Source organism: Cetorhinus maximus, unplaced genomic scaffold, assembly GCF_964194155.1.
Source record: "Cetorhinus maximus unplaced genomic scaffold, sCetMax3.hap1.1 HAP1_SCAFFOLD_44, whole genome shotgun sequence".
Taxonomy (NCBI): domain Eukaryota; kingdom Metazoa; phylum Chordata; class Chondrichthyes; order Lamniformes; family Cetorhinidae; genus Cetorhinus; species Cetorhinus maximus.
This window is the reverse complement of record NW_027596099.1, coordinates 1,975,941-2,048,029: the sequence shown is the minus strand read 5'-3', so window position 1 is coordinate 2,048,029 and position 72,089 is coordinate 1,975,941.

Sequence of the window (72,089 nt, the reverse complement as noted above, 5' to 3'; positions counted from 1 at the left end):
CATCTGAGGGACTTCCCCCTGAAACTCCTTTCAGGAACACCTTTCAGGGACTCCTTTCCGGAACCCCTCTCAGGAACTCCTCTCAGGAACCACGCTCAGAAACTCCTCTCAGGAACCCCTCTCAGGAACTCCCCTCAGGAACATCTTACAGAGATGAGGAGAAAGGTCTTTAGACAGTGAGTGGTGAATCTATGAAATTCGTTGCCACAGAAGTCTGAGCAGGCCAAGTCATTGAGTGTGTGTAAGACATAGATAGATACGTTCTTGACAGGTAAGAGGATCAAAGGTTACAGGGAGAAGGCGCAAGAATGGGGTTGAGAATTTTCTCAGTCATGATTGAATGGCAGAGCAGATTCTATGTGCCAAATGGCCAAACTTCTGCTCCTATGTATTATTGTCTTATGATCTCAGCAACCCCTCCCAAGAACTCAACTCAGGAACTCCTCTCAGTAGCTGTACTCAGGAACTCCTCTCAGTAACTGGGCTCAGTAACTCCTCTGAGGTACCCATCTCAGGAACAGCTCTAGGGATCTCCTCTAAGGAACCACATTCATAAACTCCTCTCAGGAACCCATCTCAGGTACTCCTTTCTGGAACTCCTCTCAAAAACTCCTCCCAGGAACCGCATTCAGAAGCTCCTCTTAGGAACTCTCTCAAGGACTTCTCTCAGTAACCCATCTCAAGAACCCCTCCACTGAACGCCCCTCAGGAAACGCCCTCAAAAACTCCGCTCAACAACTGCTATCAGGCACCCCTGTCAGAAACATCTCTTACTAACTCCTATCAGGATCAACTCTCAGGAATTCCTCTCAGGACCCCCTCTCCGTAACTCCACTTAGAAACCACTCTCAGGAGCTCCTGTCAGGAACTCCTCCCAGGAACCCCCCTCATGAACTCCTCTTAGGATCCCCACTCAGGAACGCCTCTCAGTAACTCACCGCTGTAACTTACTCTGTAACTACTCTCAGGATCAACTTTCAGCAAACCCACTTGGGGTCTCCCCTCAGGAAGTCCTCTCAGCAGCACCTCTCAGGGACACCAGTCAATAACCTCTCTCAGAATCTCCTCTCAGGAACCCCTCACAGAAACTGCTCTCAGTAATGCCTCTCGGGAACAACTCTCAAGAACTCCTCTCAGGAACCCCACTCAGGAATTCCTCTCAGGAACTTCTCTCTTGAACTTTTCTCAGAAACCCCTTTCAGAACTACTCTCATAATCTCCTTTAGGAACTCCACTCAGCAACTCCTCTCAGGACACACCCGCATGATCTACTCTTAGGAGCCGCACTCAGGAGCGTCTCTGAGTAACTCGCTGCTGAAACTCACTCTGTAACACCTCTCATGATCACCACTCAGCATCCCCTCTTGGGGACTCTTCTCAGGAAGTCCTCTCAGTAGCTACTCTCAGGGACCCCTCTCATGAACCTCTCTCAGGATTTCCTCTCAGGAACCCCTCAGTGGAACAGCTCTCACTGACTCCACTCGGGAACAAATCTCAGGAACTCCTCTCACGAACACCACTCAGGAATTCCTCTCAGCAACTTCTCTATTGAACTTCTCTCAGGAACCCCTCTCAAAAAGCCTCACAAGATCGCCATTAAGAACTCCACTCAGGAACTCCTCTCAGGAACCCCTCTCAGAAGCTCCTCTAAGAAACCACTCTCAGGAATTCCGCTCAGCATCTTCACTCTTGGGCTTCTCTTAGGAACAACTCCCTCAGCGACGCCTCTCAGTAATCAGTCTCAGGAACCCTTCTGTTACTACCCTCCCTACCTCCTCTCATAACTTCTCTCAGGAACTCCGCTCAGCATCCCATCTCAGTAACTCCTCACAGAAACCACTCTCAGGAATTCCATTCAGGAACATCACTCTTGAGCTCCTCCCAGTAACTTCTCTCAGTAAACCCTCTGAGGAACAGCTCTCAGGAACAACTATGTTTATTCCCACTAAGCGAACACTCTGAGGAACTCCTCTCAGAAACAGTTCTCTGGATCTTCTATCAGGAACCCCTCTCAGAAACACTACTCAGCAACTCCTCTCAGGAACCCCTCACATGAAACCCTCTCACGATCTCCTGTCAGGGACGACAGTCAGGAACTCCTCTTGGGAACCCCTCTTAGTAACCCCTCACAGGAACCCCTGTCAGGAACCTCTCACAGGAACCCAACTCAGGAATGATTTTCAGTAACTCAACTCTGTTACTCCCTCTGTAACTTCTCTCAGCAACTCATATTAGCAACTCCTCTCATTGCCTCCGCTGAGTAATGACTCTCAGGAACCCCTCTCAGCAACTTCTCTCGGGAAAACTTCTCAGGAGCCCCTATCAGGAGCATCTCTCAGGAATCCCTGTCAGAAACACCCCCCAGGATCCCCTCTCAAGAACACCACTCACCAACTACACTCAGGAACCCGTCTCAGGATTCCCTATCAGGATCTACTCTCAGGAACTCCTCTCAGGAACTACTCTTAGCAACTCCTCAACAGAAACCAATCTCAGGTATTGTCGTGGAAAACGGAGTGAACACTCAGACCCAGGAGGTTTGTCTCAGAAGCGTTTATTAAATCGTGATATCACGGAGAGCCCAGTGGCATACAATGGAGCTAGCTGACTCTCTGAGGAAGCATCAGAGTACACACATATTTATAGTAAAAGTCGTACATATCAAAGAGCTTGAAGGTGATAAGACTGTCTAACCTTCAATAATTAAATACATTGAGAATCATTGTCTTTGGCATGCAACACACAATTAGTATATTCTAATTTATGACTATACAGGATATTGGGGGAAGCCCATCTGGTAATAGAAACGTGAGACAGAGAATAGATAACCATGCTTGACCTTATCTTTAGTGCTTGGGGGTGTACACTCTACAGAACAGATGACCAATGCTTGATCCTGTCTCTTTGTGTTGGGGGCAGACATTCTCGCCTTGTCTCAAAGATTCTAGGAAGCTTGTTTATGATACTCCTTTTCTCCTTTCCTGCTCAATTAGCTGGCAGCTGCAGGTGTGCCTGCTAGATCAAAAGAGGGAACTGTGCTGTAGTATTCCACTACGGTTTTAACTGTTTAACCCTTAGTTGTCCTGTAGATATATTTTATTCTTCCACAAGTACAGAACACGGCACATAACTTACTCACTGAGTGTTTCCCAGATTTGCTGAGTTTATTCGACATTTCTAGCCTGGAATTTGCTCTTGCACTTTAGGAAAAGATCATCGGAGGCACCTGTAACAATGATGATAGAGTGGGTGTTGGTTGCCTTGCAATTGTGATAGAGTGGAGCGGCCCTCTCTTTTTGGAGACCAGATGAGGATCTGGGCTAGTAACTATGATGACAGTGCAGGTGGCAAAACCTGCCACTACAGTCACCAAACATTCACGTGTCCTCTCGCTTCCACAGCAGTGGTGGGTCCTGACTGATTTGTGAATGTCACTGGTCGCCACAAACGTGCTCATCCATTGCCACAACACCTGACTGCCCAAAAGCTGTCTCCATGACTAACGGGCGCACCGGGGTGGGGGTGGTTGAGTTTTGCGCCAAGTACATTGCAGGATGTAAAAAAATTACATTGACGACAGGGGTTTGGTTTTGATATGTCAGGTACAAGCAACGAGCATAGTGGTGCTAATGGTATAATGGGGCATATCTTATATTGGTTGACAAGCAAACATGGGATGATACAAAATGATTTCCTGGCTGATGGCTGATGTACCTGACAGACCAGATGAGGCTTTTGATTTCTAATGTAGAGTGGAAAAGTGTGGATACAACAAATGCTCAAAATAAGGAGGTTCTCCAGATGGACCGACTGATATGTCACGTAAACAGGTAAGATGGGGCGATATATCAGGTAGAAAGTAGTAGAGGAAAGAGATCACGAAGCACAATCCGTGGAGCGTGATATATACCAGCAGCACCAGGAGAGGGGGATCGTGAGCCAGCATACTGGTGCAGGTGTGGTTAGGGAGGAAAGCCATGTACACATGGAGAGGTATAATGGGAATAATGGGATGTGTACATATACTTGTACAGTGGGTTAAGTCTGATTGCAGAACAGATCGAGAGATAGAGCAGACGTCGGGCATGGTTTTTTTTTCGTGCACAAAGTGGGGGAGTAGGCTATACGTGATGCAATGGGTGTGTTGATATAAAAGGTAAACTGGCGGAGGGGTAAATATATATTACGTGCTGCAGGGCAGGCAACGAGAAACACGATTTTCCAGGGAAGAAGGAGATGTATACCAGGTACGCTGCGGAGGCTGGGGGTGGCGGAGTATGGGAATATGCCAGGTGCAATGGACGAGGGGTGCTTTGTTCGGTTTGACCCGGGAATGGGTGTAATATGCCAGGTAAATCCGCGAAGAGGATGTATATCAGCTACAACTGGGGGCTTTGGGGATATATTACTAGAAAAGCAGGGAGGAGTAGTTATATACCATGAACACCGGGGGAGGGGCAGTTGCAGAAGTTCCATTGGATGAACGTAGAGTGGTACCCAATGAAAGCAGCGAGTAGGGGAATATATGCCGGCCACACTGGGGGAGTATGAGATTCACACCAGACGACCGGGAATGACCAAATTTCTCTCTGGAGGGAGCGCCATGAACCGCTTCTCGGTGGAGGGCAAGGCCATGGCGGTGACGGACATAATAAATTTTCTCTCTCTCTCTCTCTCTCTCTCTCTCTCTATCTCTCTCGCTCTTTCGCTCTCTCTCATTCTCTCTATCTCTCATACATATATGTTCAACGTCTTAAATAGTCAGTCGAATGCCTATAATAATGGATATTGTTCCTGCGTTTCAGCATTTTGCTAACTTCAACTGACAAACTGACAACTGACAAACTGCTTTATAAACCTCCTTGATGGTTATTTAATCTCTAAGTAGTCAGGACTCTGTAACATTTATTTCACTGTTTATGGAAATTCGACAAAGAAATTCTCACTGAGCACCAAACATGGAGCAGGGAGATCTCAGGCCCCATCATGGTTTTACCTCTGTCAAGATCGGCACAGGATCTCCTGTCACATTGTCGGATGAGTGATGGAGGTAGGGGATTACGGGATTCATGCAGTAATCCTGACAACCGCACATATAACATGACGCAGAGTCCGAAATGCAGGCAATGGAAACCCACACGTATTAGTATCGAATATAAACATTGTAAAACAACCACAGATGCTGCAGAGAGCATTATATGGCAAAGCGACAACAACAACTCATATTCATATTACACATTTAACACAATCACGTGGCCGAGGCTGCTTCACATTAGCTCCACACAACACAGTTTGACAACAGATCAAAGATTTAGACAAACGGGTCGGTTTGAAGAATTATCTTAAAGGAGGAAAGGGAGGCAGTGATTTGGAGCGGTGCTGGGGGGGGGGAATTCCAGATCCTGGACTGTAGGCAACTGAAGGCAAGTTCAGCAATGGTGGAAAATCAGAGTCGGGGAGGTTCATGCAGCCGGAATTAGGCGACCACAGTTATCATGGTGACTTGCGGGGGGAGGATGAAATTACAGAGTTAGGGAAGGGAATGCCATGAACAGACGTCACAGACGTAATTGTGACTTTTTTTCGCAAATGACCAACGAGCCAAATATGAGATTGTCTCCCTCGCCTCCTGTCTGTTTGCTCAAATGTTATTGACTTTTAGTGAAGCAAGAACTGGAGGTGTCACAGGTTATCAGATCCAGGTGAGGGCTCAAAGTACAGAAAGTCCGAATAAGAACACCATGTTTTTTCTAAAAACAATGCTCGCCTTTCAGAGAAAAAAAGAGATGGGAGGGATCAGTAAACAAGCAGAAAAAACAGCTTTCCCAACAGCATTTGCTTGTTTTTGCTTCAAAAGTTAAAAAGCGCGATATTCCATCCATCTTGTTTAATGTGAATACCTATGTGGGCTGGATCTTTATTTAGCCTTTAGTGGTAAGAGTGATTATTTCACACTTTCCACTCCCCCAGTGAAGCTGACAGGAGTCAGTGTATTTAAATAGATGCTTATTACCCTCTGCTTATTTTTGTCTAAATCTAATTATTGTTTTAATCTTGTTGCTCTGATCAATGCGAGGAGGAGCGCGGATGGGAACATTAATCTGCCAGGAGGTGACTGATTTAGACAGACAGCATTGATAGCATCGTTATTTTTAAATTCACCAACACATACCCTCAGTGAAAGGAGAGTGAAATGGAGAGGGCAGGAGAGGGGTTTGAGCCTTTGTTTACAATACAGCGCAAAAACTCTTCAGATGTTTGCCGAGCAGAGACTTAATCACGTTAGTTAAAGTCTGGTAAAAAAAAAATCAGCAGCTTCTCTCTCTCTCGGCCTCTCTTTATTTCTCTTTCTCTCTCGTTTTCCCACAGACACATATCTCATCTCACTCTCTCTCTCTCTCTCTCTTTCTCATTTCTCTCTCTCTCGTTTTGTCTCGTTTGTTTTCACGTTAATAACATCGCCTTCACGTTTTTCTATGTTCCCGAATCCAACTCATCCATATTTCCTGCGCAGTATTCTCGGGACTGGAGTTTTTAAAGAGGGAAGTTTGCCCTGACCCAGTGGTCAATTCAAAAAGACGGGATAAAGCCAATTCTAACCAAGGGAACTGAAGTATTTACAAACACAGAGAAGGACTACACCACGGGAGGCCTTATGGCTCTGTTTGGAGAGCATAACACAGAAATGTCTGCAGACACAGGGAGCTGATGCTCGGTGTCAGGCCGTACCGTTCTCCAGGCAGTGAAAGGCAGGTAACAATTCATAAATGAAGCAGTGGAGTTGACTCGGAGAGTACTGGCACATTTCGACACTCTCAGAAACATGAAAGTTTTGATAAGCCCAGAAAGCTTCCAATTAAACGAAATATTGAAAGAAAATCCTGGCATAATATCCCCACTAATTGTGACAATGGAACAATTGGATTGTCTTTAAAAATCCCGGCTAACAAGTTATTCCAGTCGCACGGTAACGTGGTTGAGTCTTATCTGTCCTTTGAAATGGCCGAGCAAATAATCAGCTTTAAAAGCACGCTGCAGAAATGTCCAATAAGGATGAATTCGAACTGACCACCCAGCTTGAACCGAGGGACTGCTCAGCACCCGCTTCTCTCGTGCAATTAAAGATCCGCAACAAAAGCAGGTCTTGGCTGTGATGGTCACCGCCGATGAACGGAGAGGGCAAAGTATAATTATCCAACCCCGCGCAGTCAACGCTAGTCACTTCTGGTCACCAACACTAAAAACAGAAATGCTGATCGTTATATTATTCCAGCTTGTGGAACCTTACAGACTTAATAAATAATTATCAACCTGGTAGTGCTAAACATTCAATCTGCCTAAATTGTAACACTGACCATAAACATTGGAAAGAACATTATGGAAGTCTGTGCTTCACAGGCCTGGATGAGTCCAAAGTTGAAATACAAAGGAAACGAATACTAAAAGTCAACCAGTCTTTACTTTTAAGGTTACATATCTGGAATAAGTAGCAAGTTGTTTGTTTACTTTAAAATAATCATGAATTATATAAATCCATCGAGTTCTCTGACGATTTTTATGGGAGACTTTAACAGGCCTAGGTGACATGTACCTCAAGGCCCACAATAGTGCCATTAACATTTAACTGTCCGCTGGAAAAGTGGCCCGGAGGTCTGCACGGCCGAAAAGACATATTGGAAAAAATTACTGAACTCTTGACTTTAGCGAGCGACGAAATTCTAAATGTCTTAAACGTTTCGTTCTTTTCAAATAAAATGTTATTTGTTACATTTACAATTAATTTATCGTTAATCTTGATTTTTTTCGTCTGATTTTTTTTTTCTCTCAGTGCAAGGTCCCTTCTTGTGGTGCCCACAGAAATCGTTCTGCGCCCAGTTTGAGCAGTTACCGAGGCGGATGAATTTTTTTATTTCTGTTTGTTCCCTTGTTCTATACCCCAGCAGGAAGGCATTTTTAAGGAACTGATAGCAGAAAATGTAGGAATTTATGATCCAATCAGACAGAGTGAAAATGATTTTCTGAAATAACAATCGTGCACAAATTTATTCCAGTTATTTCAGGATGTAACAAGCAGGATGAGGAAAGAAGGACTATTAGATGCAATTTTATTTTGAATCACAAAATGTATCCGATACGTGTGCACGTTAAAAAAAAGGTTATTACACATGTTACATCGTCATGGTTTTATGGAAACATTGCATCATATCTATAGGGTGGCTTAACAGGAAACTAGAAATTAGAATTTGGAAGGGTGGGTGGGAAGAGATATTCTTGAAACCTATCAGGCTCTAGGGCATTTTTTTCAGGGTAGATGTTGAGAGGATGATTATTTAGTGGGGGATCTAAAACTAGGGGAAATGTTGCATGTTTAAGAGTCTACCTTCCAAACCAGAGAATAGGGTGTATTTCTTTTCTCAGGGGGCCGTCGCTATTTGGAATTCTGTGTTCCAAAAATAAAACAACAGTAGACTCTAGGTCATTAAATATTGTCTCGAAATACTAGGAATAGCGCAGTAATAACAAGCCTCACTGTTCCGCGAGCTGTGACAAGTTTAAAAAGAGGTTCACCAGCAAGCAGATTGGCTAATTCTAACTAACCTTTTAGTTTAGGTTAACGGAATACGAACATCAGGTTTTTAACTTAATATGTGTTATGATTCAACGTTATTTAAAAGCTGAGCTAGTTAAAGTCCTGGAGGGGAAATTTAAACACTATCATAACCTGTATTTTCAATTCGTATGTTTTGAGTTCTTGCTCTAAATTCAGGTTTAAAACCACCGCTTCTGTACAGGTCCTCTATCAAACTAAATGAGACATTTATTACTTTGCAATAGATTAAACACTAGAAATTACTATCATCCTCACATTTTTGAAAAATACCAAGGAATTCTCCACTAAGGCAGCAATATCTAATAGACTTAAGCAGACACCAGGTAAAGCATTTTCTCCTTACAAATTCAACACGAGTTTCCTTTCAATCTCTTTCCATTGCAGACTGTTGGAGGCTTACAACTGCTTTGATGTTAGCTGCCTCTACCTTTCACACCCAAGTTCCCTTCTATTATACACAACCCGTCTCTTTGAATGTAAAATCTCAGTGAATTACCAGGCGCTAGTGAATTACCAGGCGCTTTGGGCATGATCTCTTCCAACAATAAAACCCATTTCAATGCACCAAATGTATTAGTAATATAAACATTGATTGGTTTCTCCTAGCTAGGTGAAAGAGTCCACTCCCCTCTTGAATGCTCCATTCAAGAAAAATGCAAATTTACCTCTGCCTCTGTTTACTTCTCAACACTATTATACATCAAAGCACCGAGAGTTCTTGGTCTTAATCCAATTCACACACAGCCTGGCACACGCAAATGCTAAACCACTATTTGGAAATAAAACTTGGTGCTTTATTGCAACGCCTGCATTTTAATTTTGTAAAGGACACTTTAAATCCTAAGTGAAAGTATGAAAGACTTTTAGAAGGAAGAACAATTGAATTCATCATTATGATGTCATTACAGTTCTGAGATGTTAAACTCAGGCTCAAGTTACAAGGCGGTGGAAGCTAAAACTGCAAATTAATCGAATTGGGATTTTAATTGCAGCTCGTGCCCTGCTGCTGGAACAAGGACACAATTCCAGACAACAAACACATATCTCAGCATGAAGCCGTGGGGATAATTGTTTGAAAACATGACAGGAACTTTGAATCGGTGGATTAAAGGAAGTCAAGGTGAGAATTCGTAACAGAACCAGATAGGGAGAACAAGCTAGGTGGATTCTGGATAGAACAGTGACAATTGAGAAGGGGATTTCACATTTGGATTGCTGCTGGAAATCGGATGCAATATGCCTGTTGTCTGAAGGGACCCCAGGCCGACCTGTACTGACTAAAGCTATTTGGTCTACACTGGAGAAATAGAGATTGATGTGAAACACTCTAAAAGTGGAGTTATAACTTACACACTGAGAGCAGTGGGTGTATTTGATGCATCGGGAATTGGAGTAGATGGATGAAGAAAACTTAAGTGGTCTGCATAATGTTTTGGTGTGACGACACCTGGAGTATTGTACAGAGTTTTTGTCTTCACATTGAAGAGAAGTTACACTATCTTCGGAGGTGGTAGAGAGAAGTTTCACAAAATCGGTGCCTGGAAAGGGCAGGGAATGGAATCTAACCCCAAGATAAGCCACCCTAGTAATAAATGGCGGTGCAGGCTGACAGTGGCATTTGATATACCACATGTTCCAATATCTTCTGTTCTTGTAACTATCCAACATTGAAATCTACATCTCACCTGAAGTACCATTGACCTATTAATTTTTGAATTATGTTGAGTTTGGTTCGATCGTTGCAATATATATATTTTTTTAAAGATAAATATTGACGTTCAGATTCTTTCTTTTGCTATCATGAAGATCCAAGTATTCTGTACGGTGATAGTAACATCGGAGCTCCCTTTCTGTCGCTCAGGGACAAATGTTGCGTTGATATCAAGAGACGTCATTGTCAGCCGCAGCTCATGAGTTCAGCCATTTTGTATGTGATACTCATAAAGCTACAATGAAGCCATTAGCCGAATAGCTCTGGCAGAACACCATCCGGGCATCAATGAACTGGTGGTGTTATGCAACTGCCGCTTAATACCAAAATGACAACTTCCATTGTATTGCTGATGTCCCAGGCTAGATTGATGGACCGTTATTTGCCAAGGTTATATTTCTCATGCTATTTGCGTATAGCAGACACTTGGGCATATTTTCCACATGTTCGGTAGCTGGTGATTTTGGTGTATCTGTGATGAAGCTTATGGTCTGCGCTTTCGGGTGGCTATAGAGCACAAATCTTCAGTAAAACTGCCGGGATTGTGTCACCTCTACAGCTTTTGCTGTGTCCATTCCTTTGAGCCATTTCTTGCGATCATATCAAGTAAATCACATTTTCTACAACCTGATGGAAACATCTCTCCGCAGATTCTGCCAAACCTGTTCAGGTTTTCCAGCCTAACCTGTGTTTCTTTCAGATTTCCATTATGAGCAATATTTTGTTTTTATATTCAGTCTGTCGTCTGTGGTGTCAGGGACATTAGAGGGATGAATCATTCAGAATCCTGACACACACGAGCTACAATTGTTTCATCCTTGTCGATTGTACTGATGTCATTTGGCTCCCATGGCCAATGGGAATACTTTTGAAGCCTCCTCCTGCTTAATGTTGTCTTACTGGCACTATCATTAACCGCTGGATGAGACAGGAGTTCAAGGTTTAGATTCGGTGCACTGTTTGTGGGAGATGTTCGTATTGCTGCAGTTTACTTCCGTTGTTTAAAATGCAGGTAACGGTGTGTTGAAGATTCACGACCTTTCCCACTGTGTGTTATATTTGCTGCTGCTCTTGTACTGCTACCTGCACTCGTCAATTTATCCGTGTTAATCCCGCGTCGGACACTATGGTGGAATGAGGAACATGCCGGGGCATGAGCTTAAAGAGTGCAATTTAATATAATTCTGCTGATACTTGAGATCCGCAGCTTCTCCCAGATTCCCAATTTTAATATACAAGGTCTGTTCAGCATCTCTGTCAATATGTTCGTGGCAATGCTACACAACCAGATAGAGGGCATCGTTCGTGTGAAGTTGGAAGAAAGTAAAGCTTAATTGTAAATCCTTCTTTGTTGATATTGATCGTAATGTGCAATTTAACAATCAAGCGTAACCGTATTCAACTGTTTAAAACTAAACGGGAAGTTCTTAAACCCCTTTGCATTAAGTATCAATTCCAGGTCAACTACTAGCGGTAAATCTGACAACATGTGCATGCCAATCTTAACATTCTCCTCATTTTTATTTGCTAATACCCTAATTTATTAGGAACTCTAACGTTATTGAAGTAGTGATGTTTTACTACAGTTGAGCAGAACGTTGCCGATATCACATCTAAAGTATTGTGCAGAGTTTTGGTCTCCAACTTTAAGAAAGGATATCAATTAATTAGAATCAGTTGATATAGCGTTCACTCTGCAGATACCTGGGATGCTGAGTTGGTGGAGGGTGGTGGTGGTTTGGGTGTTATCCTATTCGGAAAGATTGGCTAAACTTTATCCATTGGAGTCTGGAAAATGAGAGGTGCTTTCATTGAAATAGGTTGGATCCTGAGGGATTGTCCATATTGGATTCAATGAGAATGTTTCCCTTGCCGGAGAGGTTGGAGCAAAGGGGAAACAGTTTTCAAGTTGTGGGTTTCCCGTTTAAAGGTGAGGTGGAAGCGATTTATTTCAGTCATAGGGATGAACGGCTTTGGAACTCTCTTCCCGCAAGTGCTGTGGCGCGAGGCTGATTGGGTATTTTTCAGGCAGAGACAGATAGATTCTTCAGTGCCAAGGGTGTCAAATGTTATTGGAGCTGGGCGGAATGCGTAGTTGCGTCCACAATCAGATGAGCCATAATGTTATTGATTGGCGAGAGTGGCTCGAGGAGCCGGATTCTCTAATTCTGCTCTTGATTTGTATTTATCATTTTCCATTACCCTGTGCAGATTTATCTCCTTTTGAAAGAGAAAATCTCTTCCTCTTGCATTTAATCCATCGTTTCCTCCTGCATGACTTCAGTTTGCCCTCGTTCCTAAACCATGTCCTCATCTCCCAACACCGCACCCGCCTCAAGTTCTTGAAAGCCGCGTTCCTTGTCTTCCCCCAATCTCGATCACTCACTGGCTCGACCTCCAGCTTCCGCATCTAACTCCATCTGGAAACTGAAGCTCCCGGCCGTGGCTATCAGGCTGTTCCCGTTTTCAAAAACCCAGTTTTGAGGCTTGTAACGCATAGGGAGCAACCAGCTGCAGCTCCGACTGGGTTGCTACATCCCAATATTGAGTGTGGAGCTAAGTCTCATTTGCATCCGTATACTTGGGTTCACTTGACTTCGTTTATTGATCAGAGTGCACTCACTCAGAACTACCAGTGCATTGCGTGCAAACATTGTTCACTTTATGTTTGTGATTGTTCGAGCAATTTTTGATAATAGGATTTAGATACATTTTTGTGACTGAATGTGTTGTCCAGGCCAATTATCAGTTTACATGTTAAATGCCGCAAAGTATGGAGGATTTTAGGACAGTTCGAGGCAAACTGTTCCCTTGTCTCCAGGTCTCGTGAAACATTTCTGGCTTTTTTTCTGGTTATTCTCTCTTCCAGGAAACTTGGTGACACTTTTGTTCCTGTCGCGAGGCAACTGTTGCATCTCAAAATGTATTATTTGCGACCTGGAGAGAATGGCAGGGAACTGATTCTAGGTCGTTATTTCTGATTCCATATTAAAGGGGATTTGTCAGGCGAAATATCCAGTTCTATGCGAGCACAATACTCGCATGTGCAAGTTAATTTCGTTTCTTTTTTTTTGTGTCCATCACAAGCACCTCTTTCAGCCTCACAGTTGACATTACCTAGCATCCGTTGGCGGATATTTGTTGCATGAAGCCGATGTATAGCATCCCATCATGTTCCTAGCTTCCTGACTATAGTCCTATCTATCAATCTTTATTTTTTTTCTATCTATCTATCTATCTATCTATCTATCTATCTATCTATCTATCTATCTATCTATCTATCTATCTATCTATCTATCTATCTATCTATCTATCTATCTATCTATCTATCTATCTATCTATCTATCTATCTATCTATCTATCTATCTATCTATCTATCTATCTATCTATCTATCTATCTATCTATCTATCTATCTATCTATCTATCTCTCTCTCTCTCTCTCTCTCTCTCTCTCTCTCTCTCTCTCTCTCTCTCTCTATATATATATATATATATATATACATATATATATCTTGCTCTTTCACTCACTCGCTTTCTTTCTCACTCGCATTGTCTCGCTCTCTCTCTCGCATGTTATCTCTCTGTTCCAATCAATCTGTCCACATGTCAATCTCTGTCCATTTTATCTGTCTGTCAATGCGGCAGACCGTTTGTCTACCTAACGATCATCGTGGTTGATCCTCCCGGTGCTTCAACAGGTGAGCACTCAAAAAAAAAAATCACGATATCACGTGTGAAGTTAGACACGTCTAAATTTGCACAATCCATTGCCAAATCCTGCTTAAGAAGGCTGCTCAGGCGGGAAGAATCCACTTTGCCAGCCGTTCCTTGTCCTTAAGGCACTTAATCTGTTCTGCACAAATGCTGAAATCACTGAATGCATTTTCAATTTGGGTGTTCCGAAGGTTTGTTATATTGTTCACAATTATGTTTTCAAATGCATCCTTTCATGGGGCGGAGATATAATTAGATGGGCCAGACGTTGTTGGTCTTTCCAAATTGCCCTTCAGAAGTTGCTAGTGCCCCACCTTCCTGAAATGGTGGATTTCATGTGATTGTCGTCTGTGGGCGTCCCTCATAATCCGGGTCCTTCAGGCCCAGGGAGAATTCAGATGAGTGAGAAGCCCAACTTTGGATCTATATGTTCTTCGGCCGCGGGGCACGCTGTTGGCCCAGTTTGGATTTATCCTGCTTCCTGTGTCTCTGCCCTTCCACTTCTCTGTTGAGCCGCGGAGCCGCAAAGTGGTTTTCACCTTGATGGACCAAGTGGTGCCAGGCCGAGAGATGGGCAGCATTCTCCTCCTGTTCAGTGGTGTTAAGGCCTCCGTGCTTTAAGGCGACCTTGAGAGTACCCTGATAACTTTATATTTGGCCGCCTTTTGGATGAGGACTGCTCAGTGGCAAATGCAGCTGCCGAAATGAACCACTTTCCCAAGACATGTGACCGGCGACAGGTTCACATCTGCCGCCTTTATGCAGAATCTTGGCTGGTATTCTAGGTAACCAGGTATCACAGCCCTGTACCTGTTCATAGTCCTCCAACACCATAGTGCGTGTCGCCTGAAGGAGGCCTGAGCAACGTGCAGTTTAGCATCAGGATTCCGGTGCGCCGGGCGCAGGCTTCGTATGGTGCAGGTACACCACAGGGCTGTTAGCAAGGGCGTATCAGGAACCCGTGCACTGTGACCCAGTTTCCAATCTCTGGGTCGGGCTTTGAGAATTGAGACACCCTGTCGTGCAGCTTCCCGTGTTCACCTATTGCGACCTTTGGTATGTCGGCATTCTCCATATGAAACACATGATTGACCTAGGGAAGCAGGGCTCTAATGAACATGTTATCGATGCCCAGTACGCTGCACTTTGCAAGGACATTTGTGTGGGGGAATCTGTCCCGCCACTTACCTTTAGAAATGGATTACAGACAGTGAAATAGAAATGTTTTCATAAGCGTTCAATGAGTCTGATCCGTGTTGAAAATCTCGCGCTGACATAGAATAGGCAAAGAAAAAACATTGCCGGACAAGCTTTGATCTTCCTTCTGAGGGAAGCTCCATGTTTTTCTTTCAGAAGTCAGTGAGTGCAAACTGCCAAATGCCGAACTCGTTTATGTGAGGCGATGGTTAATTTGCTCATTCAGTTATTTCTCTTGGAGAGCATGCTGCCAAGTTAGCAAACTTCCGCACTGAACAGATGGGTGTTTAGTTCAGAGCGGCTGTGGCATCTTGGACCATGTGACCAGCGGTGATTTGATAAAGCTTCCGTATAGGCGGATATATTGTTAATGGAAAGTGTTCTGAGTCAGCACGCAACTGTATGTCTCCGCATTCTGCCCTATGAATAGTGGTCCGCGAACAAGGCTTCACTCAGTCGCTGGTCATTGGCCTATGTGCAAGGTTTTACTCTTGGTTCTTTGCAAACGTTGCTGTCTGTCCTGAAATGAATGTGTCAAGCTCTCTGAGTACAAACTGGAGAATGCCCGGAAAGTATATGACAAACAGAGCTGAAGCCATGACAGTTTCTTACTTGGCGCCGTAAGTCACATCAAAGGGGTCCACACAGATGAACCACTTTGCATCGCTCTGATTATAATATCATCGTCAAATGAGCAAATGACAATGATATTTTTTTTCATCTTTTCAGGCCGGCCTCATAATCCAGGCTGAATTGGATTTTTTATTGACCAATAATGGATAATGGTGTCATGAGGATGTACGTGTGCGCTTTGAGGGGGGTGTGGAGGGGGCGGGTGTGCGACGCAGGTTGGAGGAGTGGAGGCAGGAAAATGGAGCTGAGGCCACGATCAGTAAACCATTCTATTTTCGAGTTGCAGAACAGACTCAAGATGGCGAATGACCTACCCCTGCCCTTAATTCTTGTCTTTTTGGTGGTGTATGAAATGCAGCGGGAACCAACAGCCGGAGGCGACGGCGACTCGGTTTCATTATAATGAGTGACTCCATCGGCCAATGATTGTCGTCAGAAGACATGTGAGGGCCAAGAGTTAAATGTTCACCATGGAATATTCTCCTAGCGTTGTACTCTCGTTATCCTATTATTTTATTCAACACATTGTTTTTCAATCAGCCCAAACATCTCTCTGGATGGAGTATGTGAGTGGGTGGTTCAGGATGCTTGGCTGCCCCAAGGAATGGTTATTGAGCGTTAATGGGATCGAAATCGTCTTGAACGCTTTATTTTGAAATATTCTGGTTCAGAAAACAAAAGCCTTTCCGTACAGCTTGTACTACACATCACGTAATCACCAACACCTCCAAGTACTTTGGCTGCATTTATAATTTCCGGGCGGACAGGTGCAAATTTCTGTGCAACACCCTGGAATGTAGGCCTAGTCACCGACAGAGGTGTCAGTACCAGCGTAACCCACGGAAAGATCTGGGCAGCGGATGTCTTCCCTCTGGGCTCTTGAATGTCAAATACAAGGATCACAGATGTGCCCTGTTGAAATATATAATGTGTCCTGAAACACAAAACAGTGGGGAGCATCTGAAATTTCGCCACTACTTCTGGAGGTCCAGGACCATAGAGTTGCTAAGAATCATTTTAATTTAATTTAGTGACGGTTTATCCGGCAACAACGCCTTGTGGTTTAATCATTTCCCGCCCTGACCATCTCGGATAATATTTACCCGTTGATCACTAACATACAGCCCCTTCCATTGGTTTGACCGCTGACATCAGTCCAATATTTGACGTTTGCCTTTGAAGTGGTTGTTTTCACAAGGAGAGCGACTGACGTAATCTGTTTGTTCAATGACTGAAACTGTCTAATTTCTTCAGGGAGCATGAATGTGCTAATGGGGATTTGTATGTTGTATAAATAAGAGTTTCTCTGAACGGATCATTTCATGTTCTCCAAAAGACTCAGTGTTTCTGCTTTAGTTAGCGCTTCTCACACCGAATAGCCTTTGTTGCACTTCGTCAGATACCGGACTTATAGAAACCCATTCTCGAAGTTCTCGTTGTCTAATTTGCGTTTATTTCCATACTCTGAGACTAAAAGTGCGAATCTCTCTTATTCTATCCATTCATTGAATGTGGTCGACGCTGGCGAGGCCAGCATTTATTGCCCATCCCTAATTGCCCTTGAAAAGATGGTAGTGAGATGCATTTTTGTGCTGCTGTTGTCTGTGTTATAAGGGGTAGGTCCAGTACTTTGACTCAGAGGCAGTGAAGGAACGGCGATATATTTCCAAATCAGGGCGGTGAGTGGTTTGGAGAGGGGCTACTAGATGGTGGCGTTCCGATGTCTATGTCACCCTTGCCTTTCTAGGTGGTAGCGGACGTGGGTTTGGAAGTTTACGTACAGGGCTTCATGTCTGTAAAATGTAGCAGCTTTTCTCTCTTCCCTGTTACGAATGCTTTGGTGCCAATTTTAACCTTATATTCTGGGTTTAATTACTGTGGTATCTCCTTGCGAGTCTCGGCAGTTATATTACTTTGTTTATATTATTTTTCTGATATTAATCCAATGGGGTTTTGGAGACGGTATGTTTGAGGTCACATCGTTCCATCCATCTTGTTTACCCATCTCAGGAGAAAAGACAGCTTCTCGTAAAGATGGGAGAACTGATACTTCGCAAGATAGAATCCATTTACTACCCTATTCTCGCAGCTGTTGGTGTACCAGGTAAGAGCCTAAACACAAACAGTGGATGTATAAATGGATATTGACTTTCTTCTCAAACGGCGTTTCTGGTAACGTGAAATTGTTCCTTTTCTGTTCGAGAGTCATCAAAGTTGAGGTGTCACGTTACCTGATTTCTTACTGTTGCTGTATCTTTCACGCCGCGTTCTACAGTGTTGACACCGTGTTCATTCTTTGGGGATTGTGTTGAATTTGGATGGGGTCTGCAATAATATTGATGACCAAGTGCAGACCGTGTTTAAACTTGGAGGTAAGACATGTCTATGAAAATCAATGCAGGGGCATATTCGCATTTTGCAGAATTCAGCTTGAAGTAACTGAAAGTGTTTGCTCACGGTTTTCACCTGTTTTCCAATATCGCAAGTAGCAGAATCCCTGTCAAATCACGTACTTTTTAACAGCGATATTTTTACTAATCAGTGAGAAGTGAGGATATATGGAAGCTTGCCGGAAACACAATGCTGTGTGCGCTTCAGACATTCCCATGTCTTACTCACTTGTATATTGATAGACATGAAGTTGAGCAGCCCTTGTCCACGACCACATTGATGGAATTACTTAAAGTAAGCGTGACCGTCAATTTGTGCTCGGGATGATTCCATAGACAACATGTTGACAATGACCGGATTTTTTATTTTGTGGATTTTAGCAGAGGTATAAATATCGGTCAGGGTACAAAGGGCTACGACAATGTCGCTTTCCGAATTAGTGGAATTGAATCTTTTACGTTTTCCTCGTGAATCGATTTGACATCTGATCTTAAAGCTCCTACTTGCGATAGTGCAGAATTACTTCACTACGACAATGGAGCGTTAGCTTAGAACTTTGTTCCGAAGTCCTGGCGCCGGAATTAAATCGTTAAACATCTATCTCAGCACGGAGATTTCTACTGACTGAGCCATAAGTGGTCCGATTTTGAAAAACCTGCGCAGCCCAAGTAGTTATCTCGTTCTCCTTATTCTGCTCCATTCAATTTCTCTCCCTCCACTACCTGCTGGTGTAAATTAAACTTCCAAATCTAATTGATTTACATTGAGTATTGAAGTGAGTTGATTTAAAGCATCTTCGGACTCCCCTGTCTCTTTGTAAGTCTTGCATTGCTAAGTGACATGCAGGCGCTGACAAAAGAACATAGAGGCATAGGCAACGGGAGCAGAATGTAACAGGAGGGCCGCTCGAGCTTTCTCCACTACTCAAGTATCTCATGGCTGTGATCATGCCTTCACGTCCTACCCTTCTCATATCTCTGGAAGCATTTAATATTTAGAAATGGGTTCATCGCGCTGCCTTCAACATACCCAATGACGGATCCTCTGCCGCTGTTGCGGGAGATAATTTCAAACATTCGCTGCTCTCTGAGTGAGGAAATTCCCCCTCATATCTGCGCTAAATGAACACCTGTTATTCTGATCCTGTTTCTCATGATATTAGATACACCCGCCGGGGAAACATCCCTCCAACATCTATAACATCGAACACTGTAAGAACACTTAATGTTTCAGTGGGTCAATTCTCATTTGGCAAAGCTCCAGAAAGCATAGGTCCAGTCTCGTCAATGTCTCCACGTTGGAAAATCCCAGCTAATTCCCAGTAATCCAAGGAATTATCTTGTTGACATTCCTTGTCGCACAGCTACAACAAAAAGCGAAAAAAACTCACACCAAAATGAGAAATTGGAATGCTTGTCCTGCACCACAACCATCACCATAATAATGCCACATGGAAATTGAGGAGTTGTAGATAGGTTGGGCTTGGAACTACAAATTATGGCTGTGCACATCCCTGCTCCAGCTGATGGCCCAAAGTGCCTGTTGAATGCCCACTTTTGAGTTGCTGATTAGCTTAAAATCTACCCCATATCGCACAATGGTAGCGTCACACAATACGATGGAGGAACTTTCCAATGTGAAGGCCGACTACGTCCGCACAACGACCGTGCGGTGTTCTATCCTATCAATCCTGTAATGGGCAGGTGCATATGTTGCTTGAAGGTTGGTGAGGCGAGTTCATTTCGGGCTTTGCACCTTGTTGGTTCCCTGATCACCTGCCAAAGACCCAGTCTAGCAGTTATCTGTCTGACTCGGCCTGACCGTCCATTAGTGGTGCTACCGATCCTGTCTTGGTCATAGACGTTGACACCCGCTGCATACACTAATTTCTGTTTCTTGCCACTCCCCAAAACTTTGTTTTATGCCCTAAAGAGTGCATACGTTAAAGGTGATGGGCAGGAGGTTTAGGATTGATGGGAAGAAAAACATTTTTTCCCCAGAGGTTTGTGACTGTCTCTAATGCGCTGCCTGGGAGGGTGGTGGAGGCGGGTTGCCTCACATCCTTTAAAAAGTAACTGGATGAGCACTTGGCACGTCAATACATTCAAGGCTATGGGACAACTGCTGGTAAATGTGATTGGGAAGGTAGTTCAGCTGTTTCTCACATGCCGTTGCAGACTCGAAGGGCCGAAGGGCCTCTTCTGCAATGCGATTCCATGATTCGTCCATGGATGTTCATTCATTCATCATCTGAGGGGGACGGGAGGTGGTCAACATAAGGGAATATTCAGTGCCCCTGTTTTACGTAATGTCATGAGGTTTAATATATGTACCACGTGCTCTTAGTGCTACAAAAAATGGTGCACACTGAACGTAGAGGCGTTGCAAAATGGAATTTAGGAAAGCAACAATGCAATTGAGGGAAGCCTAAATTTCCGTTTTAGATAAAGTTATTTTGCTCAGGTGTTGGTTGATGATTGAAATGAAGTTTAAAATCAGTAAAAATAATTATTCGGTAAAGATAAACAGCTTGAATCATTAAAGCTAAGGACCGGTTGTCAATCATGCAGCCTGCTTTGCCGTGGATTAGTTCAATATTGTTGAATGTTATTGAAGCAGAACTCATCCAGAAAACTGTTGTGTATTCCAGTACATTCGTGACTTGTGCATTGTAGATGGAGGGAAGGTTTTGCAGAGTCAGGGGATGATGTCCTCGCCACAGAATTCCCACCTCCTGACCTGCCCTTCTAGTCACAGTTTCTAGTCAATGGTTTTTCCGTGGATGTTAAAAATGGGGAATTAAATTATGGTGATACCATTAAATGTCCAAGAGAATTTGTTGGATACTTTTTTTTTTGTAGGTGGTCATTGCCTGTCACTTGGGTGGGGCTAATATGACTTGTCAACTTTCAGTAGAATCCTGGATTTTCCCCAGGCATTGATGCACTCTGACAGGATTTCTTCAGCATCTGCTGAGTCGCGAATGGAGTTGAACTTTGAACAATCACCAGCGAACACAACCCCCGCCCCTCCCCCAACACAAACATTCCTCTGGGTTCATGATGCAGAGATGTTAATTAATGAAGCAACTCAAAGTGGTTTGGTTCAGGACACTGCCCATATGATCACGTGGAGTGATGTCATCGGGATAAGATGATTCACCTGCAAAACAAAACAAAAAAAAATCTTCTTTTGCGATAGGTATGACTCAAATCATTGGAGAAGGTTCCTCATTAATTTTATTGACCCCAATCATGATATATCTCCTTGATACCACAGGATGTCAAAGGTTATCTTGATGTAAATAACAGCCGCTCTCCAATCACATTGTGAATTCAGCACTTTTGACCATGTTTGGTTTAAGGCCGAAGCGAGAGCTGGAGATCGAAAGAAGCACAAAATGGTCGCCAGTGAGCAGCTCACTCCCGAGTACGTGGCGAGTGAAAGCAATGCCCATGACACATTCCATCACTTTGTTCATGATGATGATTAGGCAGATGGGGCGGTAATTCGATTAGTTGGATCTGTCGTGTTTTGTTTTTGTGGATAGGCCCAGCTGTGCAACTGCTCACATTTTCGCGTGGATGCCAGTGTTTTACTTGTACTATACCAGGTTGTCTAGGAAGGTTTATTCGGGAGCACTGATCTCCCGAACAATTGGCGGTATTTGACAGGACCCATAGTCTCTGCATCATCCAGTTCCTTCAGTCATTCCTTAACGTCAAGTGTGCTGAATCACATTGGCTCAAAACTGGCATCTGTGATGCTCTCATCCTCAGAAGGGGGCCGTGATGATTCATCCACCCGTCACGTCAGTCTGAATATGGCAGCAAGTTCTTCAGCCATGTATGTTCACTGATGTGCTGAGCTCCACAATCATTGCCGATGTGGATATTGAGTCGTTGAATTGTCCAACATCATTCAAGATGGCATGAGCAGAACTTCAGAGCTAAGTTAACGTTATTTGCTGGTGGGGTCAATTAGCCCTGTCAATCGCATGCTGCATCCGCTGCTTTGCATGCAAGTAGTCCTGTCTCGCAATTCACCAGGTATAAGCCGCGTTGTTAGGTATGATTGCTGCTGCTCCTGATATATGACAGATGTCGACAAAGGTCATCCGTTCGAGTACTTCACCTCGAAAGCCTGGAAGGGCAAGAGCAGAAGTGGCATGGGAACACTATTATTGCAAAATCATTTCCAAGTCACACCCCATCCTTACTTGGAGATACATCCGCGTTGCCTGACTGCCACTGGATCAAACACTTTTTAATGCATCGCTCGTAACAAGTGTGCACCCGCATCACATGGACAGCAACAGGAAGAATATGTGATATCGGAAAAAATGCTCATCTTGCCAATGTATCCCACGGAAAGAAAGTGCTGCATAATGCCGAATCTATGAATGATTTTGTTATTTGATAATGAAAGGACGTGCCTGCATGTTTACTTTGTAGTACTAAACTAAGGCTAACTACAACATGCATGTTTTAATTCAAATCTTGTCGCAGTACTCTGGTTCCAAACTGAGGATGTATATCTTCAATTCCCTCCTGAACACCTATATCTGTAGCCAAAAAATTTGGCTGCTAATTTCCTTCCAAATCGCACCCCGAACCCCCACCCTCACACTCCCCATCACCCCTAGCACCACCCCCCCCCCCACCCCCCCCGCCCACCACTCACCCCCCCGCCTCCCCTCCCCCGCATCACCCACCCCCCTCAAAAGCATCGAATCCGCACGAATATTATATACCTGCATCGGGGATAATGGCGTCGCGTTCTTAATTCTCCCCAGTTCCAGATGGAGACCTTTCTCCAGTTAGTAATTCACAGGATATTGAGCTTGTGAGCGAACCAGTCGTATGTTGTCCTGTTTGGTGCATTGCATTTGCCGTGGCTCAGACGAGAAAAATACGTGTTTTTGTGCAGCTACTGTGAGACGGCAAATGCGCGGAAGGGAACTCCTGCCTCCGGGAGCATGATCGAATGCTGCAGCAGATTGTGCTGGGGAAGATGGCAGCTTCTTCATGCTTTTGTTCACAGTTTTTTGTTTCTTGCCTGAGCTTTCAATGAAAAATATTTTTCCAAAAATTTTCTGAGAGGCGGTTGTTTTGAGCTTGTAGCCATACCGACTCTCTGTTCACAGCATTACACTCTGCCGCATGAGGACCAGGCGTTCACTGCTGATTGGACGCGGACACCATTTTTCATCAACATTGCCTCTTCCCTGGAATTTGATGAGTTGAAGAGGGGGAGGCCGTCTAAGGGAGGGTGAGTGGGACAAGAGGGAGAAGACCACTCATTTTGCATTTTCCCAATCTCATGTTGCCGTAAAACGTAAAATCCAGTCCGATGCCTACTTAATGTAATGTTGCTTTATAAACCTACATCACTTTTAGCGTTTTAAACCTGCAGCGGGGGAAATTGTCCTGCATTTCTACTGCAACTGTTGCTACCGAGTCTGCAGCAATTTGTCATAACCAAAAACACTGTTCAGTGGTTCTTACTCTGTGTTGCATTAGTCAGAACATTCACAACGTCCCCGGAATAAATTGGAGCTTTAGGATCTGCTTTGCATACAAACGATGCCAAAGAAAATTGTTATTTTGTGTTTACATTACGAAGCAAACATCGCTCTTGAACTGATATGGAGTTAGGAACGTGGAAAAAACTCCATCGCTCTGTTGTTCTTCAGAATGGTTTGTTTGCAGGACCGATACCAAGAGGCACATAAGTCAAAGTGCATTGAACCTGCTCTAAATTTCTTTTCATAAACAGCAAATCAATAAAAGGTCAGAAGCAGTTTGCATTTGCAGAGAGCAATTCCGCTGCTTATATACATGACCATTTCTCTAGTTAATTTATCAGGGGCTTATATGGATAATATACTTGATATCTGTATATTTAAATTGACAGGTAAAATACGGCTTAATGGTTTGTAGAGGTAACTATTAAATTCGGTAGAAAATTGTGAGGTTCATTCATGGGGCATTTCAATGTTTAATTTGGAGGAAAATCCTGGAAACATGTTGATAATTGATTGGATAATAGTTTTGACAAATAATTTGTTCCAACATTGGCTGCTTCACTATAAATTGTGTAAATTATTGTCTTTTTCCTGTTTTTAACAGTATCCTTATTTACAGTTCTGCCCAGTAGAGCTTCACGTGCTGATAATTTATTAAACCATCATTGTATAACCCAAAAAAGCGAATTGATATTTATGACTCTCAGTGAAAATTAAGGACATTGTAGGGATATGAATACCTGATTTGCTCAGGAAATAATCGGTATAGGATAAATGAATATAAAATTTATTTTTTGACGTTTCTTTTTGGCTGTAATTGAGTCAAAACGGTTTTGATTTTCGAATGCTTCCCCCGCTTTCCAGTGCAGCCTACAAGGTCAACAGAAAATCAAACTTCAAATTATTTACATTACCTCGCGTTATTAAGGCTGTTTGTGATTATCTCTGACAGTTATAATCAAGTCAATCAATGTTTGCCGCTTTCATTCGAGTTAGAACATTGTGAATCGAAGGCAGCAGCTGCCAACTGGACTGTGTATGTCACCATGTAAAGATTTTTTTTGTGTGGTCAGAGCTTGCCAATTTACAAGCTGATACAGAAATATAAAATTCTGTTTATCTTTTTCCGACTAATACGACTTACTTTTTTCAAATTTCATGTAAATAATTAAACAATATCTTCAGGAATTAACATGATCCAAAATGTTAATTCACCACCCCGTTTATAGACATTGCTCCATTGCATTGATGTTTCCTAAATTCAACTCTGTTCAAACTAAACTTTCAGTCGGCTCCAGGTTGCAAAGCCTTAAAAGCACTTGGTACTTCAATGAACTCTCTTCACTCACCCCTTGATTGTGAGAATGTGCATTTTCTATTCCTTAATCTGCGCATCCTGATTCTAAACAGAGATTTCAGCCGTAAAGCTATTCTGTACCATTGCAAGAGCCAAGAAATCGTATCCTACCCCATGGGCACCAGAACCACAAACACAATTTCAGAAGCGAACCGATTACTTACTTTGGATATTAATTAAGACTAGAGTTATTCAGCTTGCTTTGAATTGCAGATAAAATTTAAATAAACGTGTGCATTAAGTTAGTAAATGTATGGCTGCAACAAATTGGTTCTTTGAGATACACTGAGAAACTCTATTCTTCAAAATTCAACGTAGTTTTATTACGTAAACAAGAGAAACCCTCATGCAGCCATAGTTATCTGAGGCTCACGTCAATTTCGCTTGATTTATAAAGATTATTGAATTTAATCAATAATTGGTAGAAATCGTTCTACTCAATTTTCAGTATAATAGCATAACATTGAATTACGTCGCTATTACACGAAAATGTTCTAGCATTTTGAAAAATAAATATGCATTTTACCAAATAATGCTAAAATTCAAGGATGTTATGATCCAAACCAATCTAAAATGAATATAGCAGCAAAGTATGATAATTTAACCATGCATATGTCAGGAGTTAGCTCTTTATCATCAGGTAATCGACACTTCGTTGTTTTCCCCTTCTAATCATATAGTAGACCTAAAATAATTAACCTACTCAAATCGATGTAACCATCACTGTCCATGTCGACCTGGAACTTTTAGACTTGGTTTTCTGCAAGGGTCAGTGTTCAGCTTCACATTCCAAATAATTTCTCCCGGATACTGCAAATGGCACGCACGTGACTCCCTTATGCCGTTTCGGAAACAAAGTGCTTTGATCTACTGCCGATCGATCAATGCGAACGTTCTTCTGTCTCCTCAGAATAGACATTTGATTTTAACCTCATTACAATCACATCCTGGAATTGCTCGCTCACTACACTTTAACAACAATGTGTCTTGCATCGCTATGATTCCTATTGTCCCTGCATTTTTCGATATCCATTCACTACACTTTAAAACTAGTCTGTCGAGAAAGAAGCGTGGTCCTGCACAAAACCTACTCTGCCTTCCCGTTGGCCAATACATATTGCACACTTAATGTGATTGCAATGTCACCGTTCCCAGTCGGCCGTTCAATTGTCTCCTTGATCAGCATGAAATTTTTCCCAGTCGGCAAAGCAATGTTGCTTCACTTTTTCTGCAAAGAATTAGCGATGCATTCACCTGACCCATACCTTCACATTGCCCAGCCTGCATATTAATCTTGCATTACTCAGTCTGCCTTAAAACACGTGACTCGTCAGCCCTCATCCCCTACCACAACGTTTCACTGCGAAAATGCATAAAAATGTCACCATGTTTTGTAAGTCAATGGACCACATCTGTGAGGACTCCTGGTTAAATTTTTATTCGGCCTCGTCTACGCTAGTGTTTCTTTGTAGCACAGTGTCCATTCTAACATGTCCTGTTCAACTACTATTCCATCTTTACACTCCCGATCGTTCAGAGTATGTCCATGCTTCTGGGCAACACTTTACCCTCGAGCAGTCAGTCCTGTGTCACAGTTACCCTTTCAAAAACTTATCGCATCCATAAACGGTGCAGCACACATTGCACCACTACCTCTTCCAGATTATAACTCTGCTTACCCCAGATTCCATTCTGCATCTAAATTTCCCAATAAATATTGCACCTTCACACATTAATTGTCTCTCTATCCGCCCATTTACGATGTAAAATTCAACATGCCGAGCCGTTTTTGTACCTTCGAGTTGTCCAGATCACATTCTCCCTCAAAAAGCCCAGTACACAGTAGTTGTCCAGTTGAAATTGACGAAATTCCTGTCAAAAGAGGAATGAATAATTCCCTGTCCACATTTACTAAGTCCAATCCACATTTAACTCATGCTCGTCTCGGAAAGCTGGCCGTGCATGTTTGGTTCAAATGCATGAGCCTTTGCTGCACATGGAAGGGAAGTTGTCTTGTTTATCTATGTCGTCTATCTCCTTCTCTCTCTATTCCTCACTTACAGCTAATTGTGTGGCGATTGTGATCCTTTCCAGAAGAAAGTGTGGTCTCTCCAAATGCATTACACTGTATATGATGGCCATGGCCGCGTCTGATCTCCTGTTTATTTGTACTGAAGTCATACTGAAGAAGGTGCTGGGTATTTATTTTCCGAATTTATACTTGACCATGAGCACGGTGTGCCATCTAAGTGAGACATTGATTTATGTAGTCACATCAGCCTCTGTCTGGTTAACAGTGGTGTTCACCTTCGATCGTTTTGTGGCGATATGTTGTCAGGAACTGAGAAAAAAATATTGCACAGAGACAACAGGCGTAGCTGTCATATCAGTAGTGAGTGTTTTGAGTTTTTTGACAAACATTCCCTGGTATTTTGCATATGAATCTGCATATATAATGGGCAATGTAACTAGCAGTTGTGTCCTAAAGCAGACATTTTTCATTAACGCTGAATGGGCTGCATTTGATTTGTTTACGCTTATTTTGACCCCATTTGTTCCATTCATTTTAATTGTGTTGCTAAATGTTTTGACGGTGAGACGTATTTTAGCCGCCAGTGAAGTTCGCAGGGGTCTCCGCGGTTGCTGCAACGGAGAGCATCACAACGATCCAGAGATTGAAAGCCGAAGAAAGTCCATAATTTTACTCTTCAGTATAACCGGCAGCTTTATATTGCTCTGGGCAACTCCAGTTGCATATTTTATCTCTCTGCGTACAACAATTATTTCATATTCTGCCACTAATGTCCTTGAGTCATTGGGATTCATGCTTGGGGCCCTCAGTTGCTGCACAAATACATTCATTTATGTGCTGACACAAGCTAAGTTTAGGGAGGAGCTGAAGAAGGGAATGCAGTACCTTGTGAAACTCTGCGTAAAATTATTCAAATTACAGCTGAAAACCCATTGACATATGCAAGAGGACATCAACTTTGTGCCTGAAGGGACTCATATTAGCAAAATACTTGAAACAATCTATGGCTACTCTGGATAAAATTATATCCCAGCTAAAATACTCCTACATAATTTTGTCTCAAATTGAACTCCTTTTCACAGTATATTGTAATAAATGATCTACATGAGCTGTGACGATAATAATAAAAATTAAATTACTGAACTAATTGTGTTATTATTGCAGAGTTTGAGAGGATGAATTGTGATGACAGGTTCTGAAACCATAGAGCTCATTGGAACAGTTGCTATGATCAACGTGAGAACACCCGAAACATCACAGGCTGAAACATAATAACGCGAACAAGCGTAATATAGATTAACGTCACGAATACCCTTCAATGTCTCTTCTGGGCCAAATAATATATAGGGCGGTTTTCAGAACAGGTTTCATGAAACCTGGCTCCCTCAAAATATCGGACTGTTGTATAATGAGCTGCTACTCAGAGTTCCATATATCTCACATGATTAAAACAAGGAAGGCCTGGCCATCACGTGCTTTGTTGAAAGACCGGGCATTGGCGCAATTGGTCACATGGTACATTCTATCACTCATTCCCACGATCTATAGGACTTAAAGACGGTTCCATATCTTGACTTCGGATTTCCCTACGATTCCTTTGATAACTCGCGTAGCGCAAAATTAATTATTCACGCTCATAGGCGCTGCCTCCTCCCCACATGCTCATTCACGACACTCTATGTTTCATGTTATCTGATCGGTTCACACACGCGACCACCAAATGGCTGTTATCACAATTCACAGATGATGTGGCGTCTGAAAACTATTAACTTGAAGTCCACTCATCAAAATAACGAGTGAAGCTTCAACCAGATATACGCACGCATTCCCAGCTATGAAACGTCCACTCGCTCATGGCCCTACCATAAACAACTTCCTTTGTATTCCTATGCATATTGAATGTGAACATATATAATGTTCTTCTCTTCACATAACCTTATCATTTCTTCGCATTTACTTTACTTAAACAGAATTCGTAGAATGCAACCATATACTGGTTACAGCATAGAACAGATCATTTGACCCGCCCTTTCCTTATTGGTTCTCTGAAGCGAAGATATAGCCGGCAGCCTCTTTTCATCCTTCTCCATGTTGTCTGGGTCATTCGGTTTTCTCAGATACTAATCCAAAATCGCCTTGTCCTTTCCTAGTTGAGCAGCCTAATCATCCTGGAAAATGGTTGGCCAGAAGAACTGCTCATTTAAATGGCGAATGTATAGTTGCGTTAGATGCAAACCTAAACCCGCTATCAAGGAATAAATGAACATTAAAAAAAAAATATTGATTCGGTCATGGCATGAGGGGCATAGCTGGCAAGATAAGCCTTTATTTCCAACCTCCCATTGGTCTTACAGGAAACTGAACGTGAACCGCCTTTTCGAGCAGCTACAGTGAATGTGATATATTCGCACAGGATGCTGAGGACACGAATAAATAAATACCCACACTGACGGTTAGGATAGCACTCTTTTCTACTTAGTTGCTCTGTCGTTTTGACACCAGCACTTTCTAAATATCCACCCTGACTGCTGAGCTCCCAGTCCTTTTAGTTCCTGAGGGAGCCGGAGTTCCTCAGGGTAGTGGCCGCGGCTCAACCTTGTTTAGCTCCGTCATCAAGGATCTTCCCTCCATTGCAAAGTAAGAAATGGCGATGTTCGCTAAAGATGCACGATCTTCAACACCATTCCCTATTACTGAGATAGTGAGGCAGTCCATGGCCAAATGCAGCATGTTCTGGACAATGTACAGGCTTTGGATGACAATTGGAAAACAACATTCACCCAATAAAAGTGCCGGGCAATGATCGTCTCCAAAAGAGGTCATCTAAACAAAGGCAGTTGAAGTTCAATGGCATTAACGAATTTTCCACTATCAGCATTGTAACGGTTATCATTGACAAGAACCTGAACTGGATTAGGCTTATAAACACTATGTCTACAAATGCAGTTCAGAGGCTAGGAATCCTGCGGCGAGTGACACACTTCCTGGCTCCCCAAATCCTATCCACCATCTTCAAGGCAAAATATAGGATTTTGATGCTTTACACTCCACTTGCCTAGATGCGTGCAACTCCAACAAAACTCAAGAAGCTTGACAGCATCAAGAACGAAACAGCCGCTTGATTGACACCACATCGACAAACATTGTGTCCCTCCACCGCCGACGAACAATGGAAGCAGTGTGTGCCATCTACAAGAAGCACTTCCGGAATTCACCAAGGCTCATTAGGAAGCACTGTTCAAACTCACGACCGCTAACACCTAGTAGGATAAGGGGCAGCAGGTTGCAGGGAACACGAAAACCTGGAAAATCACCCCCACACCCCACGCTACTCGCAACCATGATTTGGAAATATATAGCTGTTCCTTCACTGTGGCTGGGTCAAAATCCTGGAAATCCATCCCCATCAGCACTGTGGGTGTACGGGTACAGCAGGGACTGCTGCGTTTCAAGAAGGCAGCTCATCACCATCTTCACAATGGTGACTACTGATTGGCAAGAAATGCTGCGCCAGCGATTGAAGCCAAAATCCCATAAATGAGTAATACTTTTTCGTCTACGTGGCTGCACAACTACTGCGCTTTCCAATTCTCCACTCTGAGAACCAGGCTCTACCTTAGTCAAATCAATATTCCAGCTTCTTATGAAACTCTGCCATAGCGATTTATCTCCTGCCCTTTTAGCAAATCTCTGCTCTGGGGTGAGAGCCCCTGGTAAGTTTCAACGTGTGCTTTGATTACCTCGCTCCCGCTCTTTATAAATCTCTCTTCTGGCAGCTCAGCTCCCGCTCTTTCTAAATCTCTCCTCTAGCAGCTCAGCACCCGCTCAATTTAAGTACCTGCTCTAACGTCTCAAATGTCACCTCTTTCTAAAAATACCACCTGTTGTTGCTCAGCCCCCAGCTCTCTCTAATTCACTGCTCTCACTGTTCAGCTGCAGTACTAAAAATATAACTAAATCTGACCTTACAGCCAAGCTTCCTGCCCGGAATTGGAGACGGTTGAGATTAATTGAGAATGATCACGGATTTGTAAAAGGCATGCCTCTAACTAAGAACATCCTTGAACAACATAGTTTGAGTTCTGATGTCACAACAGGGAAAATTAAGGAAGATAATCCAGGGGTTGTTGGTTAACTGGATTTTGAGGTATTAATTGTCAACTTAGCGCAGATAAGGCTGGTAATAAAATTTAGGCTCAAGAAAGAGGGCAAAAGCGGGGGTCTCTATCCAATTGGATACAATTCGGTAACGCACCGAAAACAGAAACTGTTGGTAATAGTTTTGTTTCAGTCGGGATGATGGGATCCACTGGTTTTCCCCAAGAACTTGTGTTGGGCTGGTGTTCGTTTTGCTCTCTATTAACCAGCTGGATCTTGTAATACAGGAAAACTTTTCAAAATGCGTTAATGATACACACAAGGTGGGGTGGGAGTTAACCAGTCAGGCTGATGCGATTCCGTTGCAATCAGACATGGAGAAACGCGCAGACTTGGCAGGGAATTAGCAGGTTCAATTTAATGCATTGCAGAGTATAATAATACACTTTGGAAGAAGGGGTAGAGAGGGTTAATGGAAGCAGAATGTCATGGTTCTAAAGAATGTGGCTGAATAGAGAGACCAGGGTGCACCTGCTTCGATGTTTGAATGTAGTGGACAAAGCCGGGCCTAGGGTATGGATAATTGTGGCGAACGCGCCTGGCACAGCGCTTTGGGGCATCCCGTGGGGCGCGCTGTGCTCACTTTTGAATGCGGGCGACCTTCCCTCTCTGGGTAAGAATGGAGGCGTCTGTCTAATTAACGTGCATGAGCGGCCTTATTCGTATTTAGAATGCAAAGGCTAACACGTGCAGAGAGAGAGAGAGAAACAAACGGTGGAAATATTGCTCGGGTGCGGAGAAAAGGCAGAAAAAAACGAGAAAATGAGAAGACCACGAAACGGCTCAGTCGCACTATTGCTTTCCAAACTGGCCGTCTCATAACATACATTGCTGCTGATCTGGTGCAGTAGCAGCTGGCGAGGGAACCAGCAAAAAGAAGCACAAATCTATGTTGCCTCATCCTCACCCATCTATCTGTTTTGAAGAATGTAAACATGAAAGCATCAGTAAGAGTGAGCACCAGGCACTTGTTTTGGGGACTAACTCCCTTGCTCACGTTGAGATATCCTCCATCATATAATGTGGCTCTACGAGCGTGTTAAGTCGAATTAAGTTATACTATTCTCCCAACAGTGAAATGAGCATCCATGTGGTGCGATGGGCGACCAACGGCAGCAAGATGGTATGTAGCCACAATCTGCAGCCAGTTAGCCCTGCATATACCTCACGTTGCAATTAATATCAAACTAGCTAAAATGGTTGTCGGAAGAGCGCGGGCGGTGGGGGTGAGGGGATGGTGTGGGATGGTGGTATGGGGGAACACTACTAAGTTTTCTTTAAAGTGATATGAAATAGCTTCAAAGACATATTCTGAAGCTGCAACACATTGAAATTTCCATTTCAAACATCCAAAGAAACATCTGGTGTGCAGATCGAAATGATCCTCAACAGACGGATCAGATCTCAAATCTACATCCAGACATGAGTGTCTGTGAACAATAACACAAGTAACTGGAGGCGGAGGCTGCACAAACATTCCCAACCTCATTAAAGGGGGCGCTGAACACACGAGAGCATAGGACAAGGCAGCAAGTTTTGCAACAATTTCAACCATAAGTGGGGCGTGGATGATCCAAGTAGGCAACACGTTTTTTCCCCAGTATCACAAATTCCTGTCTTTAGCCAGAAAAATTTATTCCACGTGCTGTCAAGAGAATGCTGAAGGCATTGGATACATCTAAGGGTAAGGATCCTGAAAAAACGCTGTCATATTACCGAGGACGTGTGCTCCTGAGCTAGCCAAGCTGCTTCCCAGCAACTAAAACACGTGAATTTATGTGGAAAAGTAGACAAGTGCACTGGTCTGTTCTTTTCCACTAATTTAGTAAACAATCCGGGTCGACAAAATGCGACCCCATTAATCTACTCTCGATCATAAGAATGAAATGGTGGTGAAGGCCGTTGACAAAGCTACTAATTGACATTAATTCAGCAATAAATTATTCACTCACGCTTTTGGAGTCTGCCAGGATCCCTCAGCTCCTGATCTAATTTCAAACCTGGGGGCAGATATGCGCAAATGAGGTAAACTCAAGAGCTGAGGTGAGAGTGACCGCCCCTGTTATCAAGGCAAGGATTTACCGCTCCTTCACTGCTGGCCATTGCCCCCTCTACCATGACTACATTCCCACCTCCAGGCTGCTCTTTTTAGGTGGCCAAGAAAGGAATTGTCAGCTGAATGCTGGCATTTATCAAATCGCCCAAAAAACTGTTAGTCTTCATGTTGCCCACCAATTATGAACGATTCTCCATATCACTATAGCTCCTCCCATCAGATGTAGTTCCAGCCACTCTCTCACATGCTCGCGCACACACACACAGGGCGCACACACACTCACAGACACACGAACACGATATTGTCCGTACCAACAAATCCTGCTGTCACAGTCACCCCGTGTGACATGATCATCAAGGATTAAACCCTCCCACACAGTGATCCCCCAACTCACCAAAGTCCCCCCTTCAGCCCGACTCCCCCACTGTTAGGAAAGAGGGACAGGCTAAGTTATGACAGTATTTGGAGTAAGGAATGAGATTCAGCTTTAAAGTGTAAGGCCGATTTGTGTTTCAGCATGTGTGTGTAATGAAAATGTCAAGGTGAGTCTCAGTCTCAGTGTCACTTTAAAACATGCCTGCATTACTAATGAGAGCTTACCACTGTAAGAGAAGTTAAACAAACACAGGTGTGGAGAATCTGGGCTGTGCCAGGCAACACGGTTCCAGAGAGGCAGGCCCTTCCCACAGGCACATGAAAGAAAATCGAAACAACAAAATTTTCAGCTTAATTTAAAAGACAACTGCCAGAAAGAAGCATCCCAGACGGCACATATAGCCAATTCCTAGCAAAACGTTGTTTGAAAGTAGCTTTCAGGTAGCGATTGAATCATATTGGTAAGAAAGCCAGTCCCAAGCTAAAGAAGACATTCCCCAAGAATCCAGGGACGTGCAACAGGAAAAATTTTCAGACATTCCTTCTAGTCAAAGGAGGAACTGGAACTGGAAAAAGTTCTGCTAAGCGAAGTTCAGAGTCTGGGGAAGAGAAAGACTTCAGGATGAAGTAGATGAAGGCTGATGAGAAGCCATAGTTTCCAAAGAGGCAACTGAAATTTTTAACCATTTGCTTTAGGCATGTGAAGCAGTTGTATCCTGTTGAAAGCTAGATCTCTGAGAGAGATTAAATGGGAGAAAGCTTGGACGCATGTGGTGACTTAGAGGGAAGGAACGTAGGAAGGATAGCTTGAAACCGTGGAGGTGAACCATTTAGGAAGGTGTTTTGTAGAACCGTCGGTTGAGAGAAGATTCCAAAGCCAATGATATGACGGTGGTGGTTATAAACCCTCTGTGAAAGACGTAGTTCAGTGCGATTGATTGGCTAACGGTATGACACGTACCTGCTGGAGTAGAGGAGTGACCCGTAGCTTCTGGGGCGGGATCTGTCCCTTGGCTTATGAATGTCTTGTTTTTTTTTACCACATGTTGCCAATTACTGTGAGCATCTGAGTATATGATATTTTTTGTAACTTGTGTTATCATTACAAATCTATATTTATCCGTAAAATTACAGCTAGCTCTGGTAAAGAAGTATTGTAATATAGTTTCCTTATCTTGTTAAATATACGTTTTATGCTTTTGGTAAAAGTTCATTAGCCGATTCTGGTTACTGTTCAGTAACCCCTCTCCGCGTATAGGAACAATCAAGCAACAATCACACTAGCAAAACTGGAGCAATTGAGATTCGGGGATATAACTTTCCGCTGGTTGGAGCCATAGCTATACAAAGGGAGCTGTTTCCGGTTGGTGGAGGTCAGTCGTCTCAGCTCCGATACATCACTGCAGGAGTGTTTCTGGTTAGTGTCCTTGTCCCAAACATTTTCAGCTGCTTCAAAATTGACCTTCCTTGCATCATAAGGTAAGAAGTGCTGATGATTGCACAAAGTTCATTTCGAAATCCACAGATACTGAAGCAGCCCATGCCAAAAGGCAGCAAGACCTGAACAATATCTGGGCTTGGGCTGAAATGTGGCAAGTAACAATGGCGCCACACAAGTGTCAGGAAATGACCATCTGTAACAACAGAGAATCCAACCATCGCCCGTTGATGTTCAAAGGCATTAACACCACGTAATCACTATCTATCAACATGCTGGGGTTCATCAATGACCAGAAACTGAATTGAAAGCCATGTAAATACGATGGCTACAAGAGCAAATCCGAGGATTGGAATCGTGCGACGAGTATCTCTCGAGTTCATTCAGCACATTCTAACCCTATGGTTTCCATTCATCCTGTTTCGTCTGCTCAATGTTTTCACTGTCAGGCACATTTTAACGGCCAGCAGAGCCTGTGGAGACTCTGGGATCAGAGCAGTTGGGTGCGTCACAGGAAGCCAGAGATAGAGAGTCACAGGAAATCCATGATCCGTATCGCAGCCAATTTCATACTGTTATCGGCAATATTAATGGCTTATTCCGTTTGGCACCTGATATATTGATTTGAGATATGATTCTGTACATCTAGATCTGTTTGTGCAGGCATTGGGATTGATACTGCAGCTCAGAATTGCTGCACAAACTCTTGTATTTAAACATTGGCATCACATCTGTAAAAATTCGCTACCTCCACCACTGACGCACAGTAGCAACATTGTGTATCAGCTTCAAGAGGCACTGCAGGCATTCAAAAAGGCTCCTTTAGGAGCACATTCCAAATCCAGGACCACTGCCATCCATGAGGACAAGCGCAGCAGATACACGTCACATGGAAGTTCCTCTCCAATACACTCACCATTCTGATTTGGAAACGTATCGCTGTTCCTTCACTGTCACTGTGTCAAATTCCTGAACTCCATCCCTCACAACAAAGTGGGAGGACCTACACCGCATGGACTGCAGCCTTTCAAGAACACAGCTCACCATGACCTTCTCAATGGAAATTAGGGGTGGACAATAAATGTTGGCATTGTCAGTTAAGGAAATTAAAAATCATGGACAAGGTGCAGGCGCTTGTTCAAGAGGAATTGGGTGGCCATTTGGACATGCAGGTTCTTGAATAGATAATCATGATACACATTTGCTAAGTACATTATTAATAGCATAATTATAGACAAGATATGCATTAAATTAACCATTGAATTAAATAAATGGCCTACTGCATGCAGTAATTTGAATGAAAATCATTTCATAATAAGTTGCCAATTTGCTTCAAATCAATTATGAATCATTTGCATGTTATTAATCATTTCAATAATTAATGGAAAATGCTGTCCCTTCCTTTCTTTGTTCTCTGTCTATTTTGCAGAATGGTTTCTCTCTCATTAATTCCTTTGCCATTTTCCTTTCTTGAAGTTTTAACTGAGATGGTGGCGACTTAAATTTTTTGCTTTCTTTGGAACAATATAAATCAACATATTTTGAAATGCTGAGAGGCAATGACATTCCAAGTAGTATGGCAAGTTTGTGTGTTTTTTTTTTACGAGCATCACACCAAGTTTATAATGCAGGTGTACTGAGGAAGGTAAGTGGAGTATTAGCCCACCTTGCAAGCGGATTGGTGTACAAGAGGAAATAATTAATGCTGCAGAGCAACTATGGGTGGAAGACACAGTGAGAGGGGCAAAAAGCAAGAGTTGTATAGAGGGATATATATATAAAGGTAACTATATGGAGGCGGTCAGATACAGAGGGAGAAATAATCCCATACAGATGGGAAGAGACACAGAAAATGCGGGAGACTCGGATGGACTATGGAGGGCAATAGATACAAAGGGGGAGACACAGAGAGAGAGCCAAACACTCCTACCATGTAATTAAGCTGTTCAGGTTTCGGAACTGACACTGAGGCAGACACGAACTGTACAATAGCCGATGGGAGGGAATTATTTCCTTTTAGCTGCTGTGCAAAACATCTGTCCAGGAGCTGATGCTGAGACAAACAGACAACAACATGTTTTTATATAGAATCTGTATTAGCTTTACAAGTTCAAATTCACTTCGGAAGGGCATCGTAAAGGTGAATGTGACAAATTAGGAGAGTTTTGGGACTTGGCAACTGAAGGCGTTGCTGGTAATGGTGCAACAAATGCAATGGGCAAAATTAGGGGAACACAGACTCTGGAAGAATGTGGGGCTGGAGAAGAAAGAGCGAGGAAATTAATGGAAGAAAGCATCAAACCCCTACCACCTTGGAATAAAGGAATTGTTTTCTGTCATTAATTTGGAGGTGTGTCAGACTATTGTTGGGTAGCTAGACTATTTTCTTTGCAATACGCTCCAATACCATCGTTTCCCTCCATCTACCCGAGCAGAGTCAATTATTATTTTGAAATATTTATTCAAGTGAAACTCCTAAAGTCTCAGGAATCTGCGTAAAGCTCCATTGAGACTGTCCTATCAAACACTCAATGGCCAAGGACACCGAGACGTTAGCTCTGGGGAACATGCTTCCCAGAAGCTCTCCCGTCAAACACTGTCAGGTTATAGGGCACTCTATAAAATCCTGGTTCGGCGTCAACTCGAGATTTGTGTTTAGTCCCGACATCACCCTTTGGGAAGTTTATATCCGCATTTGGGAAGGCGGAAGAAAAGCATCACTAAAATGATTCCGGGGTTGTGTAACATCAGTAATGTGAATAGATTAAACTAGTTGGATATGTTTTACTTGGAGAAGAGAAGATTGAATGTAGGTTTGATAGATATATTATAAATCATGGGAAATTTGGACAGAATACATAAGGGCGGAAAGATTTCCATTGGTGGATGAGTCAAGGTCAGAGGGCACACATTTAATAAAAGTGGCTAAAGAAGCAGAATTGACATGAGGTAAATGTGTTGTTGTTTTTTGATCACTCAGCAGGTGGTTAGGATCTGGAATGCATAGGTAAGAAAATGGTAGAGGTAGGCTCAACAGGGGTTGTAAAAGGTCTTGGGACATAATGTTATCAGAAAAAGAAATGCAGGGCTGCAAGGATACGACAGGCAGGAACAGAATCTGAACAACACCTTCAGGGACCAGCACAGATGCGATGCGCTAAATGACCTCCCTCTGCGCTGTTACCATTCCAGGGTTCTAAGTAGTTGTTTTGAAGGAGAGTATTAAAAGAGGAAAGAGACGTAGTGAGGTGGAGACTTTTCGGGGAGATTAATTTTTGATTGCCAAAAGAGACTGCATTTTACACTTTTCTTAAGAAAATGTATTTAGGATTAGGGAGCCAATGTTGATAAGGATTTCGGCCGTGACATGACTGAAAGGGTAGAACTGGCAAGAGCGGCCGAACAGCCTCCTTCCGTGTACCTAAATGTTTATTAGTATTAGATGACTCAATAAAAACGTCGACATTATGATTTAATTAGTAATGGTTTGGAATTAAGTAACAATAGGTTCTCCTATTACACAAGTGACGACAATATACCGTGTGGGATTTATGATGACGTGAACTTTTATTGTTTATCAAACTCATAAATATTTCATAAGTATTAAAAAAAGTAAATGCCATTTTCTTTCCATCATTCATCAAACTCCGACGTACTGACCCTAAAAAACTGAAAGAAATACCAAGAAACAGTTCTGGCTCTGCAGGTTTCCTTTAAGATTCTGGAGATGACCACTGTTCCCCTGAGGGTTAGAACGCAGGGTCAGGACTTCACAGACTGTCCGGGAGCTGGTGATGACCCGTAACCTCTTGACCCCGAAGTAAAGACGAGGAATTTGGAAACTGTCCTGTCCGTGTGGAAACAAGAGGACAACAGACTGAACCCCCTAAGGCCCAATCCCGATGGAGAAACAATAGCGTTTCTTTTTTCCCGAGTAAAGGCAACAGAATTTACATAGAGGATTAATGTAATTTTATGAACGTGGATCTATGTGACTATTTTTGTTCCCCCTCTGTCACTCCGTGTGCGTCTGGGTTTGATTTCTATGTTTATGTGTGCTTATCTGGACCGGAGAGGCTGACTGTGTTTATTTGCCTGTCTTTGTGCCTGTGTCTCAGCTTGTATGTCTCACCGTATTTGTGTCTCAAATGTTACAGGTGGTGAAAGACACTGGAGAACGCTCTCTTTGCATATTAAAGATCTTTCATCTTTAACAAGTCAAATTGATAGTTATATAATGGGAGAGGCAGAGGACGATAAAGAATGCATCCGCAGATGAATAGATTTTTTCAAGTCTATGCAGTTTCAACAACTTTCGTCAAACCTGGTGGGAGACACTCATCCAATATATAGCTCCCAAAATGCACACCCGAAGTGGCTTTCAGCGTCTGCCGAACTATTGCCTGTATTTTCTGTGTCGTGTTGCCCGCACTCGTGGATCTATGGAGCCCTTCCCTACATTCCTCTGTATTACAGTTTATCTCTAATATTCTGCCCAATCAATTAACCTGCACAAAATTGTTTGCACCCTCCCTACGTCCTCCCACAGCTTAACTTTCCATCTAAGTTATGCATCATCAGGAATCATAGATACATTATTCTCTGTTTCTTCATCAAAGTCATTGATGGAGATCGTACTTCTCTGAAGCCCCAGCACTGACCTTTGCAGCATGCCATTCTTTACTACCTGCTGACTTGAGGAATGCTGGTGAAGGCTCACTCTCTGGTTTATTTCCGTTAAATAATCTTCTTTCCACGTTGGTATATCACCCTTAACCTCATGTGCCCTTACCTGCCTTATCATCCGTCTGTCTGGAACTAGTTCGAACGCTTTGGAAATCCCAGCGTTTGCTATACCTGCTGATTACCCTTTATCTAACCTTCAAGTTTTATCCTCCATAAACTCTAATAAATTTGTCTATAAAGATTTACCATTAGTAAAAACAAATTGACTAGCTCAAGTCATAAGCTGCCTTTCTAATTCCATTGTTAAAACTACCTTAATGATATAATGTCGCATATTCCTAACTACTAACTCACGCTAACTGGCAAGCAGTTCACTGCTTTCTCTTTTCCTCCTTTCTTAAAAGCACTGTAACATTTGCCAACTTCATATATAATTGGAGCGTCCAGGATTCTAGACAAATTTGGAAAATCATAGAGTGTGCATTCACTATCTCTAAAGCTATCTCCCATAGAACGGTGATGTGTGAAAAATCATTTCCCGGGATTTGTCGCATCTTAGTCCTTAACATTTCTCCAATACTTTTCCCCATGCCATATTTTTTTCCGTAATTTCCCCACGCTCCTTAGCATCTATTTTACCATATATTTCATCCACGATTCGTATACATCCTCCTTTGAAGACAGGCACAACATGTTTCCATTCTTCTGCCATTTCCTCATTCCATATGATAATTTGCACTATATCTGCTCCCAACGGACTAACGTAAAATGTGTCCATCCTTTGACTTCCATTTTTTTTGCAACATTATAATCACTTCTATCAATCCAATAATATGATTACATTCCTGAATGAGCCACGGATTCGCCTCTCAGATGGCAGTCATCGTGCTCAGCAGCGCCACTTGGGAGGCGTTGGCTGCTGCCGGATGGACAGGCAAAGGAGTCCCAGCATGGGAGCAAACCAGATGAAAAGCGGGGCCAGCAGCACGGTCAGGGGTTGTCTCTCAACAGCACAAACAGTTCTGTATGCTCAACCCCTCGATCAGGCACCGAGTGGTTATGATCGCAGCACCAACATTAACGACGTGTGAAGGACAAAGTTTATAATTTGAGAATGGGGCAAATATTTTGTCTCCAGCCAGGAGGACAGTGTTGATCTTCAAGAGGGGATAGACAGGCAGGTGTCATAATTGGACATGTGGCAGATGAGAAAAAAATAATTTTCAAAATATCTCCGGTTGCACGGGATTCTTCAATATGGGCGTGGAGGCAAAAAATGAGGGCATTGATGATAAACAAGTAGATAACCATGATTCAGGCTCAAATTCAGCATTATATCCATTTCTGGGAGCCATGTTTTAGGGATGATACGAAGGCATTCGAGGGCATGCAGAAACAGTTTTATGGAAATGTTTTCAAGGACCGGGGCTTCAAGTAGGGAAAAGGTGTTGGAGAAATTTTAAGGACTAAGATCCGAGATAAGAGCAAAATAGAGTATGGAATTTACAACCTAAGCTTCTGGTGGAGAAAAAAATAGATTATGACATTTAAAAGAGAATTTGATATTTACATGAGCAGAGAAGAAATTATAAGTAAAATGGGTAAATTGCTTCCCAGTGGTGTTAGGAGAGTTGCCCTACAGAGAGCCAAAGCGACGCTATGCATCGATTGGGCTCAGTCATGGATTGTACCCATTTAGTCAATATGGTGAGCTACAAATTGTGATCCTATACTTAAATCTGCACGGAAATTATGTTAAAATTATTCCTACTGGTTAGCTTGTAATGCGAGAAGTTATAAGGTGCATTGACACAAACTCACACATACTTGAAAAATGTACTTTATTCATAAAATATCTGAAAGAACATGACAAAGTATTTCTAAATGGCCTTCACAAAAACTGCAATCAGATTCAACTTTTACACAAGGATCACGAGGTGCTTCAATACAATCAATGAACATAACAGTAATTTCAAGATGTTCATTATAGACAGCCGGAGAGTGCAATCATATTGGAACTATCGACATCCATCATGCAGCAATCTGACGTCCTTCAATACAATTATGATATATTTAATATTCACTACACACATTCATTGTGAGTCTTTCAGCCCGCTACAATTTCCAGCCCCTCGGTGCATCATTGCAGGAATTTCTTAGAGAGCGACGATTCCCCATTGCGCCTTTGCGGCGGCTGCCCCAACTTTACTGCGTCCCTCAGCAAGTAGTCCTGGTCCTTGGAATGTGCCAGTCTGCAGCACTCGGTCGGGGACAATTCTTTGCGCTTCCCTTCAACTCCATCCTCCTCTCATGCTTCCCTTCCACTCCCGGCTCCTCTCGGGCTTGCCCTCCGCACGCGGCTCCGCTTGCGCTTCACTTCCACTGTCGAAAACTCAATCCCGAACACTCTTGTGCTTCCCTTCCACGACAGAATCCTCTCACGCTTCTCTTCCGCTCCCAGCTCTTCTAGCGCTTCCCTTGCCCTTCCGACTGCTCTCGCACTTCGCTTCAGCTCCCGCTTTCTCTCGCGCCTCCCTTCTAGTCCCGGCTCCTCTCGTGCTTCTATTCACTCACCACTCCTCGCGAGATTGCCTTCCAATTCCGGATAGACTCGTTCTTTCCTTCAACACCCGGCTCCTCTCGCGCTTCTATTCACTTACCACTCTTCGCGAGATTCCCTTCCACTGCTGAATCCTCACCCGCTTCTCTTCCGCTGACTACTCCTCTCGCGCTTCCACTCCATTCCCGGCTCCTCTCGCGCTTCTCTTCAACTCCCGAGTCCTCCCGGGCTTCCCTTCCACTCCCAGCTCCTCCCGGGCTTCCCTTCCACTCCCAGCTCCTCTCCTGCTTCTGCTAAACTCCCGGCTATTCTTGCGCTTCACTTCCACCGCCGAAAGCTCTCGCGCTTCACCTCAATCCAGACTCCTCTCGTGCTGTCCTTCCACTCCCGAATCCTCCAGCGCTTCTCTTCCGTCCCCGGGTCCTCTCTCGCTTCTCTTTCCCTCCCGACTACTTACGGGCTTCCCTTCGACTTCCGGCTCCTCTCTCTCTTCCCTTCAATTCCTGAATCATCTCAAGCTTCCCTTCCACTCCATTTTCATCTCGCGTTTCCCTTCCACTCCCATCTCCTCCCGGGCATCCCTTCCGCCCTTGGCTCCACTCGCGCTTCACTTGCACTGCCCAAAACTCTCGCGCTTAACCTCAATCCCGACTCCTCAAGTGCTTCCCTTCCAGTCCCGAATCCATTAGTGCTTCTCTTCCACTTCTGGCTCCTCTCGTGCTGCCCCTTTAACTTCCAACTGTAATGGCGGTTCCCTTCAACTCCCGTCTGCTCTCGCGCTTCACTTTAACTCCCGGCTCCTCTCGCGCTGCCCTTCAACTCCCGGCTCCTCTCGCGCTGCCCTTCAACTCCCGGCTCCTCTCGCGCAGCCCTTCAACTCCCGGCTCCTCTCGCGCTGCCCTTCAACTCCTGGCTCCTCTCGCGCTGCCCCTCAACTCCCGGCTCCTCTCGCGCTGCCCTTCAACTCCCGGCTTCTCTCGCGCTGCCCTTCAACTCCCGGCTCCTCTCGCGCTGCCCTTCAACTCCCGGCTCCTCTCGCGCAGCCCTTCAACTCCCGGCTCCTCTCGCGCTGCCCTTCAACTCCTGGCTCCTCTCGCGCTGCCCCTCAACTCCCGGCTCCTCTCGCGCTGCCCTTCAACTCCCGGCTCCTCTCGCGCTGCCCTTCAACTCCCGGCTCCTCTCGCGCTGCCCCTCAACTCCCGGCTCCTCTCGCGCTGCCCCTCAACTCCCGGCTCCTCTCGCGCTTTTCTTTCTCTCCCAGCTGCTCTCCGGCTTCTATTCAACTCCCGGCTCCTCTCGCGCTGCCATTCAACTCCCTGTTCCTCTCAGGCTTCCCATCTACTGCAGGATCTTCAAGCGTTTCTCTTTCATTCCCAGCTCCTGTCGCGCTTCCATTCTACTTCTGGCTCCTCTCGGGCGTCTCCTTTTCTCTGGACTCCTCCCGCGTTTCCATTCCACCTCCAGCTCCTCTCCCTATTTCCTTCAATTCCCGACTCCTCTCGCACTCCGCGCTCCTCGCGTGCTTCCCTTCCACTCCCGAATCCGCACGCGCTTCTCTTCCATTCCCGGCTCCTTTCACTCTTCTCTTCAACTTCCGACTCCTCTCCCGCTTCCCTTGGACTCCGGGTTCCACTCCAGCTTCCCTTCAATTCCCGGCTCCTCTCACGCTTTCTTTCAGCTCCCGGCTCCTCTCGCGCTTCCCCTCAACATATGGCCATTTTAGGAATTCTCTACTACTCCCAGCTCCTAGCGAGCATCTCTTTGACTCCCGATTCAACTCGCGCTTCCCTTCGAATTCCGGCCCGTCATGCGCTTATATTCAAGTCCCGATACCTCCCGCGCTTCACTTCCACCTGCGCATGTTCCAGCGCTTCTTTTCCGCTCCGAGCTCCTCTCACGGTTCCCTTCAACTTCGATGATCTTCGCACTTCCCTTCGACTCCCTGCTTTTCTTCATTCCAGGATCCTCTCCATCTTCCATTCAGCTCCCGGTTCCTCTTGCGCTTCGTTTCAAATCCTGGCTTCTCTCGCTCTTCTCTTTCACTCCTGACTTCTTTCGTGCTTCCGTTCCACTTTCGACTCATCTCCCTCTTCTCTTCAATTCTTGACTCCTCTCGCCCTTCCCTTCCACTCTCGGATCGTTTTTCGCCTCTCTTCCATTGCCGGCTCTACTCGCGCTTCTACTAAACACCCTGCTACTCTCGCGCTTCACTTCCACTGTCGAAAACTCTCGCGCTTCACCTCAATACAGACGCCTCTCGTGCTTTCCTTCCACACACACATCCTACAACGCTTCTCTTCCGTCCTTGGGTCCTCTCTCGCATCTCTTTCAATCCCAACTCCTTTCGCACTTCCCTTCCGCCCCCGCCTCCAATCGCCCTTCAATGCAACTGCCAAAAACTCTTGCGCTTCACCTCAATCCCGACTTCTCACGTGCTTCTCTTCCGCTCCTTGCTCCTCTCGTGCTGCCTCTTCAACTTCCGACTCCTCTCGCGCTTCTCTTCAACTCCCGACTGCTGTCCCGCTTCTCTTCAACTTTTGTCTCCTCTCGCACTTCCATTCATCTCCGGTTCCTCTCGGACTTCCGTTCTATTCCCGGATCCTCAAGCGTTTCTCAATCATTCCCGTCTCCTCTCGCGCTTCCCATCAACTCCCGGCTCCTCTCGGGCTTCTCTCCTACTCCCGGCTCTAATCGCGCTTCCTTTCCACTCCCGGCTCCTCTTGCGTTTCCCATCCACACATATACAGACAAGGGACCGTAGATATGGCCGGGGATTTTAAACAAGGAGATATTCAGATGCTGCAAGGAGCAGAGTAAACGGTTAATGTTTAGGCAAATGACACAATACGTTTGATGACAGTGTAAGGATGGCACAAAAACAAAAAATGCTGGATAAACTCAGCACTCCTGCAGAATCTGTGAAGAGGGAGACAGAGTTAACGTTCCGAATATGTAGGACTTCTTCAGAGCGAAAGGGAAGTAGAAATGTGTTGAAGCATATATTGTTTAAGCCGAGTGGAACAGGTGAAGCTCAATCGAAGAACACCGATAGGTGGTGCAAAGGCGAGATTGCAAATCTGTCATAGAGAAAAATTCAAAGGGGTGTCGATCGTGGTGATATTGGCTGAATGAGATGCTAATGGTGAGAGTAAGAGCATAATGCAGAGTGTGATAATGGCCGGACCAGGGTAAGAACTCCAGACGGAACATCATGATCAAGTGACAGATGGCTCTACTGGGGGTGGGATGGTGGTTGGCGGGAAAATAATCGAAAATTGGCTAAAAGCTGTGGATAAAACAATGAATAAAAATGAAAATAGATTTTAAAAAAAAACAATAATAAAAATAGTTGGAAAATAAATTAGAACAAAAAAATGAACTTGAAGAAAGGGGATCAAAACTGGGTGAGGATGGAGGAGAGTGTTCATGGTCTGATTTTATTGAACTTACTGTTATGTCCAGAAGTCTGTAAAGTGCCTAATCAGAATATGACGTCCTTCTCCACGGTTTGCTTTGAGCTTCGCCTGAACACTGCAGCAGGCCAAGGACGGACAGGTGGGCACAAGAGCAGGATGGGTGTGTGGACATAGCAAGGGACAGGAAGGCCTGGGTTATGCTCGCCGGCAGTCAGAAGGTGTTGCTCAAAGCGGCCACCCTGTTTGCGCTTGGTCTCCCCAATGCAGTAGAGACATCGTGGGAAGCAGCGAATGCAGTGGACGAAATTCAGGGATGTGCAAGTGAAGAACTGCTTTACTTGAAAGGAGAATTTGGGCCTCTGGACGTTGAAAATGGGGGAAATAAAGGGGCAGGTGTTGCATCTTCTGCCGTTGCATGGTGAGGTGCTGTGGGCGTGGGCTGTCGTTTTGGGGGTGATGGATGAGTGGACTACGATGTCTCAAATGGAGCGTTCCCCAATAAATGCAGAAAGGGTTGGGGGATTGGGGTGTGGGGATGGTGGTGAAGTGGAGAAGTGCCTGTTGTTGGTATCATGCTGGATTTTGCGGGAATGGCGGAGGGTTATATTTGAACGCAAAGGTTGTTGGTGTGAAAAGTGAGCAGGAGGGTGACCCTATCATGGTTCTGGGAGGGAGAGGAGTGAGTGAGTGCAGAGGCGTTGGGAAATGTTCGGGCACTGTTGAGGCACTGTCAACCAACCTGGGTGGCAATCCTTGTTCAGGAAAGAGGAAGGCATGACAGAAGCAGAGTTTTGGATAGTCTTATCATCGGAAGAGTTGGGACGGAGGTGAAGGGGCTGAGAGAATGGGATGGAGCCCTTAACGGAAGCTAGGAGCGAGGAGCTGTACTCGAGGTAGCTGTGGCAGGCGTCTGCGGTTGTAATGAATATTGATGGACAGCCTGTCACCAGAATTTACCAAAAGAGTTCAAATGCGTGAAGGGACGTTTCGTAGATGGGCCATGTGAAAGTGGTGAAGGATTGGAAATTGGAAGCAAAATTGATATTTCTTTCCAGGTACAGAGAGGAACATGAAGCAGATCAGAAAGTGTCATCGATATACCGAAAAAAGTTTTGTAGGGGCCTGACTGGGACAGGAACAAGGAATGTTTCACATACCTCATTAGGAGACACGCATAACTGGCGCCGATGAGGACAGCCATAGATTTCATGTGGAGGAAGTTTAACGAGAAATTGTCCAGTGAGGGAAAAATGATGACCCCGATGCAGGAAAGTAGTGGTGGATGGGGATTGTTCGGGTCTCTGTTATTGGAAGAGGTGGAAATTTCTCAGATCATCCTGGTGGGGGACGGGGTGTGGAGGATTGGCGTCCATGGAAAAGAGGAGTTGGTCGGGGTCAGGGGACCGAAAATTGTAGATATGATGTAGGTTATCGGTGGAATCGCTTATCTAGGTGGGAGGAGACTGGAAGAGGGGGGACCAAACGGAGTCGAGATGGAATTCATTGAGTTCCGTGGAGCGGAACAGGCTGACACGATCGGTCCACCGGGAGGGAATTGTTTGTAGGTTTTGGGCATGAGGTGGAAGTGGGAACTTAGTGGTTGGGAGACTATGGCATTGGAAGCAGTGGTAGGAATATGTCCAGAGGAGATCAGGTGAGCGGCAGTCCAGGAAACTATGGCTTGATGTTCGGTGGTGCGACCAAAGTCCAGGGGGAGATAGGCAGAAGTAGCAGATATTTGGCGCTCAGCCTCTGCCAGGTAGAGGTCAGTATGGCAGACAACAACAGGACCACCATTGACGGCAGGTTTGATAACGAATTCAGGTATGGACCTGAATGAATGTATTGTGACCAGATCAGAAGGAGGCATGGTAGTGTGGGTGCAAGGAACAGATAAAGTAAGATGGCCGATGACAGTTCTCAATTAACGGATCGAAGGCATTTAACAGCACAGAGTGAGGTGTCCAATTGGCGGGAGAACACTTTAGGCGGGGAAAGGAACCAGTGCAAGTGTGTATTGTGCTTGACCAAAGAAGCTAGTTCGGAGGGGAAGGCGGGCGAAGAACAGTTCACTATTGTGCCGAGGCCGGAATTCATTGAGGTGTGGGCGGAAGGTTACGAAACTGAACCTTTGCTCAACACTGAACGTTCAGCTTCGGAGAGAGGAAAGTCAGGGGGTATGGTGAATTCAAGGCAAGGGCTGGGATTTGAATACGGGATGGACTCGACGGGGCGGGAGGGGTGGAATGCATTGGACGTGCGTAGGTGTTAATGAGTTGTTTGAACTTGCGTTCCTTAGCACGTGAAAGAAAGGGAAAAACATTCTTGTTATGGCATCGGATGGGTTCAAGAATAAAATGAAAGTGGTCTCACTGCATGAAATGTTTGAACTCTCGCTGTTGAACCTGTTTGAAGTCTCACTGATTCATCTGCTTGAATTCGCGCGCTATAAGATGCTTCAGGACTCCAGGTTTCAACCTATTTGAATAATCGCTGCTCACCTGCTTCAAGTGTCGCTTCTTAACCTTTTTGATGTCTCCCAGTTTAACCTGCTTGAAGTATCGCTGTTTAACCCGTTTGATATCTCGCTGCTTAACCTGCTGGAAGTCTCGCTGTTCAACTTGATTGAATTATCGCTGTTTAACCTGTTTGAAGTCTCGCCATTTAACCGACTGAAATCTCGCCGTTTTACCTGTTTGAAGTTTCCAGTTTAACCTGCTTGGAGTATCGCTGTTTAACCTATTTAGAGTCTTGCTGTTTAAGCTATTTGAAGTTTCGCTGTATAGTCTTTTTTGAAGTATCGCTGTATAATCTTTTTGAAGTTTCGCTGTTTAAGCTTTTTGGAGTGTCGCTGCTTAAAAGGTTTGAAGTCTCGCTGCTTAACCTGTTTCAAATTTCCCTGTTAAACTGCTTGAAGTGTCGCTCTTTAATCTGCTTGAAGACTCGCTGTTTCAAGTGCCCCGAAGTATCACAGTTTAACCTGCATTATGTCTCGCTGTTTCTTCTGTTTGAAGTCGCGCTGTTTAACCTGTTGGAAGTCCCGATGTTTCAACTGCCCTGAAGTATCGTATTTAAACTGTTTCAAGTCTCGCGGGTTCACGTGTTTGAAGTCGCCCTATTTAACCCGCCCCCATCCACCCTTTTTAACCTGTTAGAAGTCTCATTGACCTCATCTCAACTGTTTGATGGTTGGCTGATTAAGCGGTTTGAATTCACGCTGTTTAACCTGTTTGAAATCTGCTGTTCATCCTATTTAATGTCGCGCTGTTTAACGTGATTGAATTCTCGCCGTTTAACATGTTTCAAGTCTGGCTGTTTAACCTGTTTGTGAGTCTCGCTGCATAAACTGCTTGAAGTCTCGCTGTATAAGCTGTTTCAAGTCTCGCTCTTTAACCTGTTTGAAGTCTCGCTGCTTAAAGTGTTTGAAGTCTCGCTGTTTATCATATTTAATGTCGCGCTGTTTAACGTGAATTGGAGTCTCGCCGTTTAACCTGTTTAAGGTTTCGCCGTTTAACCTGTTTGAAGTCTCCCTGCTTGAACGGTTTGAAATTTCGCTGCTTACACTGTTTAAAGTCCCGCTGTTTAACCTTTCTGAAGTTTCAACTTTTAACCTGTTTGAAGCATTGCTATTTAACCTGTTTGAAGTATCGCTGTTTAATATGTTTGAAGGTTCGCTGATTAACCTGCTTGAAGTCTCGCTGTTCAACCTGTTTGAGGTTCCGCTGTTTATCCCGTTTCAAGCCCCGCTGTTTACCCTGGTTGAAATCTCGCTGTTAAATCTGATTGAAGTCTCGCTGTTTAGGCTGTTTGACGTCTCGCTGTTTAAACTTTTTCAAGTCTCCCCGATTAACCTGTTTTACGTGTCGCTCTATAGCCTGTTTGAAGCCTCGTTGTTCAACTTTCTTGCAGTATCGCTGTTTAAACTATTTGAATTATCACTGTTTAACCTGGTTGAGGTCTCCCGGTTTAACCTGATTCAACTCTCGCTGGTTACCCTGTTCGAAATCACCCTGTTTAATCGGTTTGAAGGCTCGCTGTTTAACCTCCTGGAAGTCTGTTTTTAACGTGTTTGGTGTCCAGCTGTGTACCCTGATTGAAGTCTCGCTGATTAACCTGTTTGAAGCCTCGATGTTCCAACTACCCGTAGTATCGTATTTTACCTTGTTTGACGTCTCGATGTTTCTTCTGTTTGAAAACCCGTTGTTTTCCGTGCCTGAAATCTTGCCGTTTAACCTGTTTGAAGTCTCGCAGTTTCATCTGTCCCAAAGTATCGCAGATTACCCTGCTTGAATTCTCGCTGTTTCACGTGTTTCAACTCTCGCTGTTTTAACGGTTCCATGTCTCGCTGTTGAAACTGTTTGAACTCTCACTGTCTAACCTATTTGAAGAACAGCCACTTAAACTGTTTGAAATCACGCTATTTAACCAGTTTGAAATCTCCCTTTTTAACCTATCTGAAGTTTTACTGCTTATCCTGTTTGAAGTCTCCCTGCTTATCTGTCTCCAACCTCCCTTTCTAACCTGTTAGAAGTCTCATTGTTTAAACTGTTTGAAGGTTCGCTGATTAACCGGTGTGAAGTCTCGCTGTTTAACCTGTTTAAGTCATGCTCTTTACCCTGTCTGAAATCTCGTTGTTTAAACTGCCTGAAGTCTCGCCTTTTCACCTGTTTGAAGTATTGCTATTTAACCTGTTTCAAGTCTCGCTATTTAACCTGTTTGAAGTATTGCTGTTTAACCTGTTTGAAGTATTGCTGTTTAACCTGTTTGAAGTATTGCTGTTTAATCTGTTTGAAGTCTCGCTGATTAATATGTTTGAAGGTTCGCTGATTAACCTGCTTGAAGTCTCGCTGTTCAACCTGTTTGAGGTTCCGCTGTTTATCCCGTTTCAAGCCCCGCTGTTTACCCTGATTGAAATCTCGCTGTTAAACCTGATTCAAGTATCGCTGTTTAGGCTGTTTGACGTCTCGCTGTTTAAAATTTTTCAAGTCTCCCTGATTAACCTGTTTCACGTGTCGCTGTATAGCCCGTTTGAAGCCTCGTTGTTCAACCTTCTTGCAGTATCGCTGTTTAAACTATTTGAATTATCACTGTTTTACCTGGTTGAGGTCTCCCGGTTTAACCTGATTCAACTCTCGCTGGTTACCCTGTTCGAAATCACCCTGTTTAATCGGTTTGAAGGCTCGCTTTTTAACCTCCTGGAAGTCTGTTTTTAACGTGTTTGGAGTCCGGCTGTGTACCCTGATTGAAGTCCCGCTGTTGGACCTGCTTGAAGTCTCGCTGATTAACCTGTTTGAAGAGCAGCCACTTAGACTGTTTGAAATCACGCTATTTAACCAGTTTGAAATCTCCCTTTTTAACCTATCTGAAGTTTTACTGCTTATCCTGTTTGAAGTCTCCCGGCTTAACCTGTCTCCAACCTTTCTTTCTAACCAGTTAGAAGTCTCATTGTTTAAACTGTTTGAAGGTTCGCTGATTAACCGGTGTGAAGTCTCGCTGTTTAACCTGTTTAAGTCATGCTCTTTACCCTGTCTGAAATCTCGTTGTTTAAACTGCCTGAAGTCTCGCCTTTTAACCTGTTTGAAGTATTGCTATTTAACCTGTTTGAAGTATTGCCGTTTATTCTGTTTGAAGTATTGCTGTTTAACCTGTTTGAAGTATTGCTGTTTAATCTGTTTGAAGTATTGCTGTTTAACCTGTTTGAAGTATTGCTGTTTAACCTGTTTGAAGTATTGCTCTTTAATCTGTTTGAAGTATTGCTGTTTTACCTGTTTGAAGTGTTGATGTTTAACCTGTTTGAAGTCTCTCGATTTAACCTGTTTGAAGTATTACAGTTTAACCTTTTTGAAGTATTGCTGTTTAACCTGTTTGAAGTATTGCTGTTTAACCTGTTTGAAGTATTGCTGTTTAACCTGTTTGAAGTCTCGCCATTTAACCTGTTTGAAGTATTGCTGTTTAACCTGTTTGAAGTATTGGTGTTTAATCTGTTTGAAGTATTGCTGTTTAATCTGTTTGAAGTATTGCTGTTTAACCTGTTTGAAGTATTGCTGATTAATCTGTTTGAAGTATTGGTGTTTAATCTGTTTGAAGTATTGCTGTTTAATCTGTTTGAAGTATTGCTATTTAACCTGTTTGAAGTATTGCCGTTTATTCTGTTTGAAGTATTGCTGTTTAACCTGTTTGAAGTATTGCTGTTTAATCTGTTTGAAGTATTGCTGTTTAACCTGTTTGAAGTATTGCTGTTTAACCTGTTTGAAGTATTGCTGTTTTACCTGTTTGAAGTATTGTGTTTAATCTGTTTGAAGTATTGCTGTTTAACCTGTTTGAAGTATTGCTCTTTAATCTGTTTGAAGTATTGCTGTTTTACCTGTTTGAAGTGTTGATGTTTAACCTGTTTGAAGTCTCTCGATTTAACCTGTTTGAAGTATTACAGTTTAACCTTTTTGAAGTATTGCTGTTTAACCTGTTTGAAGTATTGCTGTTTAACCTGTTTGAAGTATTGCTGTTTAACCTGTTTGAAGTCTCGCCATTTAACCTGTTTGAAGTATTGCTGTTTAACCTGTTTGAAGTATTGGTGTTTAATCTGTTTGAAGTATTGCTGTTTAATCTGTTTGAAGTATTGCTGTTTAACCTGTTTGAAGTATTGCTGATTAATCTGTTTGAAGTATTGGTGTTTAATCTGTTTGAAGTATTGCTGTTTAATCTGTTTGAAGTCTCCGTGTTTAACCTGATTCAAGTCTCGCTGGTTACCCTTTTCAAAATCACCTGTTTAATCGGTTTGAAGGTTCCCTGTTTAACCTCCTGGAAGTCTGATTTGTTAACATGTTTGGAGTCCGGCTGTGTACCCTGATTGAAGTCCCGCTGTTGAACCTGCTTGAAGTTTCGCTAATTAACCTGTTTGAAGCCTCGATGTTCCAACTAGCCGTAGTATCGCAGTTTACCTTGCTTGAAGTCTCGATGTTTCCCCTGTTTGAAATACCGCTGTTTCACGTGTTTGAAATCTTGCCGTTTAACCTGTTTGAAGTCTCGCTGTTTCATCTGCCCCAAGGTATCGCCGATTGCCCTGCTTAGATTGTCGCTGTATCACCTGTTTGAACTCTCGTTGTTCAAACGGTTTCAATTCTCGCTGTCGAATCTGTTTGAAGTCTCGCTGTCTCACATGTTTGATGGGTAGCTGCATAACCTGTTCGAAACCTCTCCGGTTAGCATGTTTGGAGTCCCGCCGTTTCGCGTGTTTGAAGTCTCGCCGCATAAACTGTTCGAAATCTCACTCTTTAACCTTCGTGAAGTCTCGCTTTTTCACCTGCAGTTTACCCGGCTTGAAGTCTCGCTGCTTCACCTGTTTGATGACTCGCTGTTTAAACAGTTTGAAGTCACGCTGTTGAACCTGTTTGCAGTCTCGCTGTTTAACCTGTTTGAAATCTCGTTGTTTAATTTGTTTGAAGTCTGGCTGTTCAATCAGTTTGAAGACTCTCTGTTCAATCAGTTTGAAGTCTGGCTGTTCAATCAGTTTGAAGTCTGGCTGTTCAATCAGTCTGAAGTATGGCTGTTCAATCAGTTTCAAGACTTTCTGTTCAATCAGTTTGAAGTCTGGCTGTTCAATCAGTTTGAAGACTCGCTGTTCAATCAGTTTGAAGAGTCGCTGTTCAATCAGTTTGGAGGCTCGCTGCTGAATCTGTTTGAAGCCACGCTGTTTCAAATGGCCCATAGTCTCGCAGTTTACATATTTGAAGTCTCGCTGTCTCATCTATTTGAACTCAGGCTCTTTAATCGGTTTGAAGTCTCGCTATTTAACCTGTTGCTAGTCTCACTGTCTAACCTGTTGGAAGTCTCCCTGTCTAACCTGAATGAAGACTCCCCGTCTATGCTTATTGAAGTGTCCCCGTGTAGTCTGTTTGCAGTCTCGTTGTTTAACCCGTTAGGAGTCTCGGTATTTTCCCTGTTTGAAGTCTCATTGTTTAACCTCGTTGAAGTCTCTCTGTTCAACTGTTCGAAGTCTCGCCGTTTAACCGGTTTGAAGTCTCGTTGTTTAACTTGCCTAAAGTCTCGCTGTTGAACCTGACTGAGGTCTCGCTGAATAAAGTGCCTGAATTCTCGCTGTTTAACCTGTCTGAAGTCTCGCTGTTTAACCTGTCTGAAGTCTCGCTGTTTAACCTGTCTGAAGTCTCGCTGTTTAACCTGTCTGAAGTCTCGTTGTTTAACCTGTCTGAAGTCTCGCTGTTTAATCTGTCAGAATTCTCGCTGTTTAACGGGTTTTGAATGATCGCTATTTAAATGGTTTGAAGTATCGCAGTTTAGATCGCCCCGAAGCATCGCATTTAAAGTGCCCCGTCGCCTCGTTATTAAAGTGGTAGAAATTCTGGCTGTTCAAATGTATTTTAGTATCTTTGTTAAATTGTCGGATGTATCAACATTTAATCTGTTCGATGTCTCATTGTTTAATCTGCCATAAATCACTCTTTGTAACCAGCCTGAAACCACGCTGTTTGAACGGTCTCAAATATCTCTGTTTAAATTGCCCGAAGTCGCGCTGTTTAAACTGCTCCGTAGTCTAGCTGTTTATACGCATTTGAAGACGGTCTGTTAAACGGAACTCTCGCCCTTTAACCAGTCCCGATGTCTCGCTTTTTAAACTGCCTGAAGTATAGCCATTCAATGTGCCCGATTTCTCGCAAATGCATGGGACCTCCCACCCTTCCGCTTCCGGCTGGGAGAGAACATGATGTATTCCCCACACCCAGCATAGCCCGGCCTCCAGCACCTCATGTACTCCCCTTAAATTGTGCCATTCCTGTGCTAAAGCTGATCACACCGGAATAATGTATGATGATCAATTAAATTTTGCTTTGTATATCTAGCCTCGATGTTCTTGTACTTTGATACTTGAAATGAAATGAATTAAAGTTTGGATATTGCTGAACAAAAGCAGCCTGGAGGCTTCGATTTTTTATTAGAACCAGAATAGCTTTTTTTTCCCAAAACATCTCATCATTCAACAAAGCAAAACAGGAAATTGGATGGCAGCACCAAGGGGATTGTTCAAGCGACGGCGTCCGGGTGAAAGCAATTAATAAGGTGTAAAAATCGGAATTCGGAAAGCGATTGGAGTATAAGAAATATAGAGGGTTAGTGACATTGATTTTTGGAGAGAAAGCAAGAAGGAACAGGAAGAATAAGAGAGGAAAATATAAAGTGAGAGAGAGAGAGGGAGCGAGCGGGTGAAGAGCAAAGGAAAGTTAAACGGAGAGCAGCCTCTGTGTGAATAGTAGATCAGGATGAAGTACTGAAAGTTCAAAAGTCATAGAAACTTATATCGCTTAAAACACGGGAATGCATTCGGCCCATCATGCGTGTGCCAGCCCTCTGCTAGAACAACACACATCGTGCCACTACCCGTCATCCTCCCCGTGGCCCTGCTACCATTTCCTCTTCCAACAATGACACATTCGTCTTGTTCAACATCTCGATTGAATCTGCTTCCACGAGATTTTTTGCTGAGCATCCCAGTTCCTGACCAATGGCTGCGTATTGACGGCATGTTTCATGTGACTTTTGCTTCTTTGTCCAATCACCTTAAATTGGTTCTCGTTAGCTCCACAATTGGGAATAATTCCTGCTTCTATACTCTGTCCAGACCATTATTATTTTGACAGCCTTTTGATCTCATGTTTGTTTTTTCTTCTCCACGGTAAACAGACCCAAATTCGCATTCAATCCACATAATTGAAGATTTTCATCGCTGGACCATTGCCGTGGAACTTTCTTCACCAGCCCTCACGTCTCAGCAGATTGTTGCCGATATCAAATCTAAAGTATTCTGCACAGTTTTGGTCTCCAACTTTAAGAAAGGGTATCAATTAATTAGAATCAGTTGAGATAGCGTTCACTCTGCTGTTACCTGGGATGCTGAGTTGGTGGAGGGTGGTGGTGGTCTGGATGTTATCCTATTCCGAATGATTGGAAAACTTTTGTCCACTGGATTCTGGAAAATGAGAGGTGCTCTGATTGAAATAGTTTGGATCCTGAGGGATTGTCCATATTGGATGCAAAGAGAACGTTTCCCGTGTCGGGGAGGTTGGAGCTAAGGGGACACAGATTACAACCTGTGGGTCTCCCGTTTAAAGAGAAGGAGGAAGCGATTTATTTCACTCAGGAGGCTGAACGGCTTTGGAACTCTCTTCCGCCAAATGCGGTGGAGGGAGGCTGATTGGATATTTTTCAGGCCGAGGCAGATATATCATTGAGTTCCAAAGGTGCCAGATGTTATTGGAGGTGGACGCAACGCGGAATTGCTCCCACAATCAGATGAGCCATGATGTTATTTAATGGCGGGGCTGGCTCGAGGAGCCGGATTCTCCAATTCCGCTCTGGATTTGTATTTATATTTTTCCAATACCCTGTGCAGATTTATCTCCTTTTGAAAGAGAAAATCTATTCCTCTTATATTTAATCCACCGTTTCGTCTTGCATGACTTCATTTTGCCCTCGTTCCTAAAACATGTCCTCCTTTCCCGTCACCGAACCCGCCTCAAGGTCTTGAAAGCCGCGTTCATTGTCTTCACCCAATCTCGATCACTCACTGGCTCGACCTCCAGCTTCCGCATCTCACTCCATCTGGAAACTGAAGCTCCCGGCCGTGGCTCTCAGGCTGTTCCCGTTTTCTAAAACCCTCTGTTGATCCTTGTAACTCATAGGAACAAACCACCTGCACCTCCGACTGTCTTGTTACATCCCAATAGTGAGTGTGGTGCTAAGTCTCATTTGCATCCGTATACTCGCGTTCACTTGAATTTGTTTATTGAACACAGCGCCCTCACTCAGATCTTCCAGTGGATTGCGTGCAAACATTCTTCGCTTTATGTTTGTGATTGTCCGAGAAATTTTGGATAATGTTATTTAGAGACATTTTTGTGACTGAATGTGTTGTCCAGGCCAATTAGCAGTTTACATGTTAAATGCCGCAAAGAGCGGAGGATTTTAGGACAGTTGGAGGCAAACTGTTCCCTTGGCTCCAGGTCTGGTGAAACAAGTCTGGAGGCGACGGCGATCCGTGTTCATTACAGTGAGTGTCTCCATCTGCCAATGAGTGTCGGCAGAAGACATGTGAGGGCCAAGAATCAAATGCTCATCGTGGAATATTCTCCCAGCGTTGTACACTAGTTATCCTATTACTTTATTCAATACACTATATTTCAATCAGCCCAAACATCTCTCTGGATGGACTATGTGAGCGGGTGGAGAAGGATGATTGGCTGTCGTGGGGAATGGCTATTTAAACTGTATGGGATCGGCATCGTCTTTAACGCTATATTTTGAAATAACATGGTTGAGAAAACAAAAGCCTTCTCCAGCAGCTTGTATTATACTTCACTTAATCACCAACACAAACCCTCCAGGTCCTATGGCTGCATTTATAATTTCCAGGCGGAATGGTGCAAATTTCTGTGCAACGCCATGGAATGTAGGCCTAGTCACCGACAGAGATGTCAGTGCCAGCCGAATCCACGGAACGATCTGGGCAGCGAATGTCTTCCCTCTGGGAGCTTGAATGTCAAAGAGAAGCCACAAACTTGTGCTTTATTGAAACATAGAATGTGTCCCGATACACTAAACAGTAAGGAACATCTGAAATTTCCCCAATACTTCTGGAGGGTCAAGATCGTTGATTTGCTCAGATTCATTTTGATGTAATGTAGTGACGATTTATCCCGCAACAACGCCTTGTGGTTTACACATTTCCCGCCCTGACCATCTGCGATAATATTTACCCGTTGATCAGTAACATACAACCCCTTCCATTCCTCTGACCGCAGACATCAGTCCAATATTTGACGCTTCACTTTGAAGTGGTTGTTTTCACAAGGAGAGCGACTGACGTAATCTGTTTGTTCAATGACTGAAACTGATTTATTTCTTCAGGGAGCATGAATGTGCTAATGGGGATTTACCTGCTGTATAAATAAGAGTTTCTCTGAATGTTTTATTTCATGTTCTCCAAAAGACTCAGTGTTTCTGCTTCAGGTAGCGCTTCTCACAGCGAATAGCGTTTGTTGCACTTCGTCAGATACGGGACATTTACAAACCCATTCTCGAAGTTCTCGTTGTCTAATGTACGTTTGTTTACATACTCTCAGGCTAGAAATATGAATTTCTCTTATTCTATCTATTCATTGAATGTGGGCGACGCTGGCCAGGCCAGCATTTATTGCCCATCCATAATTGCCCTTGAAAAGATGGTAGTGAGACGCATTTTTGAGTTGCTGTACTCTGTGTTATAAGGGGGAGGTCCAGTACTTTGACACAGAGGCAATGAAGGAACGGCGATATATTTCGAAATCAGGGCGGTGAGTGGTTTGGAGGGGAGCTGCTATATGCTGGCGTTCCCATGTGTATGTTGCCCTTTTCTTTCTAGCAGGTAGCGGACGTGGGTTTGGAAGTTTATCTACAGGGCTTCATGTCTGTAAAATGTAGTAGCTTTTCTCTCTTCCCTATTACGAATGCTTTGGTGCCAGTTTTACCCAGATATTCTGGGTTTAATTACTGTGGCATCTCCTTCCGAGTCTCGGCATTGATTTTACTTTGTTTATATTATTTTTATGAAATTAATCCAAAGGAGATGGGGTTTGTATGTTTCAGCTCACATCGTTCCATTCCATCTTGTTTACCCATCTCAGGAGGAAAGACAGCTTCTCGTAAAGATGGGAGAACTGATACTTCCCAAGATAAAAGCCATTTACTACCCTATTCTCGCAGCTGTCGGTGTACCAGGTAAGAGCCAAAACACAATCAGTGGATATATAAACGGATATTGACTTTCATCTCAAACGGCGTTTCTGGTAACGTGAAATCGTTCCTTTATTATTGGAGACTCATCATAGTTGAGGTGTCACGTTACCTGATTTCTTACTGTTGCTTTATCTTTCACGCCGCGTTCTACAGTCTTGGCACCGTATTCATTCTTTGGGGATTGTCTTGAATTTGCGTGGGCTCTGCAATAATTGTCATAACCAAGTGCAGACCGTGTTTAAACTTGGAGGTAAGACAAGTGTATGAAAAGCAATGCAGGGGCAAATTCGCGTTCTGCAGAATTGAGCTTGAACTAATTGAAAGTGCTTGCTCACGGTTTTCACAGTTTTCCAACATCGCAAGCAACAGAATCCCTTTCAAATCACTTACTTTTTAACAGCGATATTTTTTGCAAATCAGTGTGAAGTGAGGGCATCTGGAAACTTGGCTGAAAAACACAATGCTGTGTGCGCTTCAGACATTCCCATGTCTTACTCACTTGTATATTGATAGACATGAATTTGAACAGCTTTTATCCACTACCACATTGATGGAATTACTTAAAGTAAGCGTGACCGTCAATTTGTGCTCGGGAAGATTCCAAAGGCAACATGTTGACAATGACCGGATTTTTTATTTTGTGGATTTTAGCAGAGGTATAAATATCGGTCAGCACACAAGGGGCTATGAAAATGTTCCTCTTCGAATGAGTGGAATTGAATCTTTTACGTTTTCCTCGTGAATCGATTTGACATCTGTTCTTAAAGCTCTTACTTGCGGTAATGCAGAATTACTTCACTACGACAATGGAGCATTAGCCGAGAACTTTGTCCTGATGTCCTGGCACCAGAAGTAAATCGTTAAACATCTATCTCAGCACGGAGATTTCAACTGACTGAGCCATAAGTGGTCCGATTTTGGACACCTACGCACCCCGAGTATTTATCTGGTTGTGATTATTCTGCTCCATTCAATTTCTCGGACTCCACTACCAGCTGGTGTAAATCAAACTTCCAGATCTAACTGCTTTTCATTGAGTCTTGAAGTGAATTGGTTTAAAGTATTTTCGGGCACCCCTGTGTCTTTGTGAATCTCGCATTGCTAAGTGACATGCAGGCGATGGCAAAAGAACATAGAGGCATAGGCAATACGGGCAGAAGTTAACAATTTGGCCGCTCGAGCTTTCTCCACTGCTCAATTATATCATGGCTGTAATCATGCCTTCAAGTCATTCCCTTGCACTATCTCATATCTCTGGACGCATGTAATATTTAGAAATTGGTATGACTCCATTCAATGGAGAAGGTGACCCATTATTTTTATTTACCCCAATCCTGACATATCTCCCTGATACCACAGTATGTCAAATGTTGTCTTGATATAAATAACAGCCGCTCCCAACTCAACTCGTGAATTCAGCACTTTTGACCATGTTTGGTTTAAGGCTGAACCGAGAGCTGGAGCTTGTCCAAAGTCAAAAAATGGTCGCCAGTGAGCAGGTTACTCCCGAGTACGTGGCGATTGAAAGCAATGCCCATGACACATTCAAACACTTTGTTCATGATGAAGATTAGGCAGATGGGGCAGTACTTCGATTGGTTGGATTTGTCGTGTTTTGTTTTTGTGGATAGGCCCAGTTGTGAAACTGCTCACATTTTCGCGTAGATGCCAGTGTTTTAGCTGTACTATACTAGGTTGTCTAGGAAGGTTTATTCCGGAGCACTGATCTCCCGTATAATTGGCGGTATCTGACAGGACCCATAGTCTCTGCATCATCCAGTTCCTTCAGTCATTCCTTAACATCAAGTGTGAATCACATTGGCTCAAAACTGGAATCTGTGATGCTCTCACCCTCAGATGGGGGCCGGGATGATTCACGTCACGTCAGTCTGAATATGTCAGCAAGTTCTTCAGCCATGTATATGCACTGATGTGCTGCGCTCCACAATCATTGCCGATGTGGATATTGGTGTGGTGTCCACCACCATTTAGTTTTTGAATTGTCCAACACCATTCAAGATGGCATGAGCAGAACTTAAGAGCTAAGTTAACGTTATTTGCTGGTGGGATCAATTAGCCCTGTCAATCGCATGCTGCATCCGCTGCTTTGCATGCCAGTCATGACGACTTTCACCAGGACAAAGCCGCGTTGTTAGGTATGATTGCGGCTGTTCCTGATATATGACAGATGTCTACAAAGGTCATCCGTTCGAGCACTTCACCTCGAAAGCCTGGAAGGGCAAGAGCAGAAGTGGCATGGGAACACAATTATTGCAAAATCCTTTCCAAGTCACACCCCATCCTTACTTGGAGATACATCAGCGTTCCCTGACGGCCACTGGATCAAACACCTGTAAATCCATCGCTCGTAACCCTGGGTGTGCACCCGCATCACATGGACAGCAACAAGAAGAATATGTGATATCCGAAAAAAATGCTCATATTGCCAATGTATCCTAGGATAAGTATGTGCTGCATAATGCCGAATCTATGAATGTTTTTGTCATTTGATAATGAAAGGACGTCCCTGCATGTGTACTTTGTAGGACTAAGCTAAGGCTAACTACAACTTCCATGTTTTAATTCAAATCCGATCGCAGTATTCTGGTTCCTAACTGAGTATTTATATCTTCAATTCGCTCCTGAATACCTAAAACTGTAGCCAAAACGTTTGGCTGGAAATTTCTTCCCCAAATCGCACCCCGAACCCCCACCCTCACAGTCCCCATCACCCTTCGCACCCACCACGCCCACCACCTCCCCTTCCCCCGCATCACCCACCCCCCTCAAAAACCTCGAGTTCGCACGAAGATCAATAACGTGCATCGGGTATAATGGTGTCGCGTTCTTAATTCTCCCCAACTACAGATGGAGAACGCCCGGGCCCACCTTTCTCAAGTTACTAATTAACAGGATATTGAGGTTGTGAGCGAACCAATCGTATATTCTCCCGTTTGGTGCATTGCATTTGCCGTGGCTCATTCGAGAAAATGTGTGTTTTTGTGCAGCTACTGTGAGGTGGCAAATGCGCGGAAGGGAACTCCTGCCTCCGGGAGCATGATAGAATGCTGCAGCAGATTGTGCTGGGAAGATGGCAGCTTCTTCATGCCTTTTTTCTCACTTTTTTGTTTCTTGCCTGACCTTTCAATGAAAAATATTTTTCGAAAAACTTTCTGAGAGTAGGTTGTTTTGAGCTTGTAGCCATACCGATTCTCTGCTCACAGCATTACACTCTGCCGCATGAGCCCCAGGTGTTCACTGCCGATTGGACGTCGACACCATTTTTCATCACTCATTGCCTCTTCCCCGGAATCTGATGAGTTGAGGAGGGGGAGGCCGTCTAAGGGAGGGTGAGTGGGACAAGAGGGAGCAGACCACTCATTTTGCATTTCCACTATCTCCCGTTGCCGAAAAACGTAAAATCCAGTCCGATGCCTACTTAATGTAATGTTGCTTTATAAACCTAGATCACTTTAAGCGTTTTAAACCTGCTGCGGGGGAACTTGTCCTGCATTTCTACTGTAACTGTTGGTACCGAGTCTGCAGCAATGTGTCATAAACAAAAACACTGTTCAATGGATCTCACTCTGTGTTGCATTAGCCAAAGCATTCACAACGTCCCTGAAATGAATTGGAGCTATAGAATCTGCTTTACATACAAACATACAAAATTGTTATTTTGTGTTTACATTACAAAGCAAACATCGCTCTTGAACTGATATGGAGTTAGGAGCGTGGAAGAAACTCCATCGCTCTGTGGTTCATCAGAATGGGGTGTTTGAGGGATGGACACCAAGAGGCACATAAGTCAAAGTGCACTGAACCTGCTCTATGTTTCTTTCCACAAACAGCAAATCAATAACAGGTCAGAAGCAGATTGCATTTGCAGAGATCAATTCCGCAGCATATATACATGTTCATTTCTCTAGTTGGTTTTTATCAGGAGCTTACCTGGATAATATACTTGATATCTGTATATGTAATTTGACGGATAAAATAGTGCATAATGGTTTGTATAGTTCACTATTAAATTCGGTAGGAAATTGCGTGGTTCATTTCTGGGGCATTTCAATGTTTAATTGAATACTTATTGGATAATAGTTTTGATAATTAATGTGTTTAAACATTGGCAGCATCACTATATAATGTGTAAATTACTGTATTTTTCCTATTTTTAACTGTTTCCTTATTTACAGTTCTGGCCAGTACAGCTTCAGGTGCAGATAATTTGGTTAACCATCACTGTATAACTCAAAAAAGCGAATTAATAATTCTGACTCTCAGTGAATATTAATGACATTGTAGGGATATGAACACTAGATTTGCTCATGGAATAACAGGTATAGGATAAATGAATGTAAAATTCATCATTTGACGTTTCTTTTGGGCTGTAATTGAGTCAAAACCACTTTGATTTTCTAATGTTTCCCCCGCTTTCATGTGCAGCCGACATGGTCAACAGAAGATCAAACTTCAACTTATATACATTACCTGGCGATTTCAAGGCTGTTTGTGATTACCTGTGACAGTTCCCATCAAGTCAAAGTTTGACGCTTTCATTCGAGTTAGAACATTGTGAATTGGAGGCAGCAGCTGCCAACTGGGCTGTGTATGTCACCTTATGAAAACCTTTCTTTGTGTGGTCAGAGCTTGCCAACTTACAAGCTGATACAGAAATGTAAAATTCTGTTTATCTTTATCCGATACGAATTACTTTTTTCAAAGTTCATGTAAATAATTAACAAATATCTTGAGGAATTCAGCTGATCCAAAGTGTTAATTCACCACCCCTTTTATAGACATTGCTCCATTGCAAGGTTGCGAAAACCACACTTTCATTCTGCTCCAGGTGGCAAAGGCTTGGAAGCAATTGGTACTTCAATGAAGTCTCTATTCAATCATCCCTTGATTGTGAGAATGTACACTTTCTATTCCTTAATCTGGGCATCCTGACTCTGACCGTAGATGTCATCCGAAAAGCTATTCTGTACCCTTGCAAGAGCGAAGAAATCGTATCCTACACCATAGGCACAAGAACTTCAAACAAAATTTCAGAAGGGAACCAATTACTTACCTTTCATATTAATTAAGACTAGAGTTATTTAAATTGCTTTGAAATGCAGATAAAAAAATACACGTGTGCATTAAGTTATTAACTGTATGGCAGTAACAAATTGGTTCATTGAGATTCACTGAGAAACTCTATTGTTCAGAATTCAACGGAGTTTTAGTACAATAACAAAAGAGACCTTGCTGCAGCCTTGATTATTTGAGGCTCGCGTCAATTTTGCTTCATTTATAAAGATTATTGAATGTAATCAGTAATTAGTAGAAATGTTTCAAATTCATCTTCAATATAATAAAAGAACATTGAATGACGTCGCGAATTCACAGAAATGTTCTTGCAGTTTGAAAAAGAAATATGCATTTTACCAAATAATGCTAAAATTCAAGGGTGTTATGATCCAAACCAATCTAAAATGAAAATAGCTGCAAAGTATGATAATTTAACAATGCATATGATAGGAGTTAGCTCTTTATCATAAGGTAATCGACACTTTGTTTTTTTCCTCTTTTAATCATATATTAGACCTAAAATAATCCACCTACTCAAATCTATGTGCCCATCACGGTCCATGTCGACCTGGAACATTTACACTTCGTGTCGTGCAAGAGTCAGTGTTCAGCTTCACATTTCAAATCATTTCTCACGGATACTGTGAATGACACGCAACTGACTCCCTTATGCCCTATCGGAAACAAAGTGCTTTCATCAACAGCCAATCAATCAATGGGAACGTTCTCCTGTCTCCTCAGAATAAATAGTTGATGTTAATCTCATTGGAATCACATCTTCGAATTGCTCGCTCACTACACTTTACCAACAATGTCTCTTGCATCGCTGTGATTTCTATTGTCCCTGCATTTTGCGATAACCATGCATTACACTTCAAAACTCGTCTGTCCAGAAAGGAGCGTGGTCCTCCACAATACCTACTCTGCCTTCCCGATGGGCAATAAATATGGCACACTTAATCTGATAGCAATGTCACGGTTCCCATTCGGCCATTCAACTGCCCCCTTGATCAGCGCCATGTATACCCAGTCGGCAAAGCAATGTTGCTTCACTTTTTCCGCATTGAATTAGCGATGTATTCATCTGACTTATAATTTCACAATGCCCAGCTTGCATACTAATCTTACATTAGTCAGTCTGCCTTAAATCACCTCATCAGCCCTCATCCCCTACCACAACGTTTCACTGCGAATCTGCATAAAAATGTCACCTTCTTTTGATGGTCATTGGACCGCATCTGTGAGGACTCCTGGGTAAACCATTTTTCTGCCTCGTCTATACTAGTGTTCCTTTGTAGCTCAGTGACCATTCTAACATGTCCTTTGCAAATACTATTCCATCTTTAAACTCCCAAGCGTTCAGAGTATGCGCATGCTCCTGGGCAACACATTACCTTCGAGCCGTCAATCCCGTGTCACAGTAACCCTTTCAAAAACTTATCGTATCCATAAACCGTGCAGCACACATTGCACCACTATCTCTCCCAGAGTATATCTCTACTTAGCCCAGCTACCATTTTGTGTCTTCATTTCCCAATTGATATAGCACCTTCACGCATGAATTATCGCGTTACATCTCCCATTTACTATTTAAAATTCAACTTGCCCAGCCGTTTTTGTACCTTCAACTTGTCCAGCTCAGATTCTCCCTCAAAATGCTCAATCGTTGTTGCACAGTAGTTGCCCAGTTTAAATTGACGATGTTCCTATCAAAAGAGGAATGAACAATTCCCTCTCCACGTTTACTAAGTCGAATCCACATTTATTACATGCTCGTCTAGGGAAGCAGGCTGCGAATGCTTGGGTCAAATGCATGATCTTATGTTGCAACTAGAAGAGAAGTTGCCTTGTTCACCTGTGATGTCTATCTCCTTCTCTCTCTATCCCTCACTTACAGCTAATGTTGTTGCGATTGTGATCCTTTCCAGAAGAAAGTGTGGTCTCTCCAAATGCATTACACTCTACATGATTGCAATGGCAGCGGCTGATCTCCTGTTTATTTGTACTGAAGTCATACTGAAGGAAATGCTGGGTATATATTTTCCGGATTCATTCTTGACCATGAGCACGGCGTGCCATCTAACCGAGACATTGATATATGTAGTCACATCAGCCTCTGTCTGGTTCACAGTGGTGTTCACCTTCGATCGTTTTGTGGCGATATGTTGTCAGGAGCTGAGAAACAAATATTGCACGGAGACAACAGGCGTAGCTGTCATATCAGTAGTGAGTGTTTTGAGTTGTTTGACAAACATTCCCTGGTATTTTGCTTATGAACCTTCGTATATAATTGACAACATACCTCGCGGTTGCATCCTAAAACAGGCATTTTTTCATTTATGCTGAATGGGCTGCATTGGATATGTTTACGCTTACTTTAACCCCATTTGTTCCATTCATTTTAATTTTGTTGCTAAATGTTTTGACGGCTAGACGTATTTTAGCCGCCAGTAAAGTTCGCAGGGGTATCCGCGGTTGCAGCATTGGAGACCATCACAACGATCCAGAGATTGAAAGCCGAAGGAAGTCCATAATTTTACTCTTCAGTATAACCGGCAGCTTTATATTACTCTGGGCAACTCCAGTTTTAATTTATTTTATCTCTCTGCGTACAGAAATAATTTCATATTCTGGCACTAATGACCTTGAGTCATTGGTATTCATGCTTGGGCTCCTCAGTAGCTGCACAAATACATTTATTTATGTGCTGACACAGGCAAAGTTTAGGGAGGAGCTGAAGAACGGAATGCAGTACCTTATGGAATGGTGCGTAAAATTAGTCAAAGTACAGCTGAAAACCCATTGACATATGCAGGAGGACATAGACATTGTGCCTGAAGGGACTCACATTAGCAAAATACTTGAAGCAATGTATGGCCATTCTGGATAAAATTATATCCCTGCTAAAAATACATCTTTATAACATAGTCACAAATTGGACCCCTTTTCACAGTATACTGTAATAAATAGTGAACATGAGGCGTGATGATAATAATAAAAAGAAAATTACTGAACAGCCGGTATTATTATTGCAGAGTTTGACAGGACAGTGATGTCAGGTTCTGAAACCATAGAGCTCATTGGAACAGTTGCTCTGAACAACAAGAGAACAGCTCAAACATTACCAGCTGGATCACAATAACTCGGACAAGCGTAACATAGAAAAACTTCACAAATACACTTCAATGTTTCTTCTGGGCCGAATAATATATGGGGCGGTTTTCAGAACAGGTTTCATAAAATCTGGAACCCTCCAAATATCGGACAGTTGCACAATGAGCTGCTACTCAAAGTTCCATATACCTCACATGATTAAAACAAGGAAGGCCTGGCCATCACGTGCTTTGTGAAAGACTGGGCATTGGCGCAATTGATCACATGGTACCTTTAATCACTCATTCGCAAGATCTATAGGATTCAGAGACGGTTCCATATTTTGACTTCGGATTTCCCTACGATTCCTTTGAAAGCTTACATAGCTCAAACTTAATTATTCACGAACATAGGGGCTGCCTCTTCCCCACATGCTCATTCTCTACAGTCTGTGTTTCATCTTCTCTGGTCCTTTCACACACACGACCACCAAATGTTTGTTATCACAATTCACAGATGCTGTGGCGTCTGAAAATTATTAACTTGAAATCCACTCATCAAAATAACGAGTGAAGCTTCAACCAGATATCCGCACGAATTCCCAGCTATGAAACGTCCACTCGCTCATGGCCCTACCAGAAACATCTTCCTTTGAATTCCTATGCATATTGAATGTGAACAAATATAATGTAATTTCTCTCTTCACATATTCTTATCATTCATTCTCATTTACTTTACTTAAAGACAGTTCGTAGAATGCAATCATATACATTTTACAGCATAGAGCAGATAATTTGAACCACCCTTTCCTTATTGGCTCTCTGAAGCGAAGATGCAGCCGTCATCCACTCCTCCTCCTTGCGCATGCTGTCTGGATCATTCGGGTTTCTCAGATACTAACACAAAATCGCCTTGACCTTTCCCAGTTGAGCAGTCTAATCATCCGAGAATATAGTTGGCCAGAAAAACGGACAATAAAAATGGCAGATGTACAGTGGCGTTATATACAAACCTACACCCGCTGTCATGGCATAAATTAACATTTTTAAATAATGATGAAATGGCATGAGGGGCATAGCTGGCAAGAAATGCATTTATTGCCAACCTCTGATTACTGTTACTGCAAAGTGAGCGTGAACCGTTTTCTCGAGCAGCTACAGTGAATGTGATATATTCGCACACGATGCTTAGTACCTGAATTACTAAATAATCACAGCGACGGCTCGGATAACACTCTTTTCTCAATAGTTGCTCTGACTTTTTGACACCTGCACTTTCTAAATATCAACCCTGGCTGCTGAGCTCCCAGTGCCGTTAGTTCCTGAGGGAACCTGAGTTCCTCAGGGTAGTGACCGAGGCCCAACCATGTTTAGTTCCCTCATCAAGAATCATCCCTCCATTGCAAAGTCATGAATGGGGATGTTCGCTGATGATGCACAATGTTCAACAGCATTCCCGACTCCTGAGACAGTGAGGCAGCCCATGGCAAAATGCAGCATGTTCTGGACAATGTACAGGTTTTGGCTGACAATTGGCAATCAACATTCATACCGTACAAGTGCGAGGCAATGAGCGTCTCCAAAAGAGATAATCTAACCAACGGATGTTGTCGTTCAATGGCTTTAACGAATGTCCCACTATCAGCATTGTAACGGTTAGCACCGACCGGAAAGTGAACTGGATTCGGCATATAAACACGATGTCAACAAATCCATTTCAGAGGCTTGGAATCCTGCGGCGAGTAACACACTTCTGGGGTCCCAAAATCCTATCCACCATCTTCAAGGCAAAAGATAGGATTGTGATGCTAAACACTCCACTTGGCCAGATGCGTCCAGCTCCCACAAAACACCACAAGCTTGACAGCATCAAGGGCAAAACAGCCGCTAGATTGACACCACATCGAAAAACATTGTGTCCCTCCACCGCCGACGAAAAATGGCAGCAGTGTGTGCCATCTACAAGAAGCACTTCAGGCATATTTCAAGGCACCTTAGGCAGCACTTTCCAAATTCACAACCGCTCCCATCTAGTAGGATAAGGGGCAGCAGGTTAATTGAGAATGATCACGGATTTGTAAAACGCATGCCTCTAACTAAGAACATCCTTGAACAACATAGTTTGCAATTTGATGTCACAAAAGGGGAAATTAAGGAAGATAATACAGGAGTTGTTGGCTAACTGGATTTTGAGGTATTAATTGACAACTTAGCGCAGATAAGGCTGATAAGAAAATTTAGGCTCATGAAAGAGGGCAGTAGCGGGGGGTCTCTATCCAATTGTATACAATTCGGTAACGTACCGAAAATAGAAACTGTTGGTAATCGTTATGTGTCAGTCTGGATTATAGTCGCCACGGTTTCTCCACAAGAACCTGTGTTGGGCTGGTGTTTATTTTGCAGTATATAAACCAGTTGGATCTTGGAATACAGCACAACGTCTTAAAACTTGTGCATTATACAGACATGATGGGGTGGGGGTTAACCAGTGAGGATGATACGAATCCGTTGCAATTGGACACGGTGAAACGAGCAGAATTGGCAGGGAATTCCCAGATGCAATTTAATGCATTGCGGAGTAAAATAATACACGTGGGCAGAAGGTGTAGAGAGGGGTATTGGAAGCAGAATGTCACTCTTCTAAAGAATGTGGATGAATAGAGGGACCAGGGTGTATATGCTTCGATGTTTGAATGTGGTGGACACAACCGTGCCTTGGGTATGGATAATTGTGGCGAATACGTCTGGCACTGCACTTTTGGGGCGGGATGTGCGGCGCGCTGTGCTGACTTTTGAATGCGGGAGACCTTACCTTTTTGGCGATGATTGGAGGAATGTCTAATTGACGTAAATGTGCGGCTCTATTCGTATTTAGAATGCGATGTTTAGCACGTGCAGAGAGAGAAACAAACGGATGAAATACTGCTCGGGTGCGGAGAAAAGGCAGAACAAAACGACAAAATTATAAGACCCTGAAACGTTCACTGTTTAATTGAAGAATCAGAATCCCTCCTCGTTGAGGACCAATTGGAAGAAGCATTGAGGTTGGCAAGGACACAATCCGCAATCTGCTTGATGAACTTCAATGCGGATCATCAAGGGTGGCTCAGTCGCACTATTGCTTTACAAACTGGCCGCCTCATAAAACACATTGCTGCTGGAATGGCTTAGTAGCAGCTGAAAAAAAGAACACAATTCTACGTTACCTCCTTCTCACCAATCTATCTGTTTTAGATGCATGTAAACATGAAAGCAGAAGTAAGAGTGAGCACCTCACAATTGCATGGTGGACTAACCCCCTGTGCTCACATTGAGATAACCTCCATCATGTATTGTGGCTCTATGAGCGTGTTAAATTGAATAGAGTTATACTATTCTACCAACTGGAAAATGGATATCCATTAGGTGCAGTGGAAGAACAAGGGCAGCAGCATTGTATGTAACCACAATCGCTAACCCCTTGGCCCTGCACATACCTCACGTTGCAATTAATAGCAATCTGTAGCTAAACTCTGGTTGTCAGAAGAGCGCGGATAGTGGGGGGTGAGGGTGTGATGTGGGATGCTGGCATGTGGGAACACTACCAGACATTCATAAAAGTGAGATGAAATACTTTCAAATACACGTTGTAAAGCTGCAACACGTTGAAACTTCAATTACAAACATCCAAAGAAACATATGGTATGCACATCAAAATGATCCCACAAAAAACGGACCAGTTGTTAAAACTTCAGGTTTTCCACATCCAGACATGAGTGACAGTGAACGAAAACACAACTAACTGAAGGCGGAGGCTGCGCAAATATCCCCAACCTCATTGATGGCGGAGCTGAACACACGAGCGTATAAGACTAGGCAGAAATATTGGCAACAATTTCAACCATAAATGGTGCGTCGATGATCCAAATAGGCAACACGTTTTGTCCCCAGTATCACAAATGCCATTCTTTAGCCGAATAAAATTACTCCACGTGCTATCAAGAGAATGCTGAAGGCATTGGATACTGCTAAGGGTAAGGACCATGAAAAACCGCTGGCACATTACCGAGGACGTGTGTTCCTGAGCTAGCCAAGCTGCTTCCCAGCAGCTGAAACACGCGAATTTACCTGGAAATGTAGACAAGTGCCCAGGTTTGTTCTGTCCACTAATTAAAGAAAAAATCCAAGCCGACAAAGTGATATCCCATTAATCTACTCTCGATCATCAGAATAAAATGGTGGTGGAGGCCGTGGACAAAGCTCCTAATTGACATTCATTCAGCAATAAATTGTTCGCTGATGCTGAGTTTGGAATCTGCCAGGATCCCTCAGCTCCGGACCTAATTTCAAACCTGGGGGCAGATATGCGCAAATGAGGTAAACTCAAGAGCTGAGGTGAGAGTGACCGCCCTTGGTATCAAGGCAAGAATTTACCGCTCCTTCACTGCTGGCCTTGGCCCACTCTACCATGACTATATTCTCACATCCAGGCTGCTCTTTGTAGGTGGACAAGTAATGAAATGTCAGCTGAACGCTGGCATTTATCAAATCGCCCAAAAAACGGTGACTCCTCATGTTTTATTGCACCTCAATATTATTTACCATTTGACAATCGATTTCATGGTAAGGTTATCGCTGCCTAAGACACATAAAGTTGGAACTGGCACAATCATTTCTGATTTGCAATGTATTACTGGATGCAATAGCAAAATTGGAAATCATAATGAAGTCATCAAGCAAACTGGCGACTTTGCTCCTTGTCTGATTATAATTGTTGTGCCGTTTCTCTGCCTTGCAGCTAACTTGGTGACGATGGGGATTCTGTCGCGGGTTAAGTCTGGGCACTCGAAATATATCACTAGCTACTTCGTGGCCATGACAGGGGCGGACGAACTCGTCATTATCCTCGATATGATATTACCACACATTCCAATTCTTTACCAGAAGCACCTTCTTTTCCTGAAGTCTATTCCTGTGTGCCATGTCCATGCCAGTCTCATTTATGCAGCTACTAACTGCAACGTTCACGTTTGATCGATTAGAAGCCATCTGTTGCCCGAAACTGAAATGTAAATATAGCACCGGAAAAACTGCGGCTGTCGTCCTGGGAACAGTGACTGTGCTGAACTGCACAAAAAAACATGTTGTGGTATTTTATGGTAACAGACCTGTGCTGAGGAAGGTCGCCTGGATTTTTTGGGCCCGCGGGGGAGTTTGTTGTCTCGATTCTGGGCAACAATTGAGTTCACACGTGAAATTCTAAATCCCGTAGTACAATTTTTCCTGATTCTGGTGC